This window comes from Protopterus annectens, chromosome 15.part0 (assembly GCF_019279795.1).
Source record: "Protopterus annectens isolate FY-2018-M chromosome 15.part0, PAN1.0, whole genome shotgun sequence".
In the NCBI taxonomy this organism is placed as follows: Eukaryota; Metazoa; Chordata; order Ceratodontiformes; family Protopteridae; genus Protopterus; species Protopterus annectens.
Genome location: NC_056749.1, coordinates 506,810,030 through 506,882,118, shown reverse-complemented (window position 1 = coordinate 506,882,118; position 72,089 = coordinate 506,810,030).

The window sequence follows — 72,089 nt, the reverse complement described above, 5'->3', positions numbered from 1 at the left end:
GTTACTGACTGTTTTAGTGCACTGCTTTATGCCTAGCTGCTGCTACATATTGTTATGGGTAATCATTATTTTGCTTTTGTCAGAAGTTACTTGGTCCCTGACTCCCTCTCCCCTGTCTATGTATTTTCTCCCTTCTGTGTCATTAGTCTTTCTCCCCTGCATTTGCCCATTGACTGACTGAGTACCACTTTCAACTCAAGTTAAATGAAATACACAGCTTATGGCAAAACCTTGTGACTTGATGGCTTTGGCCACATTATTGTGGTGCCCTTCATGCTATGGTGCTTAGCTATTCTTAGCCAGCCTAATCTTTATTTGATCAAGCTGAAGAGTTGAATGTATAGCATACAGTTGTCATGCGGGTAAGGAAAAGTAATACATACAGTCTTACCTTCTTCAGTCTGTTGTCAAGTTTACATTTTTTGAAGTAGGGGTTCCTATGTGGTGTGGTGAGGTAATACTCATGTCTGTTCACTCCTCTTGGAATTCTGCCAAAGTACGAATCCAGATGTATGACAAAATATTTTTGAATGTTTATTATAACTCCTCTGGGTGTAACTGTTGGCTAAACATGTTCCTAATACATCATTATCCTGCTGCTCTGCTGATGTTTTTGCTTCCTATAGTGAAGACAGTCTTGTGCAGATCTTGCCTGACTAATTATGTTGATGAGGCAAGCAGCAACACAGCACACATATATGTAGAAATAAACATAAGCTAATCTCTTTGCAGGTCTTATGTGTATATCTGTCACCAACTTTCCATCTCTTCAACCCCTTTTGTGTCATCAAATAAACCCTCTTGATTTAAAACTGTTTCCATAAGCCATGTTTCCACAAGCAATAACATGCTTGGTCCCTCCTATGTTTCATAGTACACATGTAGCATACATATAAGGATTTAAGGACCACAACTGTTATGACAAATGTGTAAATCATGACACCTGAAACATGACAATAACATATATCTGGCCTGTATTCATCAGGTTCTGACAAGGTTGTGTGTGTATACTGCTTATTTGTGTAAGAGTCAGCACAGAGCATCATGAACTACTACATCACACTCTACGAATTCAAATTCTAGGTTCAACATCTCAAGATATGATCAGCATGCACTAATACTTTGCCATCAGCTACAAAAATGAGCTTGGCAGTGCTATACTTCTGGCAGATATTAAAAATATTTTCATCACATCATTTGTTTAGGTTGTAGAACTTCTGTATGTCTTTACTGAATTTTGAAAACAATGTAGCTGGATTTCAGAGTGATGTTGACTCAGTATATTAATGCATGCACTCCAAAGTTTCCACATGTAACTGTTATATAATGGTGGGAAGCCTTTTCAACATAATCTGTCACTGTTATTCTAAAGTGCATTGTGATATTTATGAAGTGTCTTTCTATTCTTAATGCACATTGTGCAAAGATGAGGCAAGACAAGTGACATGGACACTATAAATGTTTTCTATTTTCATGCAACCATCCCAGAATGAACTGTCAAGAATGGTATATTGATAATCCACTGGTTTACAGTTGCGATTATCAATGACATCCCATACTGTGAAACAGGTACATGTCCCTCACAGTAATGCAATGTATGCGAACAACAGTTTATAAATCATAGCAGATAAGTATGGTATTACAAGGGAAAAGCACAGCACTGTCACATTGGTCTGTCCACACACATGCATTTGTCCCAAAAACTGTGATACACAGTAGCAGATGTTCAGACAGTGAAGTTTTACTAGGTACAAATTGCATTTTCACACTGCTGAAATCAAACTTCTCTTGTGGCACTTATGATTCATTCTGTAGATAGGTAGGAGGTTTAATTCTCACCATGGAGAATGTGTGTGTGTGTGGGGGGGTGGGTTCTAGTGACAAGTGAATAATGCCTTAATGTCAAATTTGCTGTATCCACTTCTCAGGAGAATACATTTAACTTTGGGCACAGCTCCCTCTGCACTTCATCCCACTTTTAACAGAAAAATCCTCTTTGCAACACACAGTGGAGGTCATCATGTGAAAAGTGTACTCTCTCCCCCCTTAAGAACCAGACGTCTCCTGTGGCGCTTGCAAATAATGCTGTGTTCTCTGGATTGTGTAACTAGATCAGTAGGAGTTTCAGTTATCACCATGAGGAACTTGTTTCTGCGGCTTCAATATCAGGTGTATATAGCTTCCTGCAAAAGAGATGCTGAATCAACTTGCAGTCATGGGAAAAATTTAGTCTGGATGAGTATTCCACCACTCCCTTATTCCACTTTTACCACAGATTACTTCTCTCCAACACACTAATGAAGTTATCATATCAAAAGTACATTCTCCCACTTTTAGTGATATACTTCTTTTGTGGTGCTTGTAGCTAATACCATATTCTATAGATAGTGTAACTAGTTAGGTAGGTGGTTCAAATCTGGCAATGGTGAATGTGTGTGCCTGTGTGATTCTTGTGGTAAAAAATAAAACAAATTTGCTACATCCACTTCCACTCAGGAGAAAATTTTAACTTTGGACACAGCTTCCTCTGCAGTTTTTTCACTTTTAATTAACACAAAATTCTTCTTTGCAACACTCATCATGTCAAAAGTGCATTTTCTCCCCTTAAGAATCAAATGTCTCCTGTGGTCCTTGTGAATAATACTTTGTTCTCTACATTGTGCAACAAGATGGATAGGATGTTCAGTTTTCACCATGGGAACTTGTGTGTTTGGCTGTAATATCAGGTACTGATAGCTTCCTGAACATATGTGCTATCTACTTCCAATCAGGGGACGATTTTCATATGGTAGGGGATCCCCTTTCCCCTTATCCCACTTTTACCATAAACATATTTTCTATATGACACTGACGAGGTGGTCATCTCAAGAGTTCAATCTGTGCTCTTACAACTCGGACTTCACCTGTGGTATGTGTGACTAATTCTGGGTTCTATAGATTTTGTAATTAGATAGGCAGAGGGTTCATTATCCATAATCGGTCAACTAATGTGAATGTTTATATTGTCACATATAATTGTATCTGGGAAAACATCCCTTATGCAAACTTCCAATCAGGAGAAGTATTTTCAATGGCAGAGGACTGCCCTATAAATGTGTATTACCCAAGGCAAAAATAAGTTTTGGAAAAACAATGCTTGCAATATGCAAACAAAAATGAACTACATCACAGTGGCTGCAGGTGTCATGTGGTGCTGGCTGTTGATACTGTGTTCACTAGATTGCTTAAGTGCAGAAGGAAGAGGTTTGAGTCCAGCAACATTTCACTACTATGCATGTGAATTTGTCTGTCGTGTTGTGTAGAGTAGACTTGTAATGCATGTAGTATAGAAATATATATATACATACATAGAAATATTTCAGGCACGGGCATTAATGCCCTTCTAACTTGCCAGTATACCAAAATACTTGTTCCCATAAAAAGTGTCCAGGCTGTTATTAAAAATATCTAAGCTAGTACTTGCTTTAATGTAATTTGGTAGCCTGTTACATGCATCAGCTGCTCTCACAGAGAACCAATTAGTACACTTCTCATTCCTATAAAATCATCTACATAGGTTGTCTGATGATTCTCTAGTACTTTTTGACAAATCCAACCCCAAACATTCCCAGAGGTAGTTGTCTCTAAATGGCCTATATACCTGAATACGATCTCCTCCTACATATCTGTAAGAGACACTGTACAAGTTCAGATATTTTAGTCTTTCATAATAACTTAAATTTTCACATCTTTGGATGCCCTTGATAGATTTCTGCTGTACCCTTTCCAATTTCCTCATGCTTGTTTTCTTATAAGGTTCCCATATTGTTATTTCATACTCAGGTTTGGTTCTAATGTAACTAACAAACAATGGCTTCATCATTTCTTATTTCTTAGACTTTATAAATCTATTTATACAACCTATAGTTCTATAACTATCATTAACTAATTGGTTGATATGATTAGAAAAACTCAAAGCTGGATCTACCCATATACCCAAGTCCTTAAAGGAATCTACAGTTTCAATGTGTGTTGTATTAAATATTCAACTTTCAATTTATGCCTCCCAAATCTCATATGCTTAGTTTTTGATGTATTTATCAAAATATTATTCTCCTGTGCCCAAATGGTCAATCTAGTCAAGTTATCTTGCAGAAGTGCCTTATCTATAACACATGTAATCAGTTTACCCAATTTCAGGACATCTGCATATAGACCGTAGAGCACCTCAGATGAAGAAGAAGTTAGGTCAGAAAGATACAATCTAAACAAGCAAAGTCCTAAGACAGAGCCTTGTAGGACACACTGACTGTAACCAAGAATTTCACCTGTCCAAATGCTGTATGGTACTTGCTATGTCCTATATGTAAGCCATGCATCTTCCCATCTTATCAAGAGTATATCTGATCGGTGTTTTGTATATGACCCTGTGAAATGCTGAAGTTAGATCTATACAAATTACATCACAGCACAATTTCTCATTCATAGCTATTATATTGTTATAGAACATCATGTTACAGGAACAGGTGGTAATAGATCCATTTTCAACATATGCATGCTGATATATGTTTTTAAGTCCCACCCTATCCATTTCTGACAATAGCTTAGCCAATGCTACCTTCTCCATTATTTCTCCACAACATGAAGGTAGACTTACAGGTCTATATGACTCTGGGCTTGTTCTACTCCCCTTTGCCTTAAAGACAGGTTTAATAAGTGCATGACTCCAATCTTGAGGGATGTCTCCATATTTATATGACCTAGGAAATAATAAATATAACGGTACTGTAACGTCTTGCTGAAGTGTTCTCAGGTCAATATTACCAATTCTTTCTCCTTCCTGTGCTTTGTGTGGATCCAATTTGCACTGTTCCTTTTCAATATAATCCAATATGATGACAGTATCTGGGGTTACCTGGATGTCACTAGGACAACCTATCACTCCTTTGTGCAGCCAACATATTCTGTACAAGATTTTGTAAATATATTGATAATCTGTTCTGTCTGAGAATAAATTTTAGCATCTACACACAGTTTATTAATTTGTTTGCCTTTACTCCTTCCACATCTTATTTATAAAAAGGTTTCATATTATGCTCAATATCTTTATATACATTTTCTTCAAATGTTTCTTGATCTTGTCTCACACAATGCTTAATCTGTCTGTCCAGCTTGTTTATTTCAGTTTTCAAAGTTGTACTTTGACCTCTCTTCCATTTCTTATATTTCTTTGTCTCTCACCTTAATCAGGTATCTTGTTCTTATTGAAATATATGCCCCTGACATTGTTTGCCTAGATCCTGATGTTAAACATTTTTTGATTTGTTGCAGTCAAGCAATTTCTCTTTCAAATGTTTCGACATTTCGTTTGTAGTTTTTCCACTGAGCACATCACTCCAGTTGATTTTACATAGTGATTCTTTTGCTTCCATATAATCTGTAATTAATCTTCTGTGCATTGGTTTAGATTTCAGTGTGGCAGAATGATATAGCAACAAATAAACCTTTATAACCCCATGATCAGTGCACATCAACTTGACATGAACATTAATTTCTTTAGAAACACAAACCATGTCTAGTATGTTCCATTCCCTAGTAGTTTTTTTTTATTTTATAATTTGAAGCATTTGTTGTTCCTGAACATATGTTGCAAATAATTTCCTTATTAATCTTTTAATCAACATTATTCCAGTATGTTTCTGTATATTTAAGTCCCCAGATAATATTATTCTTCCTTTGTGTGTTTCATGCAAGAAATGTATGAATTTCTCTAGGTCATCAGCACTTGAATTTGGTGGGCTATACGCTCCAATAATTGTTATATGTTCCAGTCATCTTTATTGTCACAATTACACAGTCTATATTATTAGTGTTATTGATAAACATGTTATAAGCACTGGTCTCATAACTATCTTTAATCCCTATCATAACACCTCCACCTGTAGAATGTCTGTTACTGCAAAAACATGTATACTATGACTGAACTGGATTCCAGTCACTGTTCTTTCCCAAATAACATCAATCTTCTGGAAACTGGCAAATTTTCCAATAAAAAAAAAAAAAACATTATAATTAATGATCTTAGCATTAACAACTAACAGAGAGGCATCAAATGTTGCTCTCTGTAAAATACATAAGTTTTGCTCTGGCAAAAATCCTGCTTAGTGTTTGTCACATACTGGAAAATATCTGCTGCAAAAAGTTTCTTCCCTGATCTTAATAAATGCATGCCATCCTGTCTGAACATGTGTTCCCAAAAGTAGGCGTGGATGCTCTACGCATTGCCCATTTTTTTCCATGTAGGTATTTACCCCAAAAATTAAGTCACAGTGACCTGATTATCTTTTCTTTATGCGATTTGTGAAAAATACATCCTAACATGAGTACAAGCTCATATGCAATTCTTATCCAGCTGACTTGGTACATCTGCAGCTTGAGCCATGTAGTCAGCATCTATATAAGACATATGTAAGTTCCTACTAACATTCAGGGAGTCCATCTGGATGAGATCATTTGTACTGACATGAATAAAAACAGATCCATACTTCCTTACATTAAAGCATTCCAAGGCTTGTATAACATCATCTATTTTTGCTCCTGGCAAGCATAACACTGTTTGCTGTTCATTATCTTCTCTGGAAATGTAAGTATCAGTTCCTCTAATAACTGAATCTTCATTTACAAAAATATTTTTTCTGACCAGATCTTAAGATTCTTCAACTTCTAATAGAGTAATATCTGATCTATCACCATTAGTCTTATTAATCCCACTGTTTTCACTGCATATTAAATTTGTAAGAATGCAATTCTTATCCAGCTGGCTTGGTCCATCTGCAGTTTGAGCCATGTAGTCAGCATCTGTTTTTCTCTTCTTTTTCCTTACACCAACTTTCCTCAATCCTTCCACATTTAATTTTGATTACTTTCTTTTCACCTGCTCCTTGCCTCTTTTTTTCCACTCTCTTTTGCAAAAAAATATGCCTTTTTCTGTAGACTGAAGGTTTTTTTGATAAAAAAATGATCATTCCATGCAATCTGTGTATTATATAACAAAACAGTGTCCATTCTAGTATGTATTCTGTTTACTTTGCAGACAGTTTTCAGTTTCTTTTTCTTGCCTATTTGTTGTGAACTTCTTCCTATCTTTCTTTCTATTTTGTTTCCTTCTAACCAGTCTGAATCCTCAAATTGCAGAATACCTGGATCCAGAATTCCAAAGTTGTCAGGAGCATTGTCTTGTTTCATAGGGGTTGAGCGATCCTTATAGAATGTAGACATATCATTTCTTAAACGTGTTCTATTTGTATTTTGCATAACATTATTGTTCTCACCAGTCCAGTCATTAACATATGCAATAACAGTTCTTCAAGCTGTGCCAAGTGCACAAGTGCAATCTTCATCAGTAAGTCTAGATTTACTTCTAAAAATGGCAATCAAATCATGCCACTTTTGACATGAGGAACACAGATCGGTATTACCAGGTGTAACCTCTAAATATACATAGCATTTATTACACTTTAAAAGTGATTTGTGTTTTAGCAAATCATTAATGGCAATACTCATTTTAGAAATCCATATACAGCTTAAAAAAAATAAAATATATAAAAGAAAAAAAATAATCAAAATCAGTAACCAGAGAATTCAAAAAGAACTTAAATCAACTTCAAAAAATCACACAAGCAATATACAAATAAATACTAAAGTACAGTAAAGTTGTTGTTCTGACTGTACAAGTTCTGAAAGCCAGACAAAATATGTAATTCCTTTACATCGGTCACTATCGCTAGCAATCACACTTCTTTTTAACAGTAAAGATTAATAAATCATAAGCCAACGTAGGATCATTTAGATATGCTCTGGATTGTCTTTTCTGAAGTCTGTGTGAATTAATGGCTGACTAGGCCTCTTAGGATGGCTAGAGCTTGCCTATCTAAAACTTATCCCCTGCTAACAACCAGCAGTGAAAATTAAAGATAAAACAAAAAAAATATAAATCAGAGTAAATCTTCTTGTCTACAAGCTACCCCTTCCTTCCTACAATCAAATAAAAACAGTGTTAAAAATAAAATTTAAAATAAAATAAAATGTCTTTAGTTAGTCATCTCCACAGGAAATCACAAACCAGACAGGAGTATTTAGATAAGCTTTGGATTCTCCTTGCTGCAGTCTGTTTGAATATATAGCTGACTAGGCCCCTTTGGATGGCTAGAGCTTGCTGTCTAAAACCTATCACCATCTAACTACCAGCAGTGAAAATTAAATATAAAACAAAAAATATATATAAATCAAAGTAAATCTTGACTACAAACTATCCCTTCCATTCTACAATCAAAGAAAAACAGTGGTAAAAATAAAATGTAAAGTGAAATAAAATGTCCATTATTAGTCAACTCTACAGGAAATCACAAACCAAAACAGGAGTAATTATGTAAGTTTTGGATTGTCCTCTCTGTAGTATGTATACATTTATAGCTGACTAGGTCGCTTGGGATGGCTAGAGCTTGCATGTCTAAAACCTATCTCTTTCTAACAATAAACAGTCAAAGTTAAAGGTAAAACCACAAAATATAAATCCAAGTAAATCTTTTTGTCTACAAAACTATCATGTCCTTCCTACAAACAGTGAAAAAACAGGGGTTAAAAAGGAATAAAATATAAATTCAAAGAAACCTTTTCTTACCAGTCATCTCCACATTAAACCACAAACAAAGATAGGATTGCTCAGATAAGCTCTGGATTGTCCTCTCTGCAGTTTGTGTGAATTTATAGCTGACTAGGCTCCTTGGAATGGCTAGAGCTTGCCTGTCTAAAACCTATCCCTTTTTAACAACCAACAGTGAAAAGTAAAGATAATATATATATATATATATATATATACATCTAAGTAAATCTTCTTCTCTACAAGATATCTCTTCCTTCCTATAAACAGTGAAAAACAGTGGCAAAAAATAAAATATAAATTGAAATAAAACTTCTCTTACCAGTCAACTCCACAGTAAATTACAAACTAAGATAGGTCTGTTTAGATAAACTATGTGTAGCTGTATGGTGTTACTGTTCACTTCAACCACCGTAATACATTTCTATAAAAACATCGACATATGAAAGAAAGATGATGTCATTCATTCAAACGTGGGCTACCACAACTGGGAAAAAACACCTCATGTGACATATGTGGTTCAGGCAGCATTCTGTATTTTGTGATCTTATGTAGAGTATTCAAATCCAGCCATTATTCCATGCACTCACTATTGACAGTATATCTGAGAACGTACAAATAGGTAACAATTTTGTTAGGCAGCTATCTGCAGATTACATGTATGGCTGGGGATTCCTATTACAACATATGGTCTTTTTCACACGGAAATGCTTTACTGCATAATGATGATGCCATGGGATTATATTTGGCTTTCTTACGAGTAATACTAATGCTTTCCTGTGCCATGAGGACATTAGACAATGTTCATTATGCTGTTCCTTAGTAAGGCAAGTGTTTAAATTATTGATTATCAACATGTTGTACATGATTGCCATTCTCACATCACAGTGACGACTGTATTCCACATCACATTTGTTTGTGTATACCTAGCAGTAGGCAATGTTGTGTGAGAAAGACTTAGCAGCAGTCTGTTAAAGAAATTAGAGGCACAAATATCCCTTTCAGCAATAACATGATGATATGGCTTCAAAGTCACAAATATTTCACAACTGTAGCACCACTTGCACCACAGCATGTTTATTCTGCCCAATATCATGTAGCTTTTGTCATCACACAGTCATGCGTTAAAAATCCACAATGACTGACTGTAAGCATTGTGTGCCCTAATTCTGTTATGCATGGATGACGTCCACCAGTGCTGTAATATGTACAATTACAGTAGAAGAAACCTCTTTCAACCCTTTTGTCTCATACAAATTGCAACATAATCATATGATTAATGGCTTCACATAGGTGGAGTCGCACTGCTTTGTTAAGGCTTTCAGTGTGGCACATTTCTTTCATAAACATGCCAGTAGCTGGTGGGATTACACAGCTTGCTATTCAAGTCCAGAAAAGGGCAACAACACATGAAGCCATTATTCTCAGTTTGTACTTTGAAGAAAGAAATATAAAGTCATTTTGTAATATCCTGCCAGTGAAACAGTTGTTCTACGAATGTCATGGTGTGAGTGCTCCTGCATCACATGCATTATGCAATGACCTGATAACATATCTACACAGATACAGTGTGTTTCAGTTCTGGGACAATCTTGGCTGCTCAAAGTTGTGAAAACATTACCATAGTTACCTCCTTGTCATTATTATGACATAATCATATGCTATGTTATATGGCAGATGTAGTTAATGCACAGCACTGCAGTGTGTGTGTAGCATGATAGCAAGGGTTTGAATTTTGTAACATCTGTCTGTCACATAAGTGTGTCAGACAGGAGTGGCTTAGTCAAAGGAAATATTTATGGCACAGTCAGAAGGCAACATTTTTAAGGCATTACCCACCATGATAAGGGAGCCATACCCACTGAAAAAGAGAAGTGCTGTAAGCCCTTCAACTGTGTTCATCATGACACACACACACACACACACACACACACACACACACACACACACACACACACACACACACACATTATACCTATTTCTGTGGCATCACGGGTTGATACGCATTTTTCTGAAATCTGGCCTCGCATTTGCTCAAGTATGTCAAGATGCAAATGTTGAATATATCATTAATTATTGTCACATTATTGATTGTACATCGATTCATACTTCCCTATATAATGATATGCTATCTATTTAGCATAAGCAATTTCAGTTGTTAAGGCTACATCTTATCCATAAATCTCTACTGAGCATAATTCCATTTTCCATCCATGGTATGAAATTGTTAACTGCTTCTTGAACTAACTGTAGCATATTCTTGCATCTTTAAATATGTATATATATTTTTTTATCCATAAATCTGTAAATATGTTTTCTTCATTTCTTATGTGATCTTATTCACCTCTGCCCACAAATGGTCCTTTGAGTACACTACCCCAGAAAACAAACATATGTAAATAAAGAAACAAATGAATATTGTTCACAGGCATTATTTAATTTCCAAATATGAATGCACTGTCTTCCTCCAAACATTTATGTAATACTGTACTTGTTTTCTTCACACTGTACAGCTTATAAGTAGTTATATAACGTCTTCCTGTATGGCATGATGCCAGATGAACAAAAAGTGTGATTAGGCGTGTGTTTGGACTCTTTATTGTGTATTTGTGTTGGTTACATGTTGTTATGGCTATGTTTCCTGTAATGTCTTGTGAGAATGTCCAGTATAATCATGTAGTAGATGGTCTCCATTGCAATGTCATTAGATCTGTGTTATCGTTTGTCTCATTTGTATTTTGAGTGCTATTATATTAGTGTTTATGATGCACATTAATATAAAACACTCTTGTCGAATAAAAGTGTCAAGGTAATATGCCCCTATCTATGGTTGTACAATGATAAGTGATAAAACATGCCCCATACTGCCATGCGACACAGCAGCTGTATGGCTCACGCTTTGTTTATACAGGATGTAGAAGAGGATACAGCACTATAGTGAGTTATCACACATATATTCCCTACATATTCATGCCATAGTCAATAACTGAAATACATGCAAATAGTAATGATGATGGAGATGTTAAAAGCTTACTGCTATCTCCATTAAGCATGTTATGAACATTAATATCACATTTACTCCCCTTACTTACAATGTTGTATTGTAAACCTCTCACACCTGTTGTTAGCATGCCCATTGTTAGTTATGTACATGGGTAAACAATTGGAAACAGGATTATCTATTGTTAACATTACTATGAACATCTTTCTGTTGAAAATGTTTCTTTCTGACATCTTCACATCGGAACGCATTAAATGAGTACATTTTTTCTATTAACACCCCCCCATACTTATCTCTGCCTATCCATATTGTATTTTGTGTACATTCTCCCAGTTTCACATTCCCTGGATCTAACTTCTTATAATCCACTTGCTCTTACTTCATATAAGCTGCCCATGTGTGCTTGTATAGTACATTTGGTTACAGGCAAGGAGTTTTGTTTTTGTTGTCTGCTTGTACTTCCCTAGCATCATTTCATAGACACCAACATTGCTGCTGACCATGAAATAGTGCTTGGAATCATGTAAGCGAGATGAGCAGCATGCAAATTCAATAAGCATTGCTGCTCATCATGGTAATGTGCTGCAATCGTGTAGGCCTTGCAGATAGCCTACACATTTTTCATGAATCCCAGTGTGTGTGTGTGTGTGTGTCCCATGGATGAGATGGCAGTCCATTACAGGACACACACACACAAGCTTAGTCATATACCATATACATATTTATATGCAGTTTGCAGAGTCACCATATAATTTACATGCATTTCTTTGAGATGAGGGATGAAATAATAACATGTGCAAACCCAAATAAGCACAGGGAGGGAATGCAAAGCTCACAAAGACAGCAACAAAGCCAGGAAGTCAATGCAAGAAATAAACAATGAGAGCCAGTAGTATTAAATACTCCAGCATTGTTCTTACATACACAGCTTTTGTCAAAAGCAAATTGTTAAGCATACTACTTAGTATTTTATATTCCTAAGTAATTACACACACATTTAAAAGGGCTCTAATGTATTGTAACTTTTGTACTGAGCCATGGTTATTCCTGTATGTAGAAACTGACTGTTTATATAATTAGTTTGAAATATGTTGTGCAATTATGAGTGGAGTGAAAAAGTAGTAGCATGGCTATTAACTTCAAAGTACTGTGACAGACATTTTGACTCTCCTGCTGATCATTCATCACCCCATGTTAGTCAGTGAGTTAGTTTGTTATATTTGTTGAAGTTTCAGTATTTCGATATACTGAAGTGGCTTTAAAAAAAAAAAATAAAACTACTGTTTCTGCAGGGAGCAAGCCCCCCTGCACCCACCCCCCTCACTTAAATATACCATCTCCTTGATTGCACGATAGTGGGGACATGGCAAATCTGCCATTCTGTGCTTCTGCATATGGCGCAGAATGAGAGATTTCCCTTTCCTCCACTGTAGCTCGATTTTGGAGTGATATATTTAAGTAGGGGGTGTGTGGGTGTGCAGGGGCACTTGCCTCCCTGCATAAATGTTGTCTGTATTGTTTATTTTTTTTTTTGTGGATCGCTTGAGTATTTCGGAATACTAAAACTTTATATATATATATATATATATATATATATATATATATATATATATATATATATATATATATATATATATATATATATATATATATATATATATATAAAGAGAGAGAATGGTGGTCCTTGCCTTCTTGCTGAGTGGTGTGAATCTGAAGTAAAATGTTGTAACAATACTGTTATAGAGTGTTGTTGTCCATATGTTGTAAAATTGTAAATTGTGATGCTCCTTTAAGGCAGACAGCTACAATTTTTTATTTTAGCTAGACTTAGTTTCCACATGAATTGTTGTAAGCAATTCAATTAGTCTGTCAAAGTTGTACATAAAAATAAAGGTTATAGCCTGTTTGTCATAACAACTGTCCTCTTAATACAGTGGAGTCTGTGCCCAATACAGTGGCATTGGATAGTGTGATGTAGCAAAATAGTAGACACCCCTAAACTGAAAAAAAAAAAAGCTTGGACATTTCCCTACAATGTACCCTGAAGAGGAATTCACATTGGACTGTACTAGAACCTCTGAGAGAGGTAACATTTTTTTTGGGGGGGGTGGGCTTTAGAAAATAATTAATATTTAAGAAGTGTCTGCACCTCATTTTTCTGTGGTTTAATAAAACAAAATCATTTTGATGACTGTGTTATCTTTGTTGCAGTTTTTTATACAACTGCATATAAATAATGCAAGAAAAACCCAGCCAAGCAAGAGATTTTCCTTTGTGATACCTTAAGCTTCCTGTAATGAAGGCCCATGCGATATATGCAAATGACCCCATAAGGTCATCGGTATTTCATCTCCATGGCTGCTCAATGCCCATAACTTTTTAATTTTAAATCTTTATGGCTACATTCAGGTCAGTAAAGTCAGACCCCATGATCTGTGCTGTGTGTTTCAGCATTATTATTGACCTTCATTAGGTAACAAAATTTTGTCTGTCAATTAAAGAATTTTGTTACCTACTGAGGGACTGGACCTTCTCTTCTATTTGGTTTTTGAGTTTTTATAATTACTATCATGGATTTCTTATTATTGACCTTGTCAGTATGGCATAAGTGGATAGATTAGCTATACTTCAGAAACCCGGTGGATGACAATAAACATTAAGGTGCCTGCAATGATGAAGGTATCACACAGTAGAATGCTAGATTTGTTGGGCTTTTCTTGCAGTTTTTACTGAGTAGATTGAATGTGTGACCTTGTTACCCTTTGGTTTGGATGTTAGTTGGGACATTTTTCAATCTAATAGAAATAGTATTGTATAACTATTTTATATCTTTTGAAGGTTATGAAAATACCAAATGTGCAGAAATGGGTGCAAATTGCACCCCTATATACAATTTGGTCGTGTTATGTTGGGAGAAAAGGTTGATAATGGATTCTATATATAACACCTGTTAGAATTTATATGTATACTATTTTGATATCATCTATTATTTGGAAGGCAACAATGCCAAGATCATGGTTTTCATTAAATATATTTCTGATAGTATATAGGTATAGGCACATGAAAGAAAACAAAAGCTGGATAAACGCCTGGTGTACACCTCAAGCGAAAAAATGAAAATACCAATGGTTAGACCACAGCTGAAGATAAAAATGGAATAATCCACGTCAGGAAATAAATCACTTGCAGCTTCACAGTAGTGCCCTTTATAAAACCAAAAGTTGTAACTGAGCTGTAGTAGTCAAGGTAGGAAATGGTTCACTTGCAGTTTCACACCACTTTATTAAACAAGAGTAAGCGCTTTTGCGATCTAAGTCAGCTGATCGCTTCTTCAGACTCATAAAAACAGTTAAAACGTTGGTATTTAAAATATGGTTCAACCAATGAAAACACATATAGAACTATGACATAGACTAATTAAAATTGCATACATCAGTACATTAATTTGCCTTATATTCTGCATAAGATGAAATAAAATATACAAACAACAGACACATTTTATGTAATAATCCATATTACTTAATGTTTTAGTGGTCTGGATTTTAAAAAAAGGTTTCAAGGAAACAGCATTGTTCAATCCAGGAGACCTATCTGCCTGAAGTAATAAAATCCATCTTTGTTTTGCTTCCTCTACCTTATTCCTTATATCACCTCCCCTCTTACTTTTATTTATTATTTCTAAAACCATGAAATTAAAAATGTTTCCTATCTTCTTCTTCCACATGTTTTGCTAAAGCATTTGTGTCTTTTTTTATTTCTTATATCTCTAAGGGGTTCAAGGTTACGTTCCTTTAGACAACTATTGGTTTTGCCTATATAAAAGGCATGACAGACAGTGCAGAAGCTGAAATAAACCAAATTTTGTGTTCTGCAGTCAGCATAAAAATCTATATCAATTATAAATCCTAGTGTAGGATGTTTATATGTAGATTTATTATATAAATAGTCACATGCTGTACAATTTCTGCAAGAAAAAGTCCCCTGTCTATCAGATAGGATCATTATTTCATTGTTTCTGGACTTATAACAGAGTTGCCTTTTTAAGGACCTCTTATTTCTAAAAGAAAAGCTGGGTCTATCTTCTAACAATTCTCTCAAGTCAGGATCCGACAATAAAACATTCCAATTCTTCTCAAAAATATTACAGGATTACTACTTTTATAATGGAGATAAGTGTTAGAAACAATTGGTTTCCAAAAAAGTTGTAGAAACAATTGTAGCTTCACCTGCGGAAATAGTGACACTCAAAAAAATTAACTATATCCCTTAAACGTAGATATGTAAATCTCAAAAGAAACAGGTACTATCAGAAATATCACAAATGTATTAAAAATTGAACAGACCACAGCTGAAGAGTATATAGTTGAAACCAATGTTGTTTAATACACAATGTAAGCGCTTTCACGATGTGTAACTAACCGCTTCTTCAGACCTATACCAATATACTAAAAAAATGAAAAGAATCAAAGGACAATTTGTCCATATAGCTAGAATGTGTTCAGGATTCCACTTATTTATGAAAGAGACACAAAGGTTAATGGAAATGTTTTTGGAAAGGGGATACTCACAAGAAATTGTTACTAATATTATGGATAGAGAATGAGGAACTAAATGTGATTCTGGGTTAGGCTCTGGTGAATTAGTAACAGAAAAGAATTTAATATATTATAGAAAAACAATAGGGTTGTTATAGAAATGTTATTAGATCATTGGTTTTAAAATATAGTACTGATATGAACATAATTAAGGACATAGTTATGAAAAGTGTGTTTATTTTTAAAACAAATGATAGTATATTTAAGGTTGTGAGAAATTAGCCTAGTTTTGTTTCTAAAATAAGGGAAAACATAAAAGGAACATTATAAAGATAAATAATTTTAGATACAATTCTGAAAGGAAAAATAAGTTTGGGAATTTTATATGTGGGTCTTGCAACCAGAGTAAATACATTTTAGAGAAGAATTTTATCTTTCTAAATAACCAGTTTTCATCAAAAATATATTTAGTGAATGGGAATTGTGCTATATTGGGAAGTTGTATACATACATTTCTGTATAGGTGAAACAGAAAGGGTTTTATGTAAGAGAATAAATGAACACTTTTGTGATACCATAAAAAATATACTAATACAACATTGAATAAACATACTTTGGTGTGTAAGGATTTTAAAATTGTTCTCTTTGGAATTCTTGACGTCATTAATTTTGATTGCAATGGGAAACATGTACTGAATATACAGAACTTATATGGCAATAAAAACTGAATACCACACTAACAACAGTTTTAAATTAATATTTGTCAATTAACGTAACTTAGAAATTGAGAACAGATAAATTGTGAATTTTTTTTTTTTTTAGGATATGTATGGTGCTGCGGTAGCGTTGTAGTCTCACAGTAAGATGCTGTCCGGTTCGATTCTCAGCTACAGTGTCTTCTGCATGGAGACATTCGTGAATGGGCATACCTTCATTGAAGGTTGTGCATCAGGGCTGGTAACTCGGCACGTAAAAATCAACTACCAATCATTAGCGGACCGGAGTTCTGCTGTGGCGACCCCTAACCGGGAAAAGCTGAAAGACTCAACATTGGCTAATCACACACTTATTATGTATTCTTAAGGTGTGTTTAAATGTGTGTGTGTGTGTGTGTGTGTGTGTGTGTGCTCACTGGACACTTTAGGATTAAGAAAACATATAGTTATGTTTTTTATAGTGGAGAACACTTTGAAATTATGTATAACTATTAGTTAATTTAAATATGTTACTGCGTTTGATAATTAAATTTACTAGTCTATTTTAAACTGATTTAGAATTTTTAATATTTTAAAAGATGTTTCTTTAATCTTTCTTGCAGTTATCATGTAACTACATCACAAGTTTTACAAGAGAGATGTTTTCCATCAGCTGATTAGTTCTGAAGAAGGCCAAATTATTGTATGAATGAAAAAAATTATAAACTCTTGTTGATCTGTTGCTTGTTTTATTGCAACATCTTGAATGTTTTTACATTTTATTTAGCCTTCATGCCTCCAAATGCCATGCAAGCTAGATTTGTGTGATTTTTGCTTTTGGTTGGGCTGTATGGATTAAGTTCACATTCTGGTTATATGTAAATTTTAATCCTCAAACATTTTTTAAAAATCTTGAAAAATGTCCCATATTTTCAGCAAAACTATGTTCAGCATACCTGTGATCAACATGCAATCATCCACAAATAGCCCAAAAGTGTACAATTTCATTGGTAACATCTAGAAAATACTTTTACTGTATGTACTAAATCCTCTATTGCTAGCAAAATAGATTAGTTGAAGAGGACACCCCTTATTCATATCTATTTTTACCTCCAGAAAATCCACCATTAATTACATATGTAATTTAAGTGTTCTGCACAATTCCTTCACCCATTCCCTAATTGCTTCTTCTTCAAATATCTATGCATCCTTCTTTTACTTTCCACTTCCTTCACCTTTCTGTCTCTCTCCCATACCAAACATGTAATCTAACCTACTATTACCCCCTTAAATTCCCCTTTCATTACCTTTGTCTCCAAACTAGGGGTGTTCCTTTTCCACTCATAACAGAAATCCTTTAAAAATGAAGACTCATTTGTATGGGAGCCATAAAAAGAATCCTAAGTCCATCTCTCGCCCTCATTTTTTATCCCTAGAATATCCAACTTGCTCTACTATCTTCTCTGGAAATGTTCAGCACTTCATTTTACCCTCTCCCTAACCATAAACGGAAAACCACTTTTCTCTTCCCTTTCACCAAATTGAATCCAACTACCTTTCATTTTCTCCTTCCCATCCTTTCTATTTCTGATCTTTTCAAATTGCTGCTTTGCACAAATATAATATCTCAGTTTTCCTTACTTATTTTTCTCCTGGTTTACCCTGAAAGACACACACACACCCCTCATTCTATATAAAGACTAAAGTTTGTCATCTTCTTCCTCTCCCATATGACTACCTTCAAGGTCATTCCCATTAATTGCCACCCTTAATTTTTTTTCCAAGGTTAGGTTAAATCTGGCTCTTAGAATTGCAGCAACAAAAGAAAATACTTAACTCGTGGTACAGAGCATTACTACAATATAAGTAAGGTAAAAACAAGAACTGTGAAGAGTTGAAGGTATTGAAGACCCATGGTGGATCCCAAAGCACTCAGAGTGAGAGGCCATCAGGATCCTTCTGCCCAGTCTCCATCCTTTAACTCAATTAACCTATCAGCCTATCTATCCAACACCTTTATACTCCCTACGTATCTGTCCAGGTAAATTAACTAGATTCCTCCATTGTTATCTGTTATGCTGAATATATGACCCATCACCCACACTGAAAGGGCATGAGTTTCAACATATACCATCAGTTACTACACCTGTCAGCAAACTTGTGCTTACATACCTTCTGAGAACTTGATACAATGACACATTTGAACATATATGTGCACATCACTAAAACTTTGTGACAATATGTATTCCAGACATGCCTGTAGGCAAGATATAGCAGTGTTTAACATGTTGCTATACTGTAGTGCTAGGGAAATAAGGAATTACCAGTCTGGTGTATCCCCAGCACAGTCACATGATGTTATAAACAGTTCAGTGTTCACAGGGTATGAAGGCCTTTTTATGATCTGTAGACAGAGACACCAAGAACTATTCTATACCAGTGAAGATGATCTGAGATGGTAGATCCCCCACCTGTGTCCATTAACAACCATGCAATAACCTGCATTTTTGTGGGTATACAGCATCATACGGGGACTCTGAAACACACCTGTTGTAACAACCTGTTGCAGCCACTACAACAATGACATCTGTAACCATTCCCACTACACTTACTCACATGAAGCCAGGTCCATCATTTTAGTGCTGCCAATCTGCCATCCATGCACACAACAAACTTGGAGCAATACCTCAGTCTCAACATGGAAGAACTTCTCAAGTTGCTAATCCTGCTTCGCTGCCAATGATGTCCCTATACAGGTGGACATGCACCTGTGCACAGGGCCTAGACATAAATATATGCAGAAGCAATACCACTTATGCAGCCTTTCAGCAACAGAAGCCACAAGTCCAATAGCTGCCAAATCGTACCATCAGAGACTATGTCACCACTGTGGTCCATGCAACACAGCATAAGGAGAGACCATGTTATATCATACACCCTGCTTTTCACCTAGATTGACTTGTGGCCAAAAAGCAGCACCATAATGCCCAGCCTCATCCTGTAACAGTTATCAGATTTGCTCTCCTCCCTTGCCCTATCCATTATATCCTGCAAGAGAATACAGTTGGCATATTGGTTAAGGTCTTCAACATGTGCACAAGGCACAAGATTCAAGCCAACTCTCCAGCCAATGCCTTTGTGGATTCTGAATATTCTACTTATGTCTCTGTAGGGTTCCTGTCACATTCCAAGAACATACTGGGTTTTTCAAACTTACCCAAGAATGGAATTGTTGGGCAGTAGCACTTATTTTCGATGGCACCTTTTAGAGAAAAGTTGTACTGTCCAATGACTTTGGTCATCAATTGGGGTGCACAATATCCTCAAGATAAGAGAACATTGATCAAAAGACTGGGTGCCATATTAAGGCTAGTCATGTGACAGTTTAAAAATTGGTGATTTGTTCACATTGACTAATGTCAACAAAAATGACTGACAGCAAAAACTGGCACATGTATTTGTTGGTGCTAAGTGGTTGAAGACATAATGTACTCTGATCTATGCCAGGGAACCATGCTAATGATGAGAGGTGTCTATATTCCCCTACTGGATAGTCCATTTCCCTATAGAGGAGTAAGTGCCTGCCATAAACCCCAACCACCATGGGTCAAAAAGCTACAAACTAACCCATGTTCAGTTGCTCAACTTGGGTTACTTGGGATGGCGCTGATGATGAAAAGTTTAATGCAAAGCGAATTGACCTGCAAAACCTGGGACTACTTCTCTCAACATAGGTTCACTGATGGCACATAGCTTGGAAATGGATGACATGGAGGCTGCACATCTTTTGCTTCAGGAGACAAGATGGAAGGGCAGTGCCACAAAGCAATTTGACTTGGGATGCAGGGTATACTATTTAGGGAGAGGAGAAACTAAAAAAGTTGTTTGAATTGTTGTGAGAGAGTAGCTTCAGAAGACAGTGACGGATGTCAACAGAATTAATGACACATAACAGTCAGACTCCATTGTAAATATAATGCAGTATTCATCATCTCAGCCTATACCCACAGCAGGGTTGTAAATAGCAAGGTAAAGAGTGCAGCACTGCAGAACCTATTAAATGATGTAGACAAACATGAGTTGATGTTGATATAGAAGAAAATGAATGTGCATTTCAGGACAGACTTAATTGGACATGGGAATGGCCAGGATCTACAAGAGTGAGGTAACAGGGATAAAGAAGGGCAGGCCATTTTATACTTCTCTCTGGGAAATGGACTGATGATGGCCAACGCACAGTTTAGCAAAAGAGACAGAAGATTATATACAGTTCTAGCAAGCATTCAACTCAAAGAGACTTTCCCCACATAAGAAAAAGGCATTGGGGTAAAATCAATAATTAAGTTCTATCCAGTAAAACAATCAGTCACAGCATAAACCATTGGTTGCCACAATCAGCCACAAGAAGTGGCTCGAAGATATGAAGATACTAAGCTGAAGACCTGGAAGCTGCCTGGAGAGAGAGAAAGCAGAAATGTTGAAGGACATATTTTGACACCAGGGGAAATACTGCCAGTCCAGCTATTTGGAATTATTATCTAAAGGATTTACCTTTATTCCTGGTAGGAAAGGTAACATTACTGACGTGTTTATTGACTTAAAGTATTTAACTAGGAAAATGAATATTAAAATGAGTTTTTTACAGGATGGACACGTAAATACTAGTGTTCTAGAGACACCTAGCAAATTTAATCCTATCACAAATAATACAGTGATGATATTAAAACAACAGCAAGCAAGATGTATATATATAAACAACAAAGACTATCAGTGAGTCCCAGCTCTACCTTCCAATAAAATTTATTTCGTTGAACAGTTCCTTCTCTAGCGCCTCGGCCAACAGCCTTTACAGAGTAAAACAGTAAAACTCATAAAACACTTGCAATATATACAAAAAACAAATAATCAATCAATTACATAATTAAACTATCAAATCACATAGCTTAAATATATTTAAAGTCACAGTCTTAAACAAGACATTGCCAGTTACATTCTCTGTTCATTCCATGTGGATGCAAAGTCCCAAATTTCATAATCAAAATGCATTCCTTTTGTCTTAACATATTTTTTGCCTATCAACATCATTATAATATAATGGAACATGTTCCAGAACAGACACTTTTATATTCTCAATATTTCCATGGTGTACTGAGTTAAAATGCTCAGCAATAGGACTAGTAATTTTATTATTTTTAACATCTCTAATATGTTCTTTTATCCTATCTGCTAGCATTCTTTTTGTTTCTCCAATATAGTATTTGTTACAATCACAGAATATGACATACACAACACCTTTGCTCATACATGTATATTTGCCTTTTGTATCAAAAATTTTGCCATTTATTTTATTCACTTCATTTACAACATGTTTACATATAGCACATTTTCCACAAGGGAATGTTCCCAAATTCTTCACAACATTTAATTCATTAGTACAAGGCTTTTATAAATGCTGTGTATCAGAAAGTCCTGTATATTTTTCCCCTTTCTATATGATGTCATTAATTTTATATTTTTCAGTGATGTTATATCTTTTTAATAAAATTCCAATATTCCATAATGATTTTATTACCAATCATAGAGAAGTTAGTGTACTTTGTAACAAAAACATTCTCTCCTGTTCAGTCCCATATTTATTGCTACTTTCATAGTTATTTTGTCTAATAGTGCCCTTACTCTGTTTAAAGGCTCTATGCAAGCTATTTTCTACATCATCTGGGTTATACCCTCTAGTTTGGAATATCTCGCCACTTTATAGGCCTCCTAAAGGCCATATCAATATCAGAATTGAGTCTTTTTATTCTCAAAAATTCCCCATAGGGATGGCTGACAACGTATGGGGGGGATGGCAACTATCTCCCCACATTTTCCAGCTTATTTCATCAAATTTTCTATGAATACTAGTATATATGGGAAAGCCATTATTGCCCCTAAGCGAAATATCCAAGAAATTAACCTGGTTTCCCTTTTGTATGTCACTAAATTTTATACCAAATCTGTTATTATTTAATTCATCAATGAAGTTATCTGATGTATCCCAATCCCCATGACAAATGAAAATTAGGTCATCAATAAATCTAAAATACCTTAGAACATTATTTTGAAAGAAAGGCAACCTATACAGGTGTTCATTTTCAAATAGCCCCATAAACAGGTTAGCATAGGCTGGTGCAAACGCTGCCCCATAGCAGTACCTGTAACTTGTCTATAAACAGTGCCATTAAATTCAAAAAATTATTTTTCAAGCAGAATTCTACCAGTTCCAGGACATAATATGTTTTAGGACTATCATTCAAAAGAATTTTATAGCTTCCAAGCCCAAAATATGGGAAATATTGGTGTAGAGACTCTCTACATCCACCGTAATAAAGTACATATTTTCACCCCAATATATATCTTTTATTTTCCTTAGAAAATCATATGAATCTTGTATATAAGAAGGTAACAACAGAACTTTCTTTATCAATATTTCATGTAACATGGTGCAAAGATTATAAGTAAAATATCCAAAAGCTGACACAATAGGCCGACCAGGTGGTCGGTTCAGATCTTATGAATTTTAGGTAGGCAAAAGAATTTTGCAATTTTTCTGTTCTTTACATTTATTTTTCTATTTATATCCATTTGACTTAGATAGTGTAATCTCACACCTTTCTGTAATAATTTTTCAAAATCTTTTCTGCTTGACATAGCTGATTAATGTTAGTTTTACAATATACATTGTTGTTATCTAGATGTTGCATACACATACTATAATAATCATGAGAGTTTAATGTAACTAATTTTCCCCCTTTGTCTGCTTGTTTAAAGACTATATTGCAGTTTTTACTCAGTTGTTGCAGCTTTTCCCATTCCAATTTTGTTAGATTATAAGTATGCTTGTTATTCATAAAGCTCTCTATTTCCTTTTCTAACATTGTATTCAGTAGAGATTCAAAACGTACTATATTAGAATTTTTACATGGAGGTAAAAATAGTTATTATCTTTAAGCATATGTGTATTTAATAAGTCATAAGCATTATTTTCATCTTCACTACCCGATGCACATGAATAAAAACTTTCTTCACTTTCTGTTTCACTATCTAATGAAAGTAAAACATCACAGTTAGTATCTAACTCAGTTGCTTTATTTAATCTAAAGAAGTGTTCCTTTAAATGCATTTTTCGGCATAGTTGGAACAATTCAGTTTTAACCTCATACTTTTGGGTAAGCATGTGGGGACAAATTTTAAACCCTTCTCTAAAACAGACATTTCTATCTTGTCTAGTTTATAACTGGACAAGTTAACAACATAATTACTATGTAAGTTATGTCCATCTACCTTTCTTATGTTGTCCATCGCCCGAGTCTCTCTGGCGTTCTGGATTGTTCCAGCCCCTTTTCCTGGTATTGGTATAATGTCCATTCGATTCTGAGTAGGTTTTATGAAATGCTTCTGGGTTTGCTGCAGCTGGCAGTCTAGGAAAAGTTTCTCTGTCATCTTCTTCCCATGAAGACGCTCCACTTTCACCAGACAGGAAGTTCTTACTGGCATATTTTTCTGGAGCAGGATTTCCTTTTTGAAAAGAGACACTCTTTCTCCTGTTTCTTTGATAGCTAGGAAATACAAACGCCCTCTTGTGGTCATAGTCTCTAATGTCTCTAGTTAGTTTAGATTTTTTTCTTTCTACCAGATCTTTTTCATAACTATTTAATTTGATGTTAATGCCTGAGAGGAAATTCTCTAATGTAGAATTTGATGTAATATTTACCAGATGTTCACAAACTTGTTTGGTTTCAACTACAAGTTTGTCTTTTTCATATTGTCTCTTTCAATTAAAATTGACACCCATTCTAAACTGCACCGATGTGCAGCTGCTATCCATCGCTCATGAAATTTAACTTCTACTTCATTAGTAAGGTCAAATGGTGTTGATGGATTCTTAATAGACCTTAACCCTCTAGGTGTTATATCCAGTTCAATATATCTTTCAAGACTGCCAATATTGTAGAAAGTAGATGTTTCTTTAAAATCAATCTTTCAAGTTTAGAACACAAATCCTGTACATCTGGATTATCTGAAATAATGTTCTTTTGCCTACCATAGCAAAAGGATTGGTAGTAGTTCTCTTCCTGGAATTTTCCCATTTCTTTATAATACCAAAGCCTGAGTCTCCTGTGGCTTCTGGTACTACATTCTTTATCATTGTTGTGCCAGTGTCATTAGGCAAATTACTGGAACGGTTGCTATTTTCTCCATTCCGATTAAACATCTCCATACCAGTCTCTCTAAATATTCTAGGAAAGGAGCACATGGACTCACTTGTCATATTAAAACAACAGCAAGCAAGATGTATATATATAAACAACAAAGACTATCAGTGAGTCCCAGCTCTACCTTCCAATAAAATTTATTTCGTTGAACAGTTCCTTCTCTAGCGCCTCGGCAAACAGCCTTTACAGAGTAAAACAGTAAAACTCATAAAACACTTGCAATATATACAAAAAACAAATAATCAATCAATTACATAATTAAACTATCAAATCACATAGCTTAAATATATTTAAAGTCACAGTCTTAAACAAGACATTGCCAGTTACATTCTCTGTTCATTCCATGTGGATGCAAAGTCCCAAATTTCATAATCAAAATGCATTCCTTTTGTCTTAACATATTTTTTTGCCTATCAACATCATTATAATATAATGGAACATGTTCCAGAACAGACACTTTTATATTCTCAATATTTCCATGGTGTACTGAGTTAAAATGCTCAGCAATAGGACTAGTAATTTTATTATTTTTAACATCTCTAATATGTTCTTTTATCCTATCTGCTAGCATTCTTTTTGTTTCTCCAATATAGTATTTGTTACAATCACAGAATATGACATACACAACACCTTTGCTCATACATGTATATTTGCCTTTTGTATCAAAAATTTTGCCATTTATTTTATTCACTTCATTTACAACATGTTTACATATAGCACATTTTCCACAAGGGAATGTTCCCAAATTCTTCACAACATTTAATTCATTAGTACAAGGCTTTTTATAAATGCTGTGTATCAGAAAGTCCTGTATATTTTTCCCTTTCTATATGATGTCATTAATTTTATATTTTTCAGTGATGTTATATCTTTTTAATAAAATTCCAATATTCCATAATGATTTTATTACCAATCATAGAGAAGTTAGTGTACTTTGTAACAAAAACATTCTCTCCTGTTCAGTCCCATATTTATTGCTACTTTCATAGTTATTTTGTCTAATAGTGCCCTTACTCTGTTTAAAGGCTCTATGCAAGCTATTTTCTACATCATCTGGGTTATACCTCTAGTTTTGAATATCTCGGCCACTTTATAGGCCTCCCTAAAGGCCATATCAATATCAGAATTGAGTCTTTTATTCTCAAAAATTCCCCATAGGGGATGGCTGACAACGTATGGGGGATGGCAACTATCTCCCACATTTTCCAGCTTATTTCATCAAATTTTCTATGAATACTAGTATATATGGGAAAGCCATTATTGCCCCTAAGCGAAATATCCAAGAAATTAACCTGGTTTCCTTTTGTATGTCACTAAATTTTATACCAAATCTGTTATTATTTAATTCATCAATGAAGTTATCTGATGTATCCCAATCCCCATGACAAATGAAAATTAGGTCATCAATAAATCTAAAATACCTTAGAACATTATTTTGAAAGAAAGGCAACCTATACAGGTGTTCATTTTCAAATAGCCCCATAAACAGGTTAGCATAGGCTGGTGCAAACGCTGCCCCATAGCAGTACCTGTAACTTGTCTATAAACAGTGCCATTAAATTCAAAAAATTATTTTCAAGCAGAATTCTACCAGTTCCAGGACATAATATGTTTTAGGACTATCATTCAAAAAGAATTTTATAGCTTCCAAGCCCAAAATATGGGAAATATTGGTGTAGAGACTCTCTACATCCACCGTAATAAAGTACATATTTTCACCCCAATATATATCTTTTATTTTCCTTAGAAAATCATATGAATCTTGTATATAAGAAGGTAACAACAGAACTTTCTTTATCAATATTTCATGTAACATGGTGCAAAGATTATAAGTAAAATATCCAAAAGCTGACACAATAGGCCGACCAGGTGGTCGGTTCAGATCTTTATGAATTTGCATTCAACTCAAAGAGACTTTCCCCACATAAGAAAAAGGCATTGGGGTAAAATCAATAATTAAGTTCTATCCAGTAAAACAATCAGTCACAGCATAAACCATTGGTTGCCACAATCAGCCACAAGAAGTGGCTCGAAGATATGAAGATACTAAGCTGAAGACCTGGAAGCTGCCTGGAGAGAGAGAAAGCAGAAATGTTGAAGGACATATTTTGACACCAGGGGAAATACTGCCAGTCCAGCTATTTGGAATTATTATCTAAAGGATTTACCTTTATTCCTGGTAGGAAAGGTAACATTACTGACGTGTTTATTGACTTAAAGTATTTAACTAGGAAAATGAATATTAAAATGAGTTTTTTACAGGATGGACACGTAAATACTAGTGTTCTAGAGACACCTAGCAAATTTAATCCTATCACAAATAATACAGCGATGATGTTTGAGAAGGCCTGTGAGTTAGAATGCGGGAATACTTCAAAGGCAATATGAATAACAAAGTGAAAAATGTGTATAGTAATTTGACTGATGATGAAGTTGTAGTGCTTAATGAGCTTATCACAGATAAGGACATTCGTTTTATGAAGCCTGACGAGGGCAATGGAATAGTGATTATGGATAAAAATGACTACTCAGACTATATGTTTAGGATGTTAACAGGGAAGCATATGAAGAAATAACTTTAAATGAAATTCATGTGGCCTATTCAAAGATCGACCTGATGCTAAAGGATATGCTTTATCAAGGACAAATCAATGAAATGGATTTTGAGTATTTGGTGAATAATTTTCCAGTAATAAGCAATATTTTTGGCATTCCTAAAATTCACAAGGGTCTGACTGATGTTTCTTTCAGACCGATTGTGGATGGTAAAAGGAATAAAACTTGCTTTATAAGTAAATATTTAGATTTTCATCTCCAAGGGGGGTTAAAATGTTCAATTACATTACTAAGGACTCATGGCATTTTTATCCCAACTAAATGATGTGAGAATAGGCCCTTCAACTATTTTACTTACTATTGATGTTTGTAATTTATATTCAGTGATTCCTAATAGTATTGGGCTAGAATGGTTGGAGAATCAGCTAAATAAGATAGGGTCATTTGATCAGGACCAAATAAATGTTTTTGTATCCCTTATGGACATGGTATTAAACAACAATTTTTTGTTTTTTGAGGGCAGCTACTATAAGCATGCTACTGGAGTAGCAATGGGGGCAGCGTGTGCCCCCGTTTATGCAAATTATGTTATGTCCTATTGGGAACAAGAATATGTGTTTCAAAGTGATTTTAATAAATTCATCCAGAAATATATGCGATTTTTGGATGATATTTTTATAATTTGGGATGGTGACATTCAGAGGTTGGAAGCATTCCTGGAATATATTAACAGTTCGGTCGATTTTTTAAAATTTACCTTTGTTTATAGTTATACTGAAATAAATTATTTATTTGTCCATTTGACAGTTGATAATGATAAAAGGAGTCTTATATCAAATATTTATAGAAAACCTACCTTTTCGAATTCTTATTTGGAATATCAGAGCTGGCACCCTGACCACCAGAAAAGGGCTATAATTAAAGGGCAGATGGTCAGGGCTGCCAGAATGGTTAATAACTACTTAAATTTTGAAAAGGAACTAGATTTTATTACAGGAATGTTTTTGAAAAGAGGTTACCCCGAGACCCTGGTACAAGCTATTAAGGTGGAGATTATAGATAAAAGAAAGGGAGGGATTTATCAGCCCATATTAAAAAATGGTACAGACATAGGTGAGTTGTTGGTTGAATTTGAAGTGAAAAAGGAAAATAAAATTAAGGAAGGTTTGTTTTTTATAACCACATATAATTGTGACACGGAATCTATGGTGAGGATAATACAGAGGAATTGGGATTTATTGAAATTAGATACTAGTGTATATAGTAAATTAAGGGCCTCTCCCATTAATGTATATAGAAAGGATAGATCTTTTAAAAAACTATTAGAGGGTAGTAAGTTAAAACTGACATCTAGGTCTTGTAGACCGTTTGGGAATTTTAAGTGTGGCAGCTGTAATAAATGCAAGTATATTCTTACATCAGAAAATAGGATTAAATTAGGGAAAGAAATTATATTTATTAATAGACATTATGATTGCTATAGCAGAAATGTGGTGTATTTAGCTAAGTGCAATCAGTGCGCAGCATTTTATATTGGAAAAACCTGTCGTACACTTAGAGAAAGGATAGGGGAGCATTTGCTGGACATTAAACATATGAAAAATACTAATGCACTGGCAAGACATATTAAGATAAATATAGGTCACGAATTCCAATTTTGTATTATTCAGCAAGTTATTAGGGATAATCAAGGGCATATTTTGGATGTCCATTTAGATATTAGTGAAACTAAGTGGCAAATAAGGTTAAATGCCACTAGTTATCCTGGAATTAATGACCATATTAGTTTACCCCATTACTAAAGTTAAGATATATACTGGGCTAAAATTTCTGTCATAACATTTGTTTTTATCTAGACATTTTGTAACTTATATTGTTGGATTAACAAATCAAATTATTTTATTATTCATTTTGTACTGATTTTATCTTACATATTTTTATATGTTTATTTTTATGTAATATTATAGTATGTTTTTATTCATGGTTTTAGCTTATATATGTTTTTAGGTATATGTATGGTCTGATGGGTATGTGTCTTTAATTTTGTGGGAGTATAATTAATCAATTAACCTGGGAGTGTTATAAAGGGAAGTAGTTTCAGTATGATGTGTTAGTTCTGATGAAGTCTGTATACGTTCAAGATGAAACCTAGGTCAACTTGTCTACAACTGTGAATTATGTGTCTAATAAATGGTATATTTGAGAAGTTCCTTGGTTGGACTGATTTGGACTGATCGAGTTTCCGTGTAAGAATACTGAAATCATTTTTGACCAACTGTAATTTGACCAAAAGCACTAGACCCATAGATATATATATATATATATACACCACCATAACACCTATTATTCTAGCAACTTCGTAAATTTATTACAGCAATATTGAAATATAGTGTTTAATTTTGGGCCTTTGTCCCCCCATTATTTTTAATGCACTTACACTACGAGAGGTATGCATGTCATTCTGTCATAAAGAATTGTCTTACAATGACTACTTTTCTGCTGTCACAATGAAATCGTGTAAACTGGCACTTTGAGTTGGTCTTGGGGTTTATATACAACAGGTAAGTAACTTTATATACTTTCAATATACATGCATATGCTCTCTGGTGAATGTTACAGTTGTAATCAACCGCAGTATTCATCAGAGAGCATAAGGTGATCACTGCAGTTGTAAACAATGGTTAAAATATTGTAGGCTAGGTGGTAGAAATGTATTCATATGACGTAGCTCAATGGCCTTTTTCACACCCTGATAGAGAATATCATTTGCTAGTATTTTTTTTTTCTTTGAAACCTATGTGTTCCTTGACAATGTATTACTCTTGTAGTTAGGGTTGGACTTTGGTAATATGTATATCTGTCTGCAATATTACATAGGATGTGAATGGAGAATGACAGCATCTCAGCAGATGAAAATGTATCTTGATAGAATCTCTGAGCACAATATCTAGCATTGCTTGATATGGATAGGCAACATTTATATGAATATGGATGACTTTTTTTTGTCATAAATCATGTTGTATCAAGTAAGAAAACCACTACATAAACATTAAATATTAGTACAATTTGAAAAAAAACATAAAACATAATAGTATATTAACTATATAAACAGCATACAACTGTTTTATTAACAAGTACAATAACCAAAGTCATAAATTTAACTTGGACTAAATGTAACTGTTCTATTAGATACATAATATCATATCTGGAAAAAATAAGTAAAATATGTTTACAGCAGTGTTGCATATTCTGAAACGTTAAAATTTGGAATTTTATAAAACAGTGCGTAAAATAAATTAAACTTGTCTTACATTACAGAATCATCTGCACTGTTAATTTTGCTTGATAAGAAATAGCCAAAATAATTGTCAGCAAATTTTGTTTTAAATTTTGTAATGAGCTTGAAAGCTTTTGTATACTATAAACATATGTTGGTAAAAGCATCCATAAATGTAGCAAAACATTTAGATAGTTGTGTCTGAAAAAATAATTAGCATATCAAGAATATTAAAAATCATTAAATAATCTGATTGCATTTTTGTGATATGCAAAACTGCAAGTTTCCACTTTATAAACACAAGAATGTTTCACGTACTGATATAAATGTTTCAATATTGCTTTACTTAAAGGAAATTCACAGAAGATTTAAAAGATCAATGTCGTCTGCAAGACAACACATGCACTTAGCAGGAAGCCAGCAAAACAGGAGGTCATCTGCTGATAATCATGAACTGTGTGTATTAGAGTTTTAATAAAGGAATACCATTTATAGCTACTTTCCAAATGCCTTGCCAAGTAGAGTCTTCTTTCAAAGCTTAATCATATATGCCCATACAATGGAACAATAGCACATAATATTTTTTTATGTGTAATAATCAATACATATGATTTAGAGATAATGTTTTCTAGTATCAACGTTTAACTTGTCAGTTGACAAGATTTTGCTATTTCCAGATCAACTTGGAAAGTAGAGAATTTAACTTTAAATCTTAACCATACAATTTTCATCATCAGGGAAACTGAACATTTATGTATATTTGTTACATAATTAAATGTTTTACATACAGACTCCCACAAAGTTTTGTTTTATAGTAGATAACACTAATATATGTATATAGATTAACTTCAATCACAATGTCAGTGTTCTGAATTAGTATTTGAAAGAGTTGATTAAAGTTAGATCTAATTATTTTAATAAACAGTGAAATACGGATACTAACACAACACAAATGTATGCATTTTTAAAGTGGAATAGCCAAATGATTAAAATTGTTTGATAAATGAATTCATGTCAAAAATGCAATCAAAAAGATATCCAACTTATTCTACTTATATTATTTTTTAAAGTTTGATAATTATTCTTTATATATTCCCTGGTTAGTAGGCCAGCAAATCAGAAAGTTTATTCCCTCACAACTGCGTTGGTGTCATTAAACTAGAATATTACATATGAAAGATCTGAGTGTATAAACATACTTTATCATTAGGGAATTAATTAAAAAAATGCCAGAATGTTTCAACAGACATTGTATAAAAAATGACATTTCAATATAGTTACTTTTGAAAAAACACAAAACTTCATAATTGGTCATTTTTCATATCAATGCAAAGTCCCAACAATGATAAAATATTATTATGTTGGAAATATGAAACACCATATAAATATGTAACTTCTATGTGTTACGATACAGTTTGTCATGCTTTTACCTGAAAGAGTAAGAAGATACTATTAACAAATAAGAGAAAGAGGAATAATTTAGTAAAATTTGGTTTATATATAGTAAAGAATAAGCTTTGATGGCAGGAAATGTTTTTGAAATGTCAGAAGAGGGATGTTGGAGATGTATATTAACATCATCTGGGAATGCAGTGAAGAGGACCTTTACAAATGTGATGTTTGTAAATGAAATAATGGATGCACTTAAGTGTATGAAAAGACATTCTATATAAATATCAAGTCTACATGGAGATAGAAGTATCCTTGTAGGGACTTTTTTGACTAAATAAACTTGTTTTGATAAAATGCTTCTGACAAAAAATTGACTTGACTGTTTTTGTCCTTCTAGTGAGTAGCCAGATGTAGGCATAGTACATAAAAGAAAAGACAATCCATTCTGTTGAATGCTTTTGAAGCATTTGCAATAAGGGCAAAGCATTGTAGCTTTATGAGATTTATTTAAATAAACTATTTATAAAGTTATAAATTAGTTATTGGTTTGACAAGTGTGTTAAAACAGACTAACAAAGTCAAATAGTACATTGAATAATATTTTTCTACACTGACTAGTACAGTGACATCTACCTTGATTTTTTTAATTAATATGTACTATAGATCTTGGATTTTCCAGGGTTTATAATATCAGAATTCTGTAAGCGATCACTTTATACTAATTCATATAAAGGTCAAGTAAGCCATGACCATGATAAAAATGTGAGTACTTTTAGGCACAATGCCTGAAAATCATTTCTAAAATACTGAAAATGATCCAATTTGGCATGGGACTTTACTTTTCATTTGATGGTTAGTATTCATAGACACCTTCTTCACTCACACTTACTATCCAACTTGGGTTAGTCAGTCAGCACAACAGAGAGAAAAAAAAACTATTAATGCCTTATAACCATGTCTGTGAATCAAACCTGTCATGTTAATGATCACCCAAGCATTCCATGCATTATATTATGTTATCAAAGGCACTCCCTTGCATGCGCGCACACACACACACACACACACACACACACACACACACACACACACACACACACGTCACTGGGACTTGCTCACACTCCAGACAACAAATCAGCATGTATACTCTAAGTCACACACACATACAGAATCAGCATCTCCTACCTAATTCCTATAGCAGAAACATCAAGGCAGAAATATGAACAAACACAATCAGTCAGTCAGCTGCATTCATACCCTTATAGACAGGCACACATACTTCCAAACAAATACACACACTGACTTCCACAGCTCCATTGTACTTACCTCCAGAATGAGTACTCCCATGGAAGTTAATGAGTAAATGTCCCATTGTACTTACCTCCAGAATGAGTACTCCCATGGAAGTTAATGAGTAAATGTCCCATTGTACTTACCTCCAGAATGAGTACTCCCATGGAAGTTAATGAGTAAATGTCCCATTGTACTTACCTCCAGAATGAGTACTCCCATGGAAGTTAATGAGTAAATGCCCCATTGTACTTACCTCCAGAATGAGTACTCCCATGGAAGTTAACGAGTAAATGCCATTAAATGATGGTGTTAATTTTTTCTTCCTTGAGTAAAATTTTAGTCACTTAACTGAGTATATGGTGAGCCATGGATATGTTTGGAGAAGGGCAAATGACTAGCATTATGCTGGACTTCATTATTACTGTACAGCTTCCTTATGGAGACTGCTGCCCGTGCTAGGGCCCCTGTAATGTGAAAACCATAATAGTAGATTAGTCTCTGAATTAGAAAGGCTTACAGTGTTAAGTAAACCTTCCAAGATAAGGCTTTGTCCTCTTGATAAGCCTTTCTGAATCCTAGGGAATGAGTAGCAAACTATATTGCATCCAGGAAGAAGTGTAGTATGGGCTAAGCTGTGGGAAGTTAAAGAAATTGAGATATTGGTTAATATCTAGATCATTATTAGTATAATTTCAATATTATATATTTTACAGAACATTTAAATAAAAACATCCAAAATAGGTTCATCAGAGATCAATAATGGACAAAAATATCCTCATTTTATGAATATGTGCAGATGTTTTTGGATCTTTATAATGTTCATTAAAAGTCTCCAAGGCATATGAGCCCAATCTGAATAAGAGGATACCTTTTTCTCATACAGTGATAACTCTGAGAACACAGATGAGGTTTAGTAATCAAAACTTTTAAATTATTTCTTGAAATACTTTCTCATATTTTGAGTTGCTGTAGACCTCCCCTCTCCTTTCCATGTTGCTGCTTCTTAAGACATGATGCTGGCTTAATAAGAATATCGTTGCTTATTCTGATTTAAATGCTGTCCGTTTAATATTACATGTGATGGGATAGAATGAGTTCTATAAAGATCTCTTAGCATTATGAGAAATAACTGATTTTATCTTCTGTCAGTTTATGATTGAATACCCAGTTGTAATCCAGACACTGAAGATCCAGAAATGAGTTTAGTTTAGAATGATTTGAAAAAAGGTGGTTTATTACTAATGTTTTTAATAGTAGGAAATAATGTTGTTTTAGAAATGTGGAAAAAAAACTATTTTTGACCAGTATTTATGTAGAATGGAAGAAATATAAGTTAGTTGATTATTGGTAAAGCTATTATAACAAATTGATAAAGTAGTTTGCTATTTGTAGGATTAAGATTATGCCAGTAACCTTATCAATGTATTGCGGACGTTTGGTAGCTCTATCTCTGGAAGTAAAAGCTGCAGTGTTAATATACCTCCAATAACTGAATAGTGGTTCTTGAAAATGATAAGCAAATTAAGTGGTGAGATAATGAAGTTAACCTGACCAGGCTTAACAAGTAAATACCGGGCATTATACTTGATTTATCTAATTTGTCTAAGCATACCACAAAACAGTATCTTAAATTTCTAGTAATGTTTATGTCAATTAGTTTGGCATTAAGTGATCTTTTATTTAAGGTGGGTGGGCCAAGCTAATTATTGTTTTATCATGAAGCTATAATCCATGTTTTAATGACATTATTCCTGTGACTTTTTGGGCCTTTGGGTTTACAGAAAAGGGTAGAAGTTTCAGTTTGTTTCATATCTTTATCCTGTTCAGGTTCCATAATTCAGGCTATAGTATAATAAAGATTATCTGAATTTAGAAAAATAAATAAATACATAAATAGTGGTATAAGACATGCTGCTTTTGCTTGTATCGGGGGGTTTTGACACTGACATGCAAAGGTAACTTTATTAAGCCAAATACGTGAGCAAGGACCCTGACTAGTCCTCTCCTGGGTTTATCTCCAAATAATGACAGAAAAGAGCTAAAGATACTTATTAAAACTTGACCATCAGGTAATGAGTACAAAATTACAAAGAAAAGTAGAAAAAATCAGAAGAATTCATGTCAGAAAAAAAAAAAAAACATAAAGACATAGAATACCCTGTGCTAGAACAAAAGTTGCTGATTAGTGACAACATTACTCTGTTCCATGACTGGGTTTATAACACAGACAGCACATATAACTTATCCATAAAGTTTTAGATGGAAAATAAAATGAATTGTACACTGCAACTTTTAGAAATTCAGAGACTTAAAAACTCAGATGACCAATATTAGCCAATGGTTATGAATTATGCTAAAATAGTAAACATGACAGCTATTAAAAATATTCTTTCTGGGCAACAAGCAATACAAGACAGGGAGTATTTAATCAACAGAGAAATTACAAAGTGCAACAGTTTTGCCACAACAATACTGTAAATAAACACCTGAAATGTATCAGATTTTATAGCTTGTCATCTTTAAATTATAATTTTATCATCATTTAAATTCAAAAATCTATTATTATTTAAAGATTTCCTCTTAGTGCAAGTTACTTACTCAAGTGTAAGCCTGCCTTATAGGTAGGCCTTACAATGAATAAGTCACTTTTTATTTTTTTTAAAACTAAAGAAGGTAGTTTATAACGGAAAGTTTTTAAAACTTATAGCCTAATACTGGCTGCATTTTACTGATGTATAATATGCAAATTCTAGTTATAAAATATTAATCTAATTAAGTAGAAAACATCACCAGGCTCATAATAACTGAAGCTAAAGGATCATGTCAAGTGGATTAATAATAACACTATTCTGAGACTATTTAATTAGCTAATTTGAAATTAAAATTAATACTTTTTTTACTCATTCTTAATACTGAATATCTTGGTAAATGTCCCAAAAAATATAGTTGGACCTGCCTGTAATTAAAGAACAAGTTTGTAATGTAATAGATATTAGGTAGTATATTTTCATTATCAGCTAACATGCCTTCTACTGCAAAATAATTTACATATCCTCAGTAACAAGCCAAAAATAAGTCCTTTAAAGACACTGTGAATGTGCAAGCTTTTATTACTTAAAGATCTAATAAAATACTTTAAGATAAAGACTGCAAACATGTCATTGTGGCACAGATATTTTCAACATCAAGGAACGTAGACATCAGAATTCAGTTCGATGTGAAATTAAACAGTTTTTCAGATACTGGTTGGGCTTCCTGGTCTGTACAGAACTGATATTTTCTCTTCTTTTATGAGACGTGAAGTACAGCTGGAAAAGCAACTTCGAACCTAATATTAATTTGAATAAGAAATGCAGAAAATATATAAAGTTTACCGTGCTATAATTTATTAACCTGTGGATATCTTTCAGAATTTGAAATTTCTATCCATTCCAAATAAAACCATTTTTCTTTAGTAGAGTTTAAGATAGGTACCACATAGTGGCCGTTAAGCAGTATATGTGTTTGTCTTAGTACACTTGTGTTTTTTGATGCTTGTAAAGCTGTATAGAATTATTAGCAGTTTAATGAAAAATATCAGATTCTTTATAAGCTTTCTTTTCAAGTGCTTTACCTGTGAATTATCATTGTCCTTTCAGTTCAATTGCTTGCTCCCTTTCATAAAAAAAAAAAAAATAATTTTATTTTGCCCATTTTTAATCTCTTTAGATTTGCTCCAAAGTGATTGCTCTGTTAAAGGTCCACAGGTATCAGTGCTCTACCCCAGAAAACAAATACATATAAAATAAAAATAAATCATCATCTTCTTTCGGCTGTTCCCATTAGGGGTCGCCACAGCAGATCACCTGTTTCCATTTCTTCCTGTCCTCTGCATCTTGCTCTGTCACACCAACCACCTGCATGTCCTCTCTCACCACATCCATAAACCTTATCTTAGGCCTTCCTCTTTTCCTGTTACCAGGTAGTTTCATCCTTAGCATCTTTTTCCCAATATACTCAGCATCCCTCCTCAGCACATGTCCAAACCAACATAATCGTGCCTCTCTGGCTTTGTCTCCAAACCTTCCAACCTGGGATGACCCTCTAATATACTGATTCCTAATCCTGTCCACCCTCGTCACACCCAGTGCAAATCTTAACATCTTTAATTCTGCCACATCCAGCTCAAACTCCTGCCTTTTTGTCAATGCCACTGTCTCCAACCCATATAACATAGCTGGTCTCACTACCCTCTTGTAGACCTTCCCTTTCACTCTTACAGGTACTCGTCTGTCACAAATCACTCCTGACACTCTTCTCCACCCACTCCATCCTGCCTGTACTCTCTTCTTCACCTCTCTTCCACACTCACCGTTACTCTGAACTATTGATCCCAAGTATTTAAACTCATCCACCTTCGCCACCTCTACTCCTTGCATCCTCACCATTCCTCTGTCCTCCCTCTCATTCACACACATATATTCTGTCTTAGTCCTACTGACCTTCATTCCTCTTCTCTCTAGAGCATATCTCCATCAATCCAGGGTCTCTTCCACCTGTTCCCATGGGGACTCCTATCTGATCTCGCCTGTCAACCTGTCCATCACCATTGCAAATAAGAAAGGGCTCAGAGCTGATCCTTGATGTAACCCCAACTCCACCTTAAATGCATCTGTCACTCCCACCGCAGACCTCACCACTATCACACTACCCTCGTACATATCCTGTACCACTCTTACATACTTTTCTGACACGCTTGACTTCCTCATGCAATACCACAACTCCTCCCTAGGCACCCTGTCATATGCTTTCTCTAGGTCTACAAAAACACAATGCAACTCCTTCTGACATTCTCTGTACTTCTCCATCAACACTCTCAGAGCAAAGATCACATCTGTAGTGCTCTTTACTGGCATGAAACCATGCTGCTGATCACTAATCATCACGCCCCTTCTTAACCTTGCTTCCACTACTCTTTCCCATAACTTCATGCTGTGACTGATCAATTTTATCCCTCTGTAGTGTGAACTTTAAATATTGGATGAGACAGTTTTATATATATATATATATATATATATATATATATATATATATATATATATATATAGTGAGAGAGAGAACAGTCGTATATATATATATATATATATATATATATATATATATATATATATATATATATATATATATATATATATACAGACAGAGAGAGATTGGGGGAGAAAGACAGATCAGGTATTGATTCTTTTATTACAGCTGCTAGGAATTTCTGAGAACTAATGAAGTGGCAGATGAACATCAACTTCCCTAGAGTTGCTTGAGTTCAAAACTCCTCAGGCATCAATAGCATGCTAAAAAAGTGACAGGCATAATGCACCAGCAATGATTCACTTGCTTTAGGAGGTTTCTTCTTACTTCAAGTGACTGTGAAATTGGTATATGTATTTTGGGGGCTATGGGAGGCTTGGTCTCCATATCAGTGAGTGTGGGGGGCTTGACCCCACCAAAAACACAATTAAACTTTTTTTTTTTTTTTTTTTTTTGGTCTTTCTGTATTTTGGGCATTCTATGTCCATTTGGCATATCAGCGTTCAGAAAGTCAGTGTCTTATAGCAGAAGTGATGAGCATCTATGTTGTTATTATAGTAAAAAAATACACTTTCTTAAATTAAAGACATGCCCTCAATTTGTACAAATGTCTGAGGGAAGTGTGACTGATTAAAACAAAGCAGTGTGAGCAGTTTCTATTGTGCTTCTTTTGGTACTGAAACAGAAAGAGATAAGGAAAGAATATGTAAAGGAACAACATTTTTCTTAATATACCAGGGGCAGCAAATGTTGATTAGAAAGACAGTTTTGGTAATTCACTGGTACGTATCGACACTTTCTAGTCACCAAACTTGATTCTGCAATTTTCACTGTAATTTCAATGAAAAGCAAAAACTGTGCCACTGCACTAGGCAACATTCCTTTGAATTATTGTATTTAGAAGTTGGAAGAATCGACCTTTTTTCTAGTTTATGAATTTTGATATGTCAATATCAAAAAGTTTAGTTTTTATTATTTTCCATTCAAGAGGGCTGGATGGATTAATTTCAACAAAATTACTTAGGTCCACTTAAACACCTAAAGACAGTTACTCAGGGAGAGGTGTTCTGGGCTCAATTACACATGCCTTATTATAATTTTTAGTCATCTACTTCTGTGTAAGTATCTGCTCACAAAAGCCACCACCAATGTGACCCTAATGTCAACTACATTATTACAAGACAAACTATAGTTATTCAGTTAGAGAAAGATGGATGTGTGAATGACTAATGAAAGTACTTTCATGTTTAAATATTCTTATTACTTGCTGACACAGCTTTTTGTATAAATTTGAGGTAACTTCCTACAAGGCAATGTATGTTATATATTCTCTTTTAAAAATAAAGCATGGAACCATATAGAGAACAGAATAGCTGATCCTAAAATTCAGTATTACAATTTAAATTATTTAACTAAACTCCTATGTTCCTTATTCCTTAACATGACTTCTTTCTTTTTTGTTAATAAATGTCACCACCTGGTAGCTATAGCTGCTAAGACATATGGGTATCTTGTTCAGCATAAGATGTCATGTTTAGAATGCCATGTGTCAACATGTATAGTATGCCATATTCTGGTACTGCTCACACTGAATAGAGGAAAGGCCTACTCAATAAAGCTGTTATTTGTTTTCTTTACATAGCTTTCCAAAATGACTTAGATCTGTCAAGAAAGTACCTTAGTTGCCTGCACATCAACAATGTATAAAATAGTTTCTGAAATGTTTGTGAAACTGGATAGAAAATAGGAACATTGATGGTTTGATTAAATGTGTACTCCGAAATAACCTTGGTCATAAAAGAGGGTTTTTTTACACAGAGTTACCCAGTATCTATGAAAAATCAGATATGGTTCTCCCACCATGACTGCTTGCACCAAAGATATTCTTCTCGCAGATGTCAGAGCAATAAGAACAGCAGTTTTCAAGTGATGAACCTTAAATCTACCTGACAGGCAGACTCAAAGGGTGACATAGTTACTTTATGTAAAACAAAGTTGAGATCTCAGGAAGGAAGAGCCTGCCTTTGAAGAGGTCTCAGAAGTAAAACTCCCTTTCAACACTGTTTGACAATAGAGAAAAAAAAATGGGGATCCATAGGCATACTTGCATAAGTGGCCAAAATATGTACTTTTACAGAGCCATAGGATAGGCCAGAGGATACCAGCTCTCACGGTCATTGGATAGGCATCAACTTGAACATTTCTACCACTTGCCAATATATGATTTTTCAGCGGCAGGCTTTCTTGCTTCCTTTAGTACCTTCCACATATCCTTAAGAAATAAGTGGTTAAAAAGTATCAGAAGTGAATCATTCAGACAGTCAGTTGATGTTGTTTGTTGTTGGGGTGTATCAAACTCCCCTTGTTCTGTATGAGTAAATCCAGCTTGTAAGAAAGCTTGTGGTTATTGCTCCTGGCCAATTTCATAAGAAGGGATAACCAATTCTGCCTGGGTCAGAATGATGTCACCAGAATCATTTTTGAGAGTATTTTTAATAATCAAAACTGCCTTAGAAATCACTGTAAATTGCGAAAATCCATATAGGAACACCCCAACCAGGGAAAGGACAGATCATCCTGTTTTTCAGGCCTGCTTGCAGGAGATGTTTAGTTGTCTGTTTGAAAGGAGGTGAACTCCTCTACCGGAGATGTTTCCCAAATCTGGATCAACTCCTGGAAGTCTTCTTTGTTGAGATTCTGCTCATGAGTATCTGTCCAGGATTTGATTAGCTTGTCTCTGCCACAGTGTTTTGCTCAGATGGTTTGTTAGGAGCTTCAAAAGTTGAGGGGTGCTGTAGAGCTAACTGCCAAGCTATCACTGCCAGCCAGAATAGGGTGTGTAATTTGGTGTCCCCCTGTTTATGCACCACATCAACATGGAGCTATCTATCATGTTCTGTAGTAAAGATGGATCCCAGACATAATGCAAAGACTTTTGGTATGAATCACTGCCAACATTTATTTTATAATGATGTGCTTTGATCTGTCTGAAGTGGCCACAGTCCTTGTACTTTTATCCCCATGGAAACTGTTCCTCAAGCAAAATCTGAGCAATCAGTCAGTACAGACTGTGTTGGAGTGGATGGCAAAAATGCCAGACTTAGACTGTAAGCCACTGTATCCCACCACCAACTTGATGAAGCCCAATACTGCAATTTGAAATTCTAATGGGTAAGAATGCTGGATCCACATAATTTTGAGGTACCACTGAATCATTCTCATATGTAACCTGCCAAAGGGAATCATGAAAATCATAAAAGCCATATGGCCTAAAATCCTGAAAAATTCTCTAACCATAGCACATGACTAGCAGTAAAAGTTCCAGAAGATGTGAAGAAACAAATCCACCATGAGGAAGAAAAACTTTTGAGGCGCTGTGTCTACAAGGCAGCCTAAAAACACAGTCCTTTGCAATGTGGCAAGGACAGATTTTTGCACATTTATCTGGAATCCTAGATCTTGTAAGAGGAATGTTATCTTTGTTAAGGACTCCTGATAAACATAGAAAGGACTCCCACAAATAAGCATTAAGAAATCACATTGTCTAATGAGTCAGCAGTTTGTAATCTTTATAGAGACTGGGAGAAGAAAGATTCAAAACTGGTCTCCAACCGTGCTATTTTTTTTTTCTAACCAGAAACATTTTGGAATAAAAGTCCTCCCTGTTTGAACTGTAGGTGAATGCTTTATAACTTCTGCCTGCAACATATTTAGGAGCACTGGAGGAAACAACTCTGTTTGGGAGGGAGAAGAGATTCCCCTAAAAGGAGGGGACTGTTCTATCCATCAGCAACTGTAGCCCTGCAGGATTAACTTCAGAACCCATTTGTCATACACAATCTGTTGCCAAAAGTGAGCATTTAGAGACAGATTCTTTAAAAAGGAAAGAGATGATGGGGAAGAAGGGGGGAGGGTGACTATCTTCTACTACAGTAATTCTGAAGAGTGTACATAAAACTTTTTTGGAAAGACTCCTTTCTTTTTGGGATTTTCACGAGTCCTCCTACCATCTCTCCTTTGTGCCTCTTAGCAGGAGGCACCATTTATTGGCTGTCTTTCAATTGGAGCAGAGGGTTTGGAAGGAATTTGGGGACCAGAATTATCCTAGAAAGCCCCTGCTTTAATTTTCCTCACTCATACCACTGTTTAAACACCTGCATAGCAAAGGATGCAAATCAAGTCCCCCTATATACTGGATAATTCAGGATTTCTGACTGCAACTCATCTGAAAAGTTCTGGTTATATACCCAGAAAATGTTTCTGAAGACTGTGGCTAAGACACATACCCTATACACAGTATCATCATAACCATACACACTTTTAATGCATATTTAGCAACCTGAGTTATATTAGCCACAATCTGATTCAAGACCTCCTTTCAGGAGACTGGAACCCTGGGAATTTTTCCAAACTGTTAGCATATTTAAGCATATACTTCTTGATATAGCCCTGGTAATTAAGAATTCTGAAGGCTAAAGCAGAGAAAGAAAAAAATGTCTCTTACCCAGTCTCTCCAAAACTTTGTAAATAAAAAAGCAATAACTAACCCAGTTTGAGTCTCCACAAAACACTGTGAACCATTCAATTACAGCAATGTAGCAATGTTTTATTTAGTGCTTTCATACTGCACTAGGACTTCCTCAGAATAAAATGTCACACATGTATTAAAGACTTTAAACAGCTTCACATAAATATCATATAATCAAAAAAAATCACAATAGCTTTCCCAAAAAAATTAATAAATACAGTTTTAAAACTGCAAATATAAAAAAAAATATGTAAAACAACTGAAACATGATGGTCATAAAAATATATATGAACTTTTAGCAGAGTTCCTATAAAATAACATTATTTAAAGAAATAGAATAATTTATTCCTGGAAATATTGTGGCTTTTAATTTTATCTGCCAACACATTTCTCTTTGAAGCAAACTATTCTCCCACCATCCTCCTCCTGTATGTCTTTCAACTTTTTCTGACATATAAAATATAAATTATAGAAACCTTTACAACAAATAGAATGTTTCAAAAGAACATTGTTCATACCTTCTCTAGTAACACTATATAAGTGTTTATGAATCCCTATGCAAAATGATTTACATGTCAAGATCTTGGCCATATAAATGCAGCTACCAGTTTTGCAATTAAAATGTTCAGGACATGTTAAAAATTGGTCAAAACTTGATACAGGAATATAAGGCTCACATTTTGACATCCCCTTACAAATAATGTTTGAATGTGGTTTGGATTCTAAAATGTTCTTCATATTTCTATTATTTTTAAAAACAATGAGGAGTTGATTTCCTCATTTATTGATTTTTTTTTCTGTATTAATTGCTAACTTCTAATTTTTATTAAATATTTGTCTAACCTCTGAATGTTTATTATTATTAGCCAATATCATGGCTTTATTTAAATTTGTATTGTTATGTAGACTTTTTAATGTTCTCTTTATTAGTCGGAGACTTAAAATCTGAATCTTGCTATTCCAAAATTAGAGGAAACTTATATCAACTATTTCCTAAAACTTCATTACTAATTGAACTGAATAAATGAACAGGAAGCCTCTATCCTATTGCATCTTGTTCAGATGATTTACTTCAGTCGTGAATGTGTCATTATTCCATAATGGTCTAGATAAACAGACTGTCCTTTGACTAGATTTCTTTTCGCCACATAGTGTGACTGCTTCTATAGTGTAAACAGCGGTGGAAAACATTTTCAGTATGAATTTGATTCAAAACCACTAGCCATTTTAATTAAAGTTAGGTCCAAATAATTATGCTCATATATACATGGCATTTAAAGTATTGGAAAACTTGTTTAAAACCATTTCATTGCCTTTCCACAGAATAAAAATATCATGAAGTTACCCGATATATAATGTGACAAATTTCATATAATCCATTTTAAATACAATATTACTTTCCCACATGCATAAGAATGATGAAGAAATATCAAAAGTTCCAGTTCCAAACTTTCAACACATCTGCTGCAGCTTGCATGCATGAGACAGTCAGCCCTAGAAGACCATCAGCTGCACAGGAGATGTGAGAACAGGAGCTGGTGAACTTACTGTACTGACTTTGCCATCAGACTTTGTCTTTGCAGGGACTTTTATATCAGATCTTTATAACATTTATAAGAAGTGGATTTCAACTCAGAAGTGTTTTTTTATGAAGAATCATTTTTATAGCAGGCAGAAGACATTTTGCAGTGTGTGTGTGTGTGTGTGTGTGTGTGTGTGTGTGCACGTGTTCCCCTCTCAGTCAGTCTCCCTCCAAGGATTCACACAATATCTATGGAATTACAGACAGAAAGCTGGAAGGATTGGAATTGCATACAACTGCAGATAATTTAAAGTGTTAAACAGTAATACCAATCATTAATGAAAAGTACATTTTTTATTCAATGGCTGATCCTAAAGTAGGAAAATGTAATTAAAAGATACAAGAAACAGCTTATTCAGAGCTTAGAGCCTTAACCAGTGGTAATCTACCAGACCTTCTTTAACAGCTTCATTTTTTTATAAATTACTGAAGATGACAGTCAGCCACTAATGTTAGTCATTAGAGTTTCACAGTTGTTCAGAAAATATATAATTAGAGTTAACTGGCACTTCAGGCTTTGGGTGATAAACAGACTGCTTCCTGCTGTCCAGTGTACAGGGTTTGAATCCTTCCACATCCATTTTAGTAAGTCAGTCAGTGTTCTTAAGTCATTCCTGAAAATGAACACTGCACAGTACAGTAAGTTTACTTGGTTAGTAAATAGATAAAACAAATTGATATTTAAAAATTAGCTCTATCAAGAACTCATGAGCAAAGTTTGCTCACTCCTTATAAAAATATGTGGCTTTCAGGCTAATTGTTGCATTGTAGTCAATAATAATGCCAGGCAAGAGTTTCAGCTTTGTATTCTTAAGAAAACACTTGCTAATGCAAAGCGTTACATTCTAACAACTTTCTAGGTATATAAGAGAAGCATTTAAAATCTGCTTCTGACTTTTAGGTCAATGTCTGTGATATGCGCTAAGAAGATGAGATTGTGATGGTGGAGTTGCAATATGTTTCACTGTATGATTCTGATAGCTACAAGATGAGACACGTCTTGCCCATGCTTTCTGAATGTATTCATTTACTTGTTCTCAACAGATATCTAAGGTGTACTATCATGCAAGTGGCTTTAATAGATGTTTTGTGTATGTGTGTAGATGTGTGCCTATGTGTGAGAATATTTATCTGTCTCTGTGTCTGTGTACAAATGCAACCTACAGTAGTTATAGTGTAGAAGAAGGTATTGATTGTAGTGCAAAGAAACAATCATATTAGCATGTTCTTTGAGTGCAGTCCATGGTTTCATTGTTTTGTTGACAGTATGTTGAATATTTGTCTGTGAATAAACTGGCCAGCATGAAGTCTATGAGCTTAATTTTAATATTTTAAATGTGAATACATTTTCAGTAACCCTTTTTTTTGTTTTTTGCAGTGACATGGGTGTACCGGGCTGCAATATTCTGTCTGGTACTTAGTGCAGATGAGTGAGGCTGTGAGCTACTTCTTAAGTGCAGGGTTTGATTCCTTCTGCCTTCATTTTTCTACTGTGTGACTCTGATCATGTCATTTCACCAGGCAATACATACAGGCTGCCCCTACAGTGGGACATTTGCATCCAGCAGGCTGTTCCAAGCTGTTAGAAAATACATTATATATTTGTCTTTTGAATTCCTGCACCCTTCACAAAGATATTAATTAAAGCTTCACTACATGGCATTTGATTATCAGTCCCAACATGTCATAGTTTAATGGACTGGGTTTTAAAGGAACAGATCTTTACTGCTGTCCATGTTAAGTCAGTTTTTAGAGCGAGACTGATATGTTTCATTTAGCAAATGACTGGCACTTTTTTATTGTAAATTTTTAATTAACGGTTTTAAATTGAATCAAAATGTCCACATCAATTAAGTGATTTGTTAAGGGGAATGTATTTAAGGGGAGTATTTTTGTATGTAAGTTGTTCTGAAGAAGTCTGGTCCTATACAGATGAAAACGCTCAACATTTAATAACATTTCTGGTGGCACTAACGTCTTTCTTCTTGATAGTTCGAGTTTATCTGTTGGTTTTGTACCTTGGTTATTGTGTCTAAAGGAGCTGCCGGGAGTGGAGAATAGTCTGGTGCCAACCAGAACACTATGGAAATGAACACTAGTGAGGATTTATCTAACCAACTGCAACAAGCTATTTGACAGCTTTCTAGCATAAGAGCACAGATGCAGAAAATTATGGATTCATCATCACAACTATATGGTAGTTTGGGTATGCCTTTGACCCAACCTACACCAACTAATGAAAACACTTCCCATACTGAACACAGTACAGTGAATATAGGATGTAAAAATAATACCTTTGACTTTAATTTTGAAACGGGTGGTAATAGACAACAAGTACGTAATGCTCCAAATCATGTGGTAAGAGTTAAACTATTTGAAGACTCTCTGTTACAGTATAAAAAACTAAAGTTAGAGAACAAGTATTTAGAAAGAAATATTGAAATGCAACAAGTCCCTAGAGGGCTGTTAGTTAGTTGTTTACCAAACAGAGCAGTTAACAATAGTGATTTCTTAAAAGAACTTGAAACTGTGTTTAATGTAGCAGGTTTAGATGTTCTCAGGCTGATGGTAAAATATAACAGCATTAAAATGGAACAACTGACATTAGTATTGGATGAGCACATCGGCTGCATTACCACTGATTTATTATTCTCTGAAGTAAAGGCTTCATTTGACAAAGCCTTTAATCAGGTTGATAACATATGTGCAGATATTTATAACCGTAAATGTAACAAACTGAGGAGAGATATGGATGAATACACCAAAGAGAGGGCTTATCCCAAGCTTACTATGTCCTTGAGTAATCAAAGACAAACAAAAAATCAGAATGCATCTTTACAGGGGGCAGATATGTCACAAGAACGGAGTTTACATCAGGAGCCCTCCCCAGTTACTCCGGAGCTGCATTGTTCTCAACGGTTACAGAATCGTGGCCAACAAGATAATTTTTCTTATCAACCCCTGAGAAACAACAGATACCAGGAGGTGTACTTGATGGAAAACTATCAAAACCAGGGAGCAAGACCCAAGAGAGGGAACAATGAACCAAATGGGTGCAAGAGATGGTAAACAAGGTCACTCTAGGTAATATTATCCCTTTCTTACTGAATTTTAATGGTGCAAGTACAGAAAATGCTATTGACTGCTCAAGGGGAGACTATGTATATAATACGATGTTAAATAATGACAGTACTCATCTGGAAGTCTCTCAAAGTAATGAAATGGAGTTAAAGACCAAGTTGTCTTTTCTTCAAATGAGTGTTGCAAGTGACTATTGTAGTTTAAATAGTCATTTTCGCAGTAGCTTGTTGAAAGATTCTATGAACACAATACATTCTATATCTTCGGAATTGGACCTATGTGAAACTATTGACTTGGTATATGCAGAAATAGTGGACAATGTCGTTTTCAATAATGGACATGAAACTTTTTCCCCCCTTTGGACTTTAATGTATTAGATAATTTTACTGACGAGCAAATGAATTTAACAACAGTGTTAGACTTAAAATTAGAATATGGTGCTATGACTCCTGTGGTTATTTTAAAAATCCTAATAAAAATTTTGATTCACCACATGCAAATTTATTGTCTAAGGGTTTTACTTTTATCCCAGGGAGAGATGCCAACATAGCAGATGTGTTTATAGATTTTAAGATGTTTTTACGTAAATTAAATTTAGGTGTTTATTTTTGCAATCAAGTTACAAATGAGGGTAATGGCAGGATGGGTTGTAAAAGGTCAAGTTCATTCAACCCACCCTTAATAATAAATCAGTAGCCTTTGAAAACACTTGTGAGTTAGATTTTAGACAATTTTTTAAAAAGAAAAGTAATTTAAAACGTGTTTTATAATTTGGATGAGGAAGAGAATAAATTATTGTATGATATTATTCACGATAGGAATGTACATTTTATGAAGCCTGATAAAGGCAATGGCATGGTGATTATGGATCAGGTATATTATGTGGGTGCTATGAATAATATACTTACTGATGGTATGTATGATGAAATTTCACACAATGAAGTTAACATTGCCTGGCACAGAATAGATTTATTTCTAGAAGATATGATTTTACAAGGGAATATTACATTGGATGAGTACATTTTTATGAAAAATGAATATCCAGTAGTTGGAACTTTATTTAGCATACCTAAAATCCACAAAACTCTAAAAAATTCTCCATTTTGACCCATCGTGGTTTCAAAAAGATCTAAAACTTATTTTAATACATGTTTTTTAGATGAACAGTTTAAAAAGGCATTGCAAGTATATGACTACATTTGCAAAGACTCATAGCATTTTTTCTCAAGTATAAATAAAGTAGATACAAAGGGAGAATTTTATTTAGTGACTACGGATGTATGCAATTTATTTAGTGTAATACCTCATAAAATTAGCCTTGAGTGGCTTAAAGTACAACTGGTAACCTCAAAAAAATATGAAGGACATAGGATTAATACCTTAATTACCCTAATAGAGGTTGTATTAAACAACAATTTTATTTTTTTAAGGGCAATTTCTTTAGACAGAAAGTAGGCATTGCTATGGGGGCAGCTTGTGCCCCCACATTTGCTAAATTAGTGATGTCATTTTGGGAACATAATATATTGTTTACCAGTACATATCAAGTACTCATTTCAAATTCCACATGTTTTTTGGATAACGTATTTTTTGTATGGAGAGGTCCCTCAGGTGAATTAGAGGAATTCTTTGAGTATATTAACAGTTCAGTGGATTTTTTTGAAATTTACTTATGAATATAATAGAAATAGGATATCATATTTGGATGTTGAAATTTCACTGGAGCTTGAGCAAAGGTAACTATACTCAAAGATTTTGAGGAAATCCTCATTCTCAAATGCATATTTAGACTATTCTAGCTGTCATTCCCCTCATCAGAAGATGGCAGTGGTGAAGGGCCAACTTGTGAGGGCAGCTAGAATGGTCATGTGGGATGCAGATTTTGTGCATGAAATTGAACTTATTTTGAAAATGTTTACAGCCAGAGGTTACCCTGAGTATTTGTTGAACAATTTGCACAAGGAAATTCTTGACAAGTGAAATAAGAATATTTATTTGCCCAGTTTAAACAGGAATAATGACAATCTTCTGAGTTCAGAGTTTCAAATTGTCGATAGGGGCAGCATTGAGTTTAATGGGTGGTTTTCTTTTGTCTGTACATACAATAAAGATAGTGATGAAATGTGTGGCAGCATTAAGAAAAATTGGCCCTTATTAATGTCAGATCAGGATTTATTGGATCTTTTTGGCAATGCCCCTAGATATGTCTTTAAAAGATACTTAAATTTTAAGAATCTTTTGGAGAGGGGTGGTTGTTTAACAAAAGGAGGGCACAGCAATAGAAAAAATAGGAAATTTCAAATGTGGAAGGTGTAACCAGTGTACATATATAATGGAAACAGGGCATGTTTTTGTTTTGAATGGTATTAAACTGTATATACATTCACATTTTGATTGTTTATCAAACAACATTGTTTACTTGGCAAAGTGCATGGCATGTCCTGCATTTTATGTAGGAAAAACTGTTAGAACTTTAAAATCTAGGATATATGAACATATTTCTGATATATCCAAAAAAGTTAAAACCAATACACTGAGTAAGCATATACAGAAGTGTAGTGATCATAAATTTGGAATTTTAGTTAATCAGCAGATTTATTATGATGTACAAGGTAAAATAGTTCCAGAAAAGTTACAGGTTAGGAGAGTGGCCTAATGGTTAAGGTGTTTGCCTTATAAACACAAAGTGCACGGTTTGAGTCTCACAAGAGATAATTGGCTAGGCTTAAAATGTCTCGCAAGGGCAGTTAGCCTAGTACTAATCTATGAATCTATAAGGAATGTGAATTATGCTGGCAACTGATATTGAATGCAACACAATTTCCAGGATTGAATGAATATACAAGTATTTCTAGTATTTTAAAAATGAAAAGATATGGTTGTTCTATGTAGTAGTATGTATGATTTTAGATTTTAATGGTTGTAACTTTAAACTTTAATTGTGTCAATTAAGTGATTTGGTAACAGGAATGTATTTAAGGGGAGTGTTTTTGTATGTAAGTTGTTCTGAAGAGGTCTGGTCCTATACAGATGAAAGCAGTCAACATTTAATAAAATATCTGGTGGCACTGAGTTCTTTCTTCATGGTGGTTCAAGTTTATCTGAAGGATTTGAAAGTCTTGAAGACATGGAAGCTGTAGATGTCCTTTTTGTGAGGATGAAATCTTTGAAAACACTGGCAGAGAAAATATTCACTGATGAGTTTAATTTATTGTTAGAACAAGTCATACGACCTGTTAAATCCTTTGTGGTTTTCCATAAATATTGCACATGAAGAAATGGAATTTGTTTTCCTAAGGGTTAAGGATTTATTTCACGTAGTAATTGATAAGGAAATTGTCAACTTACAAACTAATAACAGTTGGGGACAGGCTTCAACATGCTTCCTGCAGGAGTAAATGTTCCATAATCGCCCTCCTCTTCAGATACAGGCTTTAATATAGGTCCAAAGGGTGGTGGGGCAGGTCACATTCCCATTTTGTAGTGTTTCTGAATCAGGAGTCAATAAGTTTCTATCAATTCTCTTTGTGAAACTGAAGCCTCTGCAATATTGCAGAAAACCATATGTGGATTTATATAAAGCAACTTTACTGTAATTCTATGACTTGTGAGTAATTTACACAAACATGTTCACTCACAATCTCTGTATTTCTGTTTAACATGGTTCTTGGATGGGGGGGTTGTCCACTTTCTTCCTTTTCCTCTTCTGAAATGAGATTTAACACATCTCCAACAGGAAAGAAGGTCCTCCAACTTCTCATTCTTGAGTGTTAGTGAATTGGGTGTTGACATGTTCCTGTCAATTATCCATACTTCTCTGGGCAAGACAATATTACAGAGACCCATAGACAAAGTTATGTAAATCTCTCAAATTACAATTCGCTGATCTAGGAATAACAGATAGAAACATGCTCAAGCCAAAACAATGAATAACTGGAGACAGATTTGTAACATTGTTCCTGCTTGGAATGGTATTTCACCCTCCTTGTGCACAGCCAAAATAGGCTTTAACATAGGTGTAAGTGGGGGGTTTTCAATATGGGTCTAAAAGGGGGAGTTTTAACATAGGTTTAAAAGGGGGGAGTTTTAACACGGACCTAAAAGGGGGCAGTTTTTAATATGGACCTAAAAGGGGGGAGTATTTAATATAGGTCTAGAAGGGGAGAGTTTTTAACATGGTTCTAAAAGGGGGGATGGTTTCTCCACTTTTCTGTTCCTGAATGTCACTGAATCCAGAGCTGACATGTTTCTGTCGATTTTCCATGAAACATATCTATATCTATATATATATATATATATATATATATATATATATATGTATGTGTGTGTGTGTGTGCACGTGTGTATTTACATATATATGTACACATATAGATAGATAGCTACCCACACACAAATACATACCATCATTGACTTTCTAAAGATAGAAATATGTTGAACAAGTAGTGCAATGTCAACTTGTAACAGGTTTTGGCATTATTTTATCGTTTTTGTATAAACAAACTGTATGATATGTTACTGGTGTTACATGCTATAATGGAGTCTATTATAATTCATTTACAAACTGTGACACTGTTCAGTCATTAAGTCATTGTGCCAGAGATTAAACAGACCCACTCACAATGGGGGAATTATATGAATCCCCTTACCATTTTATATCATCATCATCCATCTCAAAATACAAAAACAGCCAAGCTTCCTTCACAAAATAGGACCAGGACACCAATGTAAGGTAATAAGTGCTTCTGTTCCCTTTATTGAGTAAAGCAGAACTTCATCAGATAAAACCACCTTACATACTTCCTTCTTTTATACAGCCATTAATTCACTTCAGCCAAAGTCCTTAATTACACTTTTAAAATTGCCATTGTCATTGGAAAGCACATTTAAAATGTACATTCCCAAATTTAAACACCTTAAAAATCTAATTTACAATTCACATAAGTCCTAAATGTAAGCATAAATGTTAAATATATATTCTTATTTTTGTTGGTATTATTACTAATCCACCTAATATTTATGTGTGAATGCATATTGTTTGAGTATACATCAATGTGAGTGTAAAAATATGTATACCCTACTGCCTTCCTCTTTAAACTCTATCTGCTCTTAATGCCAGTAAGCTACTAATGGTCACCCTATTGTGGATACTGGGAACATGTGGCATTTAATAAAACCTGCCAATAAGTTTCCCTATACTCCAATACACTTGTCCAATCCCCCCCTCGCTCCTGTCTTGACACCTTTTCCAAAACACAAAGAAGGAATTTTCTAAAGTCATTACAACCGACACTATGTCCGTATAAGGTGGTGAACCTATCCTGTTTTTTTATTGCATATATATCCTGATAAATCTTCTTCCTCCATGGATTTTCAGTTTTCCCTATGTAAAATGTGGAACATGATTGGCATAATGCCACACAGACCATCCCCCTAGTATTACAGTTGTAGTTCCTCTATATGGGCAACACCCTTTTGTGTCCTTCAATGACCACATTTCTAGTTTTATAGATGTATCTGCATTCCTTATATGCATTAAACTTATTCATCCTCCTCATAGGGATCCACTCCTTATTATTATTCCTTTCAAACATATTTTTCACATTCAATCCCCTTCTAAACACTATCCTTGTTTTTTTTTCCCAATTTTTCAGTTAACCCAAATACCCCAAACACTGAATTCCAGTTCTTTTCCAATATCACTGCCGGGGAATAGTGGTCATATGTTTGTACACAGCAAGTGAAGGTGTCCTGTTGCTTGTTTTCACCCAACACACTCCCCTGGTTTCTCAACAAGGGTGGGTACATGTCCGCTCTTTCTTCTCCAAGAGTGGTGCAAGTTATTCTCTTAACCTAATCATTTCCTTCAATTTTTCAAGTTCTACCCTAAGCTCTTTTTCCTCAGTTATCAGTCTAGATAGTCTGATCATTTGCCCTTTGACTAGATTTCTTTTTTGCCAAAAAAGGTAATCACTTCCAAAATGTAGGAAATTATTTGAGTAAGTCGGTTTCCTATAAATTGATGACTCAAAATGTCTCTCATTCCTGTTTTTATAAATGTGGACATCCAAATAATTGGCACACCCCTCCTCCATACTACATGTAAATGTTAAAAAATCTGTGGTGTTATGTAGTTGACAAAATTTGGGATTTCATTCGTCCCTCCTTCCCACAACACCAAGATGTCATCCAAAAACCTATAATATGTATAAATGTACCTCATGTATTCTGAACCAAACACAAATTTGGTTTCCCATTGTCATAATATAATATTGGCAAAAATGGGGGCCACTGCTGCCTCCATCACCACCCCTCGAATCTGTAGTACTCACCCTGGAACCAAACAAAATTGTTAAGCACTAGTTCCATCAGGGTAGACAAGACATAAATAGTATCTTCTGAAAATTTAGAACCATCTTTCAATACTTCCTGAAACAATTCCATCCCCTCTTCATGTGGAATTGTCAAGAACAGATCTTTTATATCGCTACTAAGAAAAATAATGATCTCCTTATATTCCCTCTTAGCTAAATATTTCAACTAATGCCAAGAGTCTTTGAGAACATCCTCCTTTCCTTTAAATAATTCCTTTAAACAAAAATCCACTAGTTTGGCTAGAGGTTCAGTCTTACTCCCCCTTGCCACCACAATATGTCTTATTGGTGGATTTTCAACTTATTTGTGGATTTTCGGAATCCCAAGAAAAGGATGGAGTGACAGGATTTTTCACCTTTAAATATTTCTTCTCAGCTTCACTAAATTTGTATTCTTGAAAAAGCTCTAACATCATATCAAGCCTGGTGTTAAAAATATTAATCTCATTAAATGAAGCTGTTGTGAAAAATATACTGTCATTTAAATATTCTAACATTTTAGCATTATAACCATGTTGTCTCATAACTACAACCCCACCCCCTTTGTCCGGTTTCATAACTCTTGCAGTGCTGTTCTTTGTTAATTCATTTAACACCTTATACTCTTCACTAGTCAAGTTATTACACCGGAATTAGCCCTACTATCAAACCGAGTTCTAATTCCACCTCACTCAACCTTTCAAAAAGGGCAACCGGGGGTAACCGTGGTGGATTGTACTTACTTTTTCTTACCAGTTTATCATCATCCATCTGATACAGTTAAATAACTAACATGTATACTGCCCCCATGAGCAGTTGCCACCATTTAAGGAGTGTAACAGGTAAGTAGAGAGTGGAAGTAGAATACTGTGACTTTTTTCTGTACCACATACACACACACAGACTGTACATACACATGGGGAGTGGGAAAAGGAACATTCAAACAAAACTCACAAACACAAGGGGGCGGGAGGCATATGCACACTCCAGAAAGAAAAGTCCCAGTGAAGAAATGAACAGGTGAGCCTTTTCAATGGTATGCACTGTGCCACTGTTTTACCTAGTAATATTATATAACATCATTATTTTCAAGGGAAATGTTTTCTTTTAAAACAACATCAAAATTAAACTCCCCTCCGTTTCTGTATAACAATGATTAAAAGGAAACTAATTCTTAAACAAATAAAATTCATTCCAGCATTAGGTTTGTATTAACGTGAGGTAATGAAACAGTATTATAGGCAGTATCAAGTCTTGTACAAAATTTCATTAGCGAAAGTATTCTTTTTATCACATTGCAGTTCTGATAGAAAGTGGATTACAGCATCTGGATGACTGATCCAACAGCAGTGGCATTCCTTATAATGGAATATTTCTCAGTCTCACCAGTGGATCTTTTGCCATTTTCTGTGCGATAAAACTACCACAATGCAAACTGCAAAGTGCTATGGAATTGATAGGAACTCACTCAAAAGCAGCAATATATATTACCTATACTAATAATAAATTTGAGAACCTTCTACAAGGTGTTGTGTGCTATTAGCTTCAGACACATTTGCTCATTGCCACTTGATTTATAAAGCAAGTGCCCTAACTCCCACTGTCATGATGCTATTTAATTACATATCCCTGACACCTAACCCTACTAAACTGCATAATCCTAAAGGAGCCTTAACTCTAACTCTAATCTACCCCCATTCACAAGCCCTAATCTGAATTCTTGCTCCCTAACCCTAGATACAAAGCTCACTTCCTAAGGACCTCAATCAGTCTTTAAACTTAAAACTTCTCCCATGCCCTTATCCTGAAATGTCCTCCCAAAATCTAAACCTAGAACTCTTTTCTCTCTCACTAAACATAGATGAACCTGACTAATCTCCAACTCTAAACTCCTACCCATCTCCCTAACCATAAAATCTCCCATTCCCTAAACCTAAATCATCCTTCTAATCACTGACTGGAACTCTAATCAAGACTTTCACCCCTCTCAGTCCCTCCCATGGCTGACACATCTACCTTGCTCAGACCTGACTATGACCTCAGGCAAGGTGGGGGCAACTAATTGTCGCTCCACACTTGTGCCACACATTGCCTGATTACATACTTAAGTTTAAGAGTCAGCTTGCATGAGCTACAAGTTGCCAGAGTCTGTAGTGTGCTTGTACTGAACTCTATATGTGAATATTTTCTAATTGGTTTCTCTAGGAGCTATATATTCACATTTTAGACACAACAGAGTTTATTATAAAGCATTATTGTACTAAAGGTAGTGAAAGAGTTATAATCATTTTCACAGCAACCTTAGATATTTCATTGACTGCTTAGCTTAAAACCTCATTAATAAGATAAGGTTAGGAAATGTCTGTCTATACACAGGCTGTAAAATGTATAGTTTATAACTTACTCGTAATGTATGAGGAGTGGTATACCATCATGCTTGTCTATAGGAAAATGTGTAATTAGTGTACAGCTTTAGCAAGCAAGAGTGTGGCAAAGGAGCCGCTGTCTCATGTGCAGTCGGTTCAAGGGGGCAGGTGCTGATCAATCCCAGTAAATAGTATCTGCTATCATTTCAGCAGCCATGATGATAAGCATAGCTGTTTAAATCTCAATCAGTCAGTGTTTGTGTATTAGGAACTGCAGCAGAAATGTAGTAAAACGTCTTGCTATAAGGTAATTAAAAAATATATATATATATGTATCTATAAATCTCTCTCTCTCTCGATATATACTTTGAAAAAGAAAAGTAGATGCCCACCTCAGTGAAAGTGCATTTCAACAAAAGTGCACTTTTGCTGAAGTCTAGTCTTTGGATCGTCTGACTAAAAAAAAAAAAAAACACAAAAACCTGCACCCTCCATGTTGGGGGTTATACCCCCCATACCCCCCTACTTAAATATACCAACTCTGAGATCGCATGATAGCAAGGAAAAGGGAATATTCCTATTCTGTGCTGTATTTTGATTTCCGTACTTGGTTTTCAAAGTTTCAGTACTTCGAACAAGTGGTCACGTACAGGTGGGTTTCGAAGTACTGAAACTTCGACCAACCAAGTAGACCCATATCATATATATATATATATATATATATATATATATATATATATATATATATATAGATGTAGTAGCTTTTGTCTTAGCTTGAAGTCTTTTTTAAACATAAATGACTGTAGCAAGGAACATTTTGTGGTCTACAGTTTGGAATGGACTTCTTTTGTTTGATGGCCCTGGACTTCAAATGTGGGTGGGGGATGGGTAAACAAATAGAGCTGTTGCCTAGGGTTGTCATCTGATTTTGCTACACCACTGAACCTTTATTTTCCTTTGCTACCTTTTCTAGAGGAACTTTGAACATTTTGCCACATATTTCCCTCATAATGCTTATGTTCATTTATGACTTTTTTTTTTGTTGCTGACATACATTCACTCCAAAACTGGGCCACAGTAAAGAAGCTCAATATAAAATAATCTCATATTTTTCTTTAGACATACCTTTCAAAATAGCAATCAAATTGTTGCTTGTGTATGTTTTTGGAGACAGCTTTAGTAAGTGCATTCTCTTCAACATGTCACACTGCCTTAGTAGATGAAAGAAGGGCTGCAGTTTTATATTTCTAGGATTTTGTTTTGGTGTAGAATACATTTTTTTCAAGAAAAATACAGTATTGCTACATTCATCTGAATCCTTAATCCTAAATGAAATTGCAATGCTCTTAATGCATGCAATTTTAGCAGTGTATACAGCATCATCAAATGCTAATCCTACAGACAGATAGTGACACTAGAAACCTTCAAAACTACTGGCTGAACTATGAGCAGACACTGTAATGCAGACGTATGCTCAAGCAGTAGTGGGTTGCCGTCTTCCCTAATACATTTTCCTCTTAAAGGCACACATATATAAGAACAATGTTTACAACTGGTTACAAAAGGCCGGATACATCTAAAATCTATCATGAGCATTTTAAATGCATATGTAGAACATATCAGCTTCACTGACTTTCAAAAAGAAAATGCAGGTAGTTTTTCAAAAAAATTAGCAAGAAATAAGCTTTTCTTTTTTACAAGTAGGACTACAAACATCATTTTTGTTATTTTGCTGTGAAATACCGGCAAGCACCTTTACAGGATGCATTATTAGACAATGCCTTATGCCCTTGTCACTCTAATCTTCTGAGTTTGCGATTCTTCTTCCAAGTCTACTGTTAAATTCCCTATCGTGTGCACTTCAGTATTACATCTACCCGTCGCATTTTGATATTCCACCATGCTGATGATACTTCAATATAACAAAACATTATTTTTACACTTCTATTGAATTCACAGAAAATATTTTCCCTCCAACATCATGCTATTGTTTTAGCTCCTATGCATCTGTTTTGCTGACAAACTGCAGTGTGGAATACAAGTCTTTCCTGAAAGACATTTCTCTATCCCATTTAATTATTTGAATTCTCTATACTGTTCCACATGCAATATATGCTTAAACTGAACCAAAAGGCACCTGTCTTGTAGTAAAAATGTTGAAAATGTCCAAATTAACAACCAAACACTTGATTACAGATTATTTAGAGCTTTTGTCTTTTATTGTAAAAGACTTAGATGAGTGTTTGGCTTTTAATATATGCACAAATGCAGCATTTTCACATGGCATGAAACATCATGTATAGGGCTGAGTAACTGATTCAGGAGGTTTTCTTCCATTCTTTTATTACCTTCATATCTCCAATGTGCTGCCTTTTCTTTTCTTTCCCCTATATTTGAATCATTTGCTTTCATTTTTTTTGTTTGCAATAGCCCGGTATTTACTCTTTTTTGGCATTATAAAATTCTGACATGAATCTAATGAGAGCTGCATTGTTCCTCTAGAGGAAAATCTTTTTAATAAAAATGCCTTTTGAGGTCACTAGATCTAAGAATGTGACAGAAGAGTAAGAGGACATCAAATTAGCTGAGATAAAGATGCTTGTTTTAGAAGCTAACAACACATGCAGAAATGTGGTATCTGTCACACAATGCTTCTGGGAATCTGTATGCTCCCCCATTATAGTTTTAAATACCTAGCAATGAGAACCTCTTTGTTCGTTCTTCACTTAAAGTGTGCTCTAATTTAATTAAAAATCCAAACCCAAGATATGACAGTTTAATTCTTCCCATTTAAACCTCCAAATCCTATGATGACAGTCTGTCCTACGCTCCTATCTGCACAGTGAGGCACCCTAAAACTGCATCAGTGGGATGGTGAAATTTAGCTTTTCCTTTATTCCAGCTTCTGCAACCCTTTTCTTTTTCTAGCAATGGCCAGATTCAATGCAGACTAATACATTTTGCAATTTCCTATGACTCAAGTGTTTTGAATTCTCATCTAATGGTGCTACAATATAGATGATGACAATACCATTTCACAGTTCTTTCAGTTTTGTAAAATCACATTTTGCAACAGAAATTTACAACAGCAGTCCATGATTTCTGTGACAGGACATCACTGACAACATGGAAACAATGAAATAAAGTGTGCAAAAGAATGCCATGAAATGGTAATTATTTAAAAAACACACTGCTACTGAAATGAAAATCCTTCCCTCTTAGAAAATGTATAGATAGTTATCTATCTGCTTAAACTGTGATTATTTCTCTGCCAGGAACTTATAAATTTGATCTGAAGAAAATAGATAATACCGAAGTTCTAAATATTCCTAAGAGGAACAAATGGGGTAGTCTTTAAACAACAATGGAATGCTGTCCCAGTGCCCTTCAATAAACACATCACACCGAATGACATTTGATGACCTTTATTAAAACTTCCATAACATATCTTTGATCACCACATTTATTAACTACAACTAGACATAATATAGTTGATTCTAAACACAGCATAAACATCCTTGCAATGTTAATCAGGACAGCGTACCTACTCATCCTGACCCAGTAAGCAGCGTCCATACCTCTATTTGCTTATCTATTCAGCAAACTTCATCTGCTCATTTTCCTTTCCCCCAAATCCCTGAAATGAACATCTAGACACCAGAGGGGGAACAAAAGAGGGAAAATGTCCCTCTTCTCCACCAACCAGGCTGTTCCCCTTCCCTTCTATACAAAATTGTTCAACCAACTACCTCCCATAAAGGGAAGGGTTAAGCCAAACATCATTCCGTGTACCCATCATCTGTAAAGTCCATTAGAACCTCATCATCAATCCCACACCTCGACATACCAGCACAGAAACACACCTTAATGACACTAAATAAAGTAGAACTAATGGTGACCCCACTGTACCACACTGGAAGGGTGTATATCACATAACCAAAATCCCAAAATATCGAACTCCATAAGCTCAAACTTGGAATGTCAAAATAGGATATAATCAAAAGCTCAGAACAGCAAACTTTTTCCCAGGGAAAAAATTTGCTCTTCCGAGAAACACACACACAACACAAGCACACCAAAAAAGTAATCCACACATATACACTTAAAATCCTACTTCTAACCCTACACTAAACCGTACATACACTACTATCTATCCACTTACCTTAACCAAAACCCTAACCATAAGGTCCGTAACTATCATACACTCACCTTACCCGCTCCCTAAACCTAAGGTCCATAACTATCGCACACTCACCTTACCCGGTCCTTAACCCTAAGGTCCCTAACTATCGCACACTCACCTTACCCGGTCCCTAACCCTAAGGTCCCTAACTATCGTACACTCACCTTACCTGCTCCCTAACCCTAAGTTCCCTAACTATCCCATTCCCACACTCACCTTAATCCAGTCCGTTCACACACTTACCTTAACCCAGTCCGTAACCTTCACACCACAGTGGAGAAAATAGCAAAGTGACAGAAACAGTCCACCAAATTCTTTCCTTAGGAAAGAATTCGATGTTCTGCAACTTCACTATTTTCAGCGTTCACTGTTTTGGGTTCTACTACTCCAATGTTATAATATAAACTACACCGGAACATCCACTCCCAGAGAATACATTTACTTTTAGTCCGCTCCCTTCAAACCACTAACCATTGCTCAACTTTTCCGGCATGACAACTTATATCCATAACAAAAGCCACAAAAATTATAACCCCTAGAACTCAAGTCTGCACCCAGTCAAAGAAAACCCATCTGACAGTATTCAACATATGTCCCTCTACCCACTTAAACCAAGCCGACCCAAACCACTGAAACCCACCAAAATCATGATAGCACAACACTATGCTCCTGATTAAGATGCTGATTGCTAGAAGCAGCTAACTTCTGCATAACCTTAACACCCCCCCCCCCCCCAAATCAGTACCTGCTAAATTCCCTCCTGACTAATCCTAAAATCTGGCCAACTTCGGCACCACTCCAAAATATGCATTGCTTATAACCTCTATCACCCACATAACCAAATACCCTGCTCCCACAATCTTACCAAAGCACCCTTGTACCTGCAATGCATCCTGCAACCCTTCCTACCAAATTCCCTCAAGCACAAAGAAAAGGTCCTTAAGGTACTCCTACTAAACCCTCACCTAGCATGCAACATTACCAATATCTGCACTGCACTATGAACCATAACAATTTCCCATCATCATATCAGATCAGGAACCCTCTACCGACACAGTGACCTGCATAGCTAACTGTGAATACACCCCAAAAATAAAAAATCTGCCCAAATCTGACTTGCGTAACTGCATATTTCCCATGTTAACATTACCAGAACCTTGTTACCCAACGATCCCAGAACCAACCCAACCTCAGCTGTTAAATCCATACCAACTAGGTTCTACCACAAATTCCCTTCACTGCTAACTAAACACCTGCTGTACCATGCCCCTAATTTGTCTCAAGCATCCCTGACCACAGCAAACTTAAACCTTACAAACTTACTCACCTGAATGAGCACCTGGAATCATGTCATTACCTGAACCTCACTGCTTTCCATATCAATGTCCAGAAACTATAACAGCAGCCTCCTCCATCCAATTCACTTCCTTTAGGCCCACCAGCTGATACAAACCATGTCCTTTGACATGTCTGCCAGAAATTCTGTACCTCCATCTGTAAAAGAAAACAACCCATTATAGATAATATGTCTTACTGTTATAGTAGCCTACAAAGATAACCCAGTCACACTTACCCACAATCTCATATGCAATCACATCCTGACCATGTGTGGTAAATAAGGCAACTTGGCTATAATAAGGCTCTCAAAAAGGGGACCCTGCCATGGGCCTGCTCTAACCGCTATCACTCTACTCAGTATCATACAAAATGCTCAGAGGGGATCTGTGACTCACCTACAAGGCAATCTCAGACCCTGCTGTAATAGAGATGCTCCATATCCTTAAGTCTAACTCCTCTCATAGTAGCAGACAGCTTAAATCTCATATATGACATTAACACCAACTGCTGAAGAGACAGGCTTATCTCCTAGAGACTGCCCCATTTCTGAAATAGACTCCCCATACCCATCTAATACAGTATGCTGTTGCACACTTGAAATGCAACTGCAATAAGTGGATGGGTAACCAGAACTTTATCCCAGGGCATCTTAAATTAATTGTGGCCAATCCCAGTGAGGATAGCTAATTTTGACTAACCACACACCTTCCCAAACCCTATGGGTAACTCCCCCCCCGAATCACCCTGCCATAGAAGATCAACAATAGATTAGGGAGAAAGTGCCAAGGCTGCCTACAGCTCCCCCATAACCCTGCATTCGCTTACAAAAGCACAAAGAAGGCAGCCCCCCCCCTCCAGCGTTATTAATTGTGACAGCTGCTGCATCTGTTAAGTTAACTTTCTTGCTGAGAATAACCACTACTAACCAAAGCAGGAAAAATGAGTTGAGAAACACTTAACTGCACTGTATTACAGTTTAGTGAATGACTGTTTGACAAAGATGAACTGTGCATTACAAAATCGATTTCCACCAAATGATCTTTTAATGCTCACAGACCAAGAAATCGAAAATTCTTGAGTTGGCTACTTGGCATTGGACTCTTCCATGAGTCACTGATGCTATCCATTTTCCAGCCAATATCACTGCATACCAGAGTACCCCTGTATGCCTATTAGGTGGTAAAGGTGTATTGACTGACTTCACATCCCCCCACCTCTAATTCAGCAGCATGTTTAGTGACTAATACCCAATTTCTGTTCTATGTGTCACTTCCTGTCCCCCTTCTTCCAACGTTATTATGCATGATGTTCCCCATTTTGGAGATGAAAGGTTAAGAGTTAATTGAACCCCCAAACGGAGTGTCCACCAAGGCTCTTGCCCTTCCCCCACAATGATTACCATACCTCTGGACCTCCTAGCACAAAATCTGAACAAAGCCATGGATAAGAGAGTTACAATGGCCCAAAGGACAACTGCCAAATATAGTTTTCGACTTAAAAGGTTGAAAGATGGGGATTTGCTTTAACATGAATTCTGTGATGGGAATTGAAGTTTGACATACTGCAGAATTTATACAGTTGGGAAGTATGCCTAGCACAAAATCTGGACAAACCTGACACAGTGGAGGGAGAGAATTAATAGGGAATGATTGTAACTGACATTCCCTGAAACACAAACGGGCAAACAACATCCACCTCAGAAATCATATCCTAAGGGAAATGCACATCATCTTCCAGCGGTACACTCCTTAAACTTCTCCAGTAATTAGCCACCACCCAGATATCCACAAAAAAAAAAACCTCAAACATTTTGTGGAAAAGGCCAAAAGCTGAGGCAAACACTGGGCCGTTGACAGGTATGAAAGTTACCCCTGCATTGCCCATGCGTGGAGATTGCAGCTACTCACAGGTATCTCCCACCCGTGAAAACTCGCTGTCCAACACATGCCAAGAAACCATCATAACAGCCAGGGACTGCAATTGGTTGGAATCCACTGGCAACAAATCAATAACTATGACAATGGCCTATTGCAACATAATACAACTGACTGTAAAATACAAAACCTCCCGTGTCTGTCATTTTAAATTTAGTCCTAAGTATGCCAGTAATTAGCAGCCAAACTCATTAAACTGACCGGCTATTGCAAGGTAATATTCATTGAAAATCTGAAATCTGTAGTTGAAGGAGTGGTACACACCGAATATCTGTCCAACCATTAACATCACTCCATTCAGGAATAAAACAACTACCAAGCCCCTTGCCAGTTGCCGGCAATGCAAGTTTAGGCTAACCCAAACAAAATCACTAATTAATGCCCTTCATACTTCCTCAGCCCCCTACCTCCCCACCTCTTAAAGCAAGAGATCTATGCCAAGCCACATGTAAACATGAGACAAAGATCCAGCACAGAAACAGTTGTAACTTAATGGTCTTATGTATTGAACAGGTTTACACAGCCTGAAACTCAATTAGCCATCGCCATCTTCAAAAGTTATCTTTAGTAATTTGCCAGTGATATGTGGGTCATCAAATTCATGCAAACGAACCAACCTACCAAGTAAAAATCTGCACAATCAGCAAGAATCTGGACAAATAAGAGATATGGCCAGTTCCCCCACATCACACAGAGGTCACCACTCTTGCCACTTCAGCAAACCTGTGACACACAGCCATATTAACTAATATCCTGTACTTGATCACACTCAAGAATAGGGCAATTTCGATTGTCGAAGGCTGGAACAAACATGCAGGCAAACTTGCCCCCCCCCCTTTTTTTTTTTTTAAGAACATTATTTCTCCACAAACGCCTTATGCGCTGATGACTGAGCAGCGAACAACAACAAGAACCAAGCAAACCCACAATTCATTCATGTGCCTATATTCTGAAATTGATACCCAAGAACACCAACTCAGTGCCACGTCACTCCCCCTCCACTCACAGCACAAGAACCTCCAAAGAAAGCCTGCAAAAACCATGCAACCAGAATTTTCTTCCCCTTCATCTAGACTGAGCAGTCAACCAAAAGTGACCCCAAAATTCTCATCCCTACAGAAAATGACAGTCCAGTCCAGTCCAGTCACAGTTGTAAGCCCAAGAACTATATTTAATTCTCCTGATGCCTGCCCAAGTGTGACAGAATTAGCCATGTGAGCACCAGCCCTTCAAGGGGAACCGCATATGTGGAAGCAGCCGCTCCCTCTGGTCTTCCTCACTAGCCTGAAGCCAACCCTTCCCAACCTACCCAAAACAGGACATTATCAATTATAATGCTGATATCATGTAGGATTTTGACAGTGTTAACTGAAAGCGTAATATTATTCTTCCTCAAGTTGTCTGTTGCTTGCACTCCATTTTAATTCAAGAATTGATCATTAATAGTATATCTGTCTACTCATTATTTTTCTAAGTTGTGTGGATAATTTTCTGTAGCACTTTAATCATTTTAAGTTCAAAACTAAACCATTAGAAATCTAATCTTTATTTTGTGTTATGAAACTATAGCTGTATGCATTTCTAGTAGCATCAGACCATATTACTTTATGGAAAATCCCACATATGTATTAATTTCTGTCACAATCATGCAATTTATAATACTGTACTTGATTACTGTACAGTCTCTGGTATCAAAAACACATATTTCTTGTTTTTAATTTATTGAAAAAAAATAATAATATTGTGCCACTTTCCCACAAACGCTGTAGCCAAGACTGCAACCAGCCAGCACTGAGATGAACAGGTTAAATATTTTGTGGCTCCAAGCAGTTCATAACGATCCCAATATATAGGTAATTAGCAAAGTCTCTCACTGAAACTTAAAAGGAGCATGAAGTGAAAACTGCCACCAGCTACGAGAAACAACCCAAATTATGCAGCCAAAACCTGACCATCTACAGAGTTTGAACTGATGTCCACCATTATTTCACCTCTCCCTATCCCCTTAAACAATGCTCTCCAATTATCATGACTCATGAAAACCCCCAAAATCATCACTGCAGGTCTTGAACTGAGGCTCCTGTGAACTAGAGTCATGCATCACTGCAGTAAATCAAATGTGTAACAGCCCTACCAGCTGGCAAAAAAAAAAAGAATATACTGCGACTTATCTATTGTAACCTGAAAACACCCTCTCCACCCTTGTTAATCCAAGGCCTACCTGAACCAGCAGATCCTGAAGTTCATCTGTACGTAAACTCACATTAGCAAATTCATGCCAAAATGTGATTACTTACCCAGCTACACTTGTCTAAACCCCTTAAGCCCCTCTCCACCCTTACCTCATTTTCTCCCAATCATCCCTGTCCCCATTTAACCCTTTACCTCCCCAACCCACTTAACTCCCACTAATATATCAATCTAAACCCCCCTTGAAGATGTCCCAGGACAACTTGGTTTGTTGCCAAACCTCATTTGTCTGCATTACAAGTAAAATGTATGCAAGGAAGTTACAGGTGTTTGCAATTACAAGATCATGGCTTGGAAGCTCGATGAGAACAAGTATGAGCTTAAAACATCACTGTTCAGTATGCTATAGGTTAGCAATACTGGCTGCCCAACCTCAACCCTACTGGACCCATGGTAGTGCTGTTATTACTGTGTCCTGACCAGCAGTATGTTGCTGGATATGAGGCTACAGTTGGTATGCTGTATCCTCAGCATTCCACATTTCAGCAGTTCATTTGTGGGACTCCAATAGCTGAGCTTCGGACTGTTGAATACGTAATAACAAAGTCTTACAGATACATGGATTAGAAGGATAGAGTCCTGGCAACATCCCATTCAAGTTTTTATCAAACAACAACATGGAAACTAGAGAAGGCTGTCTCATTGGTGTCTCTTCCAATAGTCAGCTTTTGCTTCCTAGATGTAGTCATCATGAAAGCATAAAAGTTATATTACTGTGAAGATATTTTCATTTTATGTTGCTCCCAATGCATTTATATATAGGTTAGCCAATGTGTTTTAGCTTGCCAAATTAAATTTATATTAGCATCCATCATGCAGTAGTTATTTCTTCTGATAATTGACATTGGCATCAACCCCTTTTTCACATTTTGCAGATCAGGTTGGGGTGCCAAATCCAACAGTGTTTATCACATGCAGCCAGTGTAGAGACCTTTTTCTTACAATTATAACCTAATAGATATGGAAAAATGTAATCATTTACTAGAGCTTTTCATTTTTTCTCGTCATCTCCCTATCTTATTGCCTTCTTTTCTTGTTCTCAGCTTTTCTTGGACTGCTGTCTGAATCTCCTGCTCATGTGTATGTTGCACTTGGTCCCAAAAGCTTGCAGTTTTGTAATAGCTTATGTCATCATGGTCCCAGAATTATTATACTGCAACATCACTAGCTTCACACACTTATGCTCCCTGTTTCTTGACATATGTTACTGCTAAGTTGTAACTGATAGGCTAATTATAATTAAGATGGAATTATGTATGTGGCACTATCTTACTGTGCTCTTTACATGGTGAGCCTCTCTTGCTGACTTTGATCTCTTTTTAACACTATTGACATTAACAGACATGTCATTCTATATGACATGTTTCCATCGTACTGTCTACTTCATGTGTTGCTTGTTAATGGAATAATGTTGAAATGATTCTACAGTTAATTAACCAGATGGCCCGTACATTAATAAAAACAAGATGAGATAAAGAAACAATACAATGTTTGTTTGCAACAGATAGAATTACCTTGCTAGCTGCACCTCTATAAGAGGAACTGTCAAAAAGGAAGAGCATAGACAAGGAAAATTGTGAAGCAAAGGAAAAGCATAGACAGAGAAAATTGTCAAGTGTGCTGGAGGAGGATGAAATGATAAGCAGAATAGAGACCAGTGGAACAGTCTATAATTCCAAGTGACTGTGGCCTGGTGCACAATCATTTTAGAGAAGGCTGCAGGCTTACAAACCAGGATCTAAGAGTGGTTCAACACCTCCTAAACATAGCAAGATGACAATGCTTTTACACCAAACTTGAAGTCATGCTGCAAGGAATGGATGACACCATGCTTAAGGTGAGGGGACACCCACATACCAGAGGTGGCCAAGTCAGACACCTCTGCATTAAGTGTGCTAGGTTGTTGGTCATCTGCACAATATGTTTGAGTGCGCAATCCTCCAAAGGAAAGGCGCAGGCACCTTGGAATGTTTTGTTTCAGCTCTGCAGCTCTCGGTAAAGGATTTGATATACTGGCAAGTTAAAAGGAGCTGGATGATAGCAATAAAGTAAAATGGTCAGTTTTGTCAGCCGAATAAAGTCTGAAATCATTAAGAAGGAAACCGGAAGTAAATGTATTCCTGAGTAAATTCCAGTCTTGTAGTATATGAACAAAGCTGAGGAGAAAGACGGTGTGGAGCCTAATTGTAATATTTGTTTATTATATCTATGCACACACACCCCTGTTCAGAAGATTGTCAGTGATGCTGAAGTCAATCTAATGCATATGTCTTCAGGAGAACCTACCGTCCTAAAAAAGATTAATCTTGCAGAATGGCCAGTAATGTTCAGTCACTATAGGTGGTAATGTGGAACATGTAAAGGTTTCCTTAAGAGGAAATAATATTTATCATAAAAATGCTAAATATTTTTCATTAAGGCTAGCTATTTGCAACTCACTAAGCCAGATTTTCTATGACAGAAAGACACTATGCCAAGATTTTACAGTTACTTTTGAAAACTTTCTACTAGCTGCTTTTGTAGGAAAATGCAATCTGGTTTTAATAGTGATCATAAAAATACAACTCATGTTTTTCATGTGAAAGCACTAACACAACTGGTGATTAATGTTCAGTTCAGACAAAAGAGATACAGATGGGTTGGTAAATTTGTAAAACATAGGCAGAAAAAATAATACATCATCTGAGAACGGAAACATGATGAATGATTGGCTTTCTGATGAAACCATTCTTTAAGCCTAATAATTCAGCAGACCATTACCCTGTTCAGCTATAATGACCTTGTTGATCTTTCCTCGTTGTTCATATAAGTCCATCAGTTACATGCATGTCAATTATACCTTTTTTATTATTTCAAAAAAAAGGGGTTGTCTACTTAAAAAAAGAATAAAATAAAAATATAACAGTAGTATTCTGAGATAATTTTACAGATTTTAAGAAACAGAAAAATGTAAACATAAAAGTCATACTTTGAAAAATATCAAAAATCATTATATTATTGTACATTTTTGTAGGTGACACCTTGATCATGATTTAAATTCCCCTGACCTATAGAAAATGAATATAATGCTAGACAGTCATTTGGCCCTTTAAATGAAGCCTCTGAGATGAAATAGAGGTTGTCAAATGAAAAATCATTTTGACTAGATGAAATCTCAAATTCTTCATTGAATAGGTCAAAAAGTATACATGCACAGCTTACAAAGTCATCTGAAGTAATATAAAGGATGATCTTATTTTTCAGCCAAATACTGTTACTGGTAGACCGTAAGACTCCAGGTAATATTCATAATCATTTCTTGTGCTGTTGCTTGTGCTTTGCAATTTCGTTTGCTGTGTTGCTGTGATTTAGCTTGCTGTGGATTGTTTTTGTGCTTGTTCATTAAAGCAGTTGTCCATTTTGCTGAGCTCCGTGTGTGCCTTACGTCAGGTTTACTAATACTCATAATCATACTTGTGTAACAGTTTTCACACAGAGAGCCATTGTGCTTATATCCATATACAGCAATCACAAGGTATGCATGATGACTGAGAAAATGTGAAGGGGTTTTAAAATGCATTTTTGTGGCAAAAGCATGAAGTATCTGTAGTTAGTCCTTAAGTATTATGAAGTACTATGTGAAAGCCTTGGTATTCATATGCTTTTGTATGTTTTCGGACACTAGGAATGAACATGGCTATGCTCATACACAAAGTACTTAAGGCAAGTGTCAGAAAATACAACTTTTATTATTAAGTATAAAAAATACGAAGGGGTTTATATGTTTTATAAAAGGGTATCCTTATATACCCGATTGGCTTCATTGTAGAGTGGAAAGAGGAAGACAGGAACACGAAAAATGGAGATATGCAACAAAAAGTGAAATATAGAAGGAACATATCTATAAAGCTGGGATGGAACAGGTTGGAAAAGAGGGGCATTATGATTTTTGCAGGGGACGGGCACCCTCTTTTTTCAGTTTTTTTCATGTAAGTAGGTAATCTCCTTAGGAAGAAGTAGGTAAGAAGTTGCAGACTAGAGAATAAAGGAAGTGGTGGTGAGGAGTTCAGCCCAGGAGGAATGCCCAGTCCATAGGAACTCAAGCATTTTCACTGCTTGATGGTGTTGCAGAGGAGGACCCCCCAGTGTTGGGGGTGAGGGGTCTGAATTGATGCTGTGGTCAGTGCCAACTGGGGCAATGAGTTTTTAACCCACTGAAGAGCATCCTGGACTGGCTGAAGGCATTTGCCCACTACCTGCTACAACACATTTTTAGCCAAGTCTGAAAGCCCACACTCCTTGAGTTATCCTAGACTGCCACATGCTATGGTGCCTATAAGAATGATTCTACCACTTTGAAGATGTGAAGATACCCCTGAGTTGCTCATAAGGATGAACATAAATTAGAGAGAAAGAAAATAAAGGAAGACAAATGTGTATAATTAAAATAAGAAAGAAACAGAGGGGTAGATGCAAAAGAAGAAATGCAGACAAACTCACACAATATCATACATCATTACAATCTTTATCGTAATTAGTTATGGATACACTGGAACAATCAATATATTGCTAACAAGTTGTAGCAAATTTTAATATTTGCAACCTAATGATACTAATGAGATATGCTGGCTTAACAGAAGTGGCTTACAGACACGGAGTCCCCAATAAGTGCTCGTTCACCTCCAGGAATGAAATTGGATGAATGCAACTATCACCAACCACTTCACGATTCAAACATTTATTAAAAAACAAGACTAAAAAAAACTGATATGAAAACTATAAATACAAGAACAATTGTTAAGTGCTTTCACCCATAAAAATGGGCTTCTTCAGGTTCTAAAAATGTGTTGTAGCAGGTAGTGGGCAAATGCCTTCAGCCAGTTTTCATATCAGTTTTTTTATTCTTGTTTTTTAATAAATGTTTGAATCGTGAAGTGGTTGGTGATAGTTGCATTCATCCAATTTCATTCCTAGAGGTGAACGAGCACTTATTGGGGACTCCATGTCTGTAAGCCATTTTAGTCATTTCTTGGATTTATTTGGCTTAACAGAAGTGGCAATACAGTTGAAATTTCTCCCTGATATGGATTTGGCTGCAGTAGTGTAACAAACACACGTTACTCCTTCTATTATCTTTGTGTGTAAATTACTCTTACAGTTATTGTAACAAAATCAGTTAAAAACAGAAAATTAACAAAAATAAGCACACCCACCAGAGCAAATACCTCTCCGCTGATCTTTAAAAAATGTATACTAAATCCAAAAGCGAAAAGCAATGAGAGGCAACCAATGGACTTCCAATAATCCAGTCTTGTTGTTAAAAAATATATAATAAGTCTTTTACTTACATGCACAAGGTAAGCGCTTTCACTAACAGCTTCTTCAGGCCATTAAAAAAAAAAAGGAAAAAAAAAAAAAGCAGCAGTTAGTGACTGGATTATTGGAAGTCCATTGGTTGCCTCTCATCGCTTTTCGCTTTTGGATTTAAAAACAGAAAATATTTATTACTTAAGATTTCCTTTTTAAAATGGAAATTTGTTTATTCATACTTAGATGCAACCTCACTAGTCTCCTGCTCTGCTAAAATGAATTATGCTGAATAGCTTAGCAGCTCCATAAAAAACACATAACACCATGGCTGTTCATCTGATTCAGGTTTTTGTTCTTTAATACTTCTGACATGATCACTTGTAATATTCAGCAAGACACTGAAGTTATTCTTGTACTTACTTAGTATATGTGCTTATTTCTTTAAATATTTATGTTTGTTTTTTGAAAGACTGCTTTAATGTATT